The sequence below is a fragment of the Myxine glutinosa genome, chromosome 1, assembly GCF_964187855.1.
Source record: "Myxine glutinosa chromosome 1, kmMyxGlut1.1, whole genome shotgun sequence".
In the NCBI taxonomy this organism is placed as follows: domain Eukaryota; kingdom Metazoa; phylum Chordata; class Myxini; order Myxiniformes; family Myxinidae; genus Myxine; species Myxine glutinosa.
Genome location: NC_136261.1, coordinates 389,015,851 through 389,087,939, shown reverse-complemented (window position 1 = coordinate 389,087,939; position 72,089 = coordinate 389,015,851). Strand labels below are relative to the sequence as shown.

Genomic DNA, 72,089 nt, shown 5'->3' with positions numbered 1-72,089 from the left:
ATAAAGATAAAAAAATGGAATTCGATGGATAAAGGCAAAGAAGAATGATGAGAGACAAGCAAGAGGGCAAATAATGTTAAGGAAGAGATTGTGCAATGTGTAGAAACAATGTGTAAAGATCGGGATAACGCATGGCAGGTGCAGGTGGAGAGGATATGAGCGATCAAAGCGGATCACGACGAGGTAGGCTGTGTTAGCTGGAGCGAATTCATGGTGTGAAAGGGTGTGTGCCGAGCTTGGGTGGAATAACGAACTCAGGGTTCCTAGGAGTGCCGAGCCTGAGTGTAACGGAGTGTGTGCCGCGAACGTGCAGAGTGGAGTGCATGAATGAGCGAGAGTACGGGTCTTTCACCGACTCAGATGGGGGTAACCGTTACCTTGACTGAGAGGAGGGGTGAGGTTACTGAGCGGGAAATATTTTAAATGTTAAGCTGTTCTGGTCCTGTGTGCGGGAGACTAAAAAGAACAGGTTTGTAATCTGTACCTGTCCAAGGGAGGTGACATTTCAAGGCACTGCATGTCACTGTGTGTTAACGGTCCTACCTGCCAGCAAAACACCTGTGTGTAGATGATTGGAAAAAAAATTCGCAAGGAATGGTGTGCGTCTGAGTGTGCGTGGCACAAATGCTTCGTGGCATAAATGGCAAATTTAGCTACGGGACCTCCGCGGGATGGCTCAACGGAAAGTAGTGTGTAAACTGTCATGGAGTGAGATTGACTGTGGAGTGCATCGTGTGAATAAATGGTGTGTGAGAGATCGTGAGACGGCCGGTGTGTGTAAGTTGTGTGCGCTGGTCCGCAAAGCGATTTGGGGATGTACCGGATGTACGGTGCAAGAGTGGGCGTGGTGAAGGTTACGGGGCTGCGTGTATTGTGTGACGTCTGCGGGGGTTCCGCACATGAGCAGTGGAAGTGGAGAACACGGAGGAAAATCTGCCGAATGTCAGTGTGAACATTTAAATTATTTGGCAGGTTATGGATATGCCGCCAAACTTTCCCACAGAGGGAGCTTACATTGGATAGAATATTTAGTGTGGAAGCGGATTAAGAGCTGGAACACCAGAGCAATCACTGCTGTTTGAACGTGATGGGCACCCGAGGAGAAGCTGCCTACCTGTTCACACTATGGAAGGATCACCTGCTGAGATCAATTGTGTTGCCAGGTTTGGCGGTCTCAATCGGTGTAAGTAGTTCGGTGTCAATCCACGGTAGGGCGACCTGCGGGTCCAGAGGTCAGGGAGAGTCCGAGAAGTCCCACTCATGACGCACCCCAAACCCAAAACTTGCGTCTGCAACAATATTTTCACTCTGCCTGCTGCTTGGGAGTCAAACAAAATTGAAAATCATTCCAAACAGGAGAATTACTGTTTATAATGACATCATAAAGTACACTAACCACAGGCACAAATAACCAAAGTAACGTGTTAGAGTGAGTGATGTAATAGACACTTTTCAACGCCAATAATTTCCAGAATTTAAAAAAAATGAATTTTACAATCTTTATTTTAATTCAATTGAATTAAATATTTAAACACTGTTGAATACAAATCGCCTAATTCTTACATCCACTATCCTCCAGTTTAGCAGTACTTGGACATGTTAAATAGGGTGGTGTATGGGGGTGATGTAGAAGACTGCTTCAATAGTGCTTAACATCCAGAATTTTTCTTTTTAACAATACTTAACTTCATTATTATATTTAAATTGAAGGATATATTCCATGACGTAACATATTCTATGAACTCTCAAGATGGTTCTCAATGTCACTTCCCTGTAAAAAGACTGACACTGATTTGTACACAGATGATGTCCATCCTGTAAATGTGGAAGGCAGACAACACAACAATGATTCCTCTGTCACAGAAGATTCAAAATGTGCTTCTGCAAAGGAAGGTTCAGATGATATTCACAAGACAAACGGAAGTGCTTCCTGTTTTGCAACTGGTGAGTGGAAACGCAAAAAATTAACATACAATCTTTTGTGTTGAGAAAATACATAATTTTTGGTAATGTGTTCAATATTTAGCATTTTTATTTTGACCAGAAAAATTTAAATGTGTTCTTTGTTTCTGTAGAACCAGAAGGAATATGGGACAAATAATGTCCAGTCGCAGCTTGACAGTGAAGAAGAAGCCTTTTTTGAAGAAACGATCACGACATCAAGACTCACTTCTTGTAAAATATAAGTTAATGTCTGGGCCTCGCAACACCAAGATTAATATTAAATTAAACAAATTAAACAAAAAGGTTCTAAAAAGGCAAATACGTTATAAGTGCAATGTGTGCAGAATGGATTTTGCTTCAACGAGTGACATCAAAATACACATGAGGATCCACACTGGAAAACACCCCCACAAGTTCTCTGGCTGTGATGAAGGTTTCTCTAGTAACAGCCTTTTTAATAGACATATGAAGATCCATGTAGGAGAGCGACCTTACAAATTCTTGATATGTGATAAAGGTTTCTCTCGAAAATTCAGTTTGAAATCACATAGGATGGTCCAGACAGGAGAGCGGCCTTACAAATGCTCGATATGTGATAAAGGTTTCTCTCGAAAATTCAGTTTGAAATCACATATGATGGTCCATACAGGAGAGCATCCTCAAAAATGCATGATATGTGATAAAGGTGTCTCTCAAAACAGCAATTTGAAATTACATATGAGGATCCATACAGGAGAGCGACCTTACAAATGCTCCATATGTGATAAAGGTTTCTCTTCAAAAAACAATTTGAAATCACATATGAAGATCCATACAGGAGAGCGACCCCACAAATGCTCAATATGTGATAAAGGTTTCTCTCGAATAGGCCATTTGAAAAGGCATATGAGGATCCATACAGGAGAGCGACCTTACAAATGCTCCATATGTGATAAAGGATTCTCTCGAAAAAACAGTTTGAAATCACATATGAGTATCCATACAGGAGGACGACCTTACAAATGCTCAATATGTGATAAAGGTTTCTCTCGAAAAAACAGTTTGAAATCACATATGAGTATCCATACAGGAGATCAACCTCACAATTGCTCGATATGTGATAAAAGTTTCTCTCAAATAGGCCATTTGAAAAGGCATATGAGGATCCATGCAGGAGAGTGGCCTTACAAATGCTCCATATGTGATGAAGGTTTCTTTCAAAAAAACCATTTGAAATCACATATAAAGATCCATTCAGGAGAGTGATCTTACAAATGCTCCATATGTGACAAAGGTTTCTCTCAAAAAAGCAATTTGAAATCACATATGAAGATCCATACAGGAGAGTGACCACACAAATGCTCGATATGTGATGAAGGTTTCCTTGAAAAATGTGATTTGAAAACGCATATGAAGATCCATACAGGAGAGCGCCCTCACAAATGCTCGATATGTGATCAAGGTTTCTTTGAAAAATGCGATTTGAAAACGCATATGAAGATCCATACTGGAGAGCGACATCACAAATGCTCGATATGTGATAAAGGTTTTTCTCAAAACAGCAGTTTGAAATCACATATGAGGATCCATACAGGAGAGCGGCCTTATAAATGCTTGATATTTGACAAAGGTTTCTCTCTAAAAAAGCAATTTGAAATCACATATGAGGATCCATACAGGAGAGCGACCTTACAAATGCTCGCTTTGTGACAAAGATTTCTTTCAAAAAAGCAATTTGAAATCACATATGAAGATCCATACAGGAGAGCTGAAATCTGAAATAGCAGGATATGAAAAATGAGGTTAAGAGGATAAGAAAATGACAGCTTAAAAAAAAATGTAAGATTTATTAATTTGGTTCTCTATCTTCTCATAATAGAGAAATATTGAAAAATTAATGCCAAATACTCAAATGGTAACATAACTTAATCTCTTAATCTGATATTGGATCTCATTGTGCTTCTTTCAAGGTTTTCCTTCGGTTGCCAATTACTAATTCTTGTTTCTGTACTTGCCAAGTATCCAGCCACGTTCCATTTGAGGTTTTTGATTGTGTTCTGTGTTTTGGAATTTTGTTTTCCTTCTGATATAGTTGTTTTTCTTGTCCCTTTTTGGTTATGCTCACATGACATCTTTCCATGGCAGTTTGGACATCAATTATTTCTTAATCTTTGCTGTCGTCCATGTTTCATTGACATGCGTGATATGGGGAGAACAACCTGTCGTAAAATTGTTTATCAGAAGACGTCTCCTGTCTTTTACGCAACTTGAATTTGTGAAGGGTTTGGCAATAAAAAGAGGTACTAAAAGCACAAATGCACTGTCTGTGTTTTTGCGAATTCTCGGAAAGGTACCCCTCAATGAAGGGGGTTCGTAGATGTCTGACCTGAAATGAGAAATTTACTTTGGAGTGTGTATTGGTAGAAACGGGAATGCATTGTAAATATTCAGTGAGCATATGTCGCAATGGGTGGAGCTGGTAACCTCGACAACCTCATTCCATTCCATTAGTGAAGATTTCCAATCCGTGCTTGTTGTATCTCTTAAGTACTGCTTGAGGGGTGCAGGGGATCTAAGAGGTGGAAAGGGTTTAAAGGGTGTAAAGGAGTGAAGGTGAAGTCAAAAAATTACCTCGGGTTCGTAAATAAATTAACTCGGGAGTGCACCACGGAAATAATGGGCCAAATGACGTCATCGTGACTGCTCAAAACTTCTATTGAGGTGCATTGTTGTAAAATGTCTCATTGTAGAAGGTTTTGTAGTGATTAACCTTGGGAGCTCAAAGCAGTAAGGTCACAAACAAACAGAAAAACAACAACTCACTGATGGAGAGATTTTTTAGACGGTATGTAATAGATGAATCAAGAAATTCAATGTCCATAAACTTTTGTCAGAAGAAGAATCAAAATTTTAATTCCTGAGGAGGACAACGCTTTCTGTCGACAAGGGAATACACAGCAAGGAACAATAACCTTTATCAAACCAAGAAGAGCATTCTACAATTCACGAAAGCACATTGCAAGATTCACAAAAAGTCCCAAGTGTAAAATCCTGGTGCAGTAGAGATGTACATCAGAGGAAACATCATAAGGATACACCAAATAACAGTAGCATGCACAGTATACAGTCAACATACAGTGTAAACATGCAGAATCAACCAGCCAAGTGAAGTATCCTAATTACAACATTTACAACATTACAAACCCAGTGAAAACCCTTAGTACAACAAACCAACATTTTACAAACCCAGTGATAATCCTAATATTTTGACGTCAGTCCTGACCTTTATACAAGTTGAAGTGGGAGGAGCAAGTAGAGAGGGAGGAGTGAAGAAAGGGGAGGAGAGTAGTAGGATTGGTTAGGCAAAGTGTAGGTGGGAGGGATGAGGGCAATGGGGATTGGTCGAATGAAATATTGAGATGGGAGTACTCCCCGCCGAGAGCAGGTCTGCATTTCAAATTCTTTAATGCGGTTTTCTGTTTTCCCATTGTCTCCTGCAAGACATTTCGGAGCCATCATCCTTTTAATCCTTCTTGGAGACTTCAAGAACATTTGAAGGTCATTCTCAGTGAAGCACAAATAAGAAATAAGTGGATATATCTTTTACTTATTTTCGACACTAAAAGGACAAAGATTACTTACTTTATTTCAAAGTACCATATCTTTAACCATATTACAGTGCCTTTATTATTAAAACTATACCAAATGATTTACCATTCTGTGGTTTTATCTGTAATTCATTTATTGTTAACATCATTGTTTCCACAGGACCTGAGTATTCAGCCAGTTGATGCAAGGGTTATCATACCATATTGCAAATTGACACAATAGTAACATGATAACTTAATAAGTCATGTTAAAACTTCAAACAGGTATGCAATTAAATAAGAAAGTCCTTATTTAATAAATAGGTATTTACTTCACAATTTGTCCTACTTAAAAACCCATACGTAGTTTTGTCAAGATTTAAAACTCAGAAGTTCAATTTGTTGCAGGCGGAACTTTGTTGCCTCAGGGAAATCACTCGGTAGCTATGACAACCACATTCTTTGTCAACCAGCAAACTCATTTTTTCCTTCATAAGTCAAAAGATCATTATAATATTATATATATATATATATATTGCTACGGTTTTGAGATTTGTACATTGGACTCAATAAATGCTAAAGGTTTGCCCCTCATAGTTCGTCCCACGAGCAACATATAGGCCCATTTGTAGTATAGTTATGTCTTAGTATGTGTAAGAATAGGCCATTTCCTCTCTTAGTACCTGCGTTGTGTAAAGACAGGAGAATAGGCCCCTAATCATTTTGCGTCCACCCCCATTCTACCTCTATGGGCGTAATCCATCCCGCATCCCATTTGGCTGTCCCCTAGTCAAGTAACACGAGGTGGGCCTCGAAAGGTGAAGGAGGGTTGAGCTCGGGGCAGCAGCAGTGGGGGGACGGTAAGAATGGGCCACCAATCAGGGCTCACAGCGTGTAGCTGCAGCACTGCGTCACCGGGCGTGGCTAGGACATTCGATCGGGCTAAGGGCGTGGCAATAAAACCGTTTGCAAAAAGCCCCCATCGCAGAGCCCAAGAGAGAGTTATCGAGGGAGGTGCGCTGAACCAGAGAGAACGAGGAGAGAGCCCACGGCAGACCTTGTGCGAAGTTTATGAGAGGATTCTAAGGAGACGCGCTTGAGAAGGATCACCCGCGCTGTATGAACTTTGGTACGAGGGATACGTGGGTGCAGCCAGGGCATTGATAACTCACCAAGCAGTTCAGCCAAAGCGAGTGAATGCAGCTGAATAGCTGCCAGCCGCGCTAAGTCCGCCCTCTACCGTTCGCCCCGAGATAACCCGTTTCGTTCGAGCGACACGATACGCAGTCCTGCCTTCTCCTACCTCCATCTTCACGGGATGTGCCGGGGATCGGAGAGAGCTGCACGAGAGCCATCCCTGGACGCGCTGGGGAACACCTGCGCATCTGCAATCCCCGTGTGAGTGTGTGTGTCAGACGGGCCCGTTGTCCTGGGATATTAAGTATAAGACTGTCTAAGGATTGCTCTGTGTCCCTTTCCTTCTACAAATCCTTGTATAGTGTAAATAAATTCTGTTCTTCCTTCTGATTTAACCGTCCTGTGTTTTTCATGTATTCACTAAGCGTGGTACGAATAAAACCGCTTGAATCAGGTCTAGTAATTATAACCGGCGCGGATCACGTGTACGCAAACCGCTCGGCGTATCACCATCACACGTGGTTCGTGCGAGGCTTATTTCCTGGCTTCCAGGGCAGCGCGATTGTCGGGATTCCTCCTTTTACTCAAGAAGAGGCACATTTGAAGCAGCAAGAGTGGTTTAATAAAAAATCGAACAAAGCACAATTGTGGAGCACGTCCGGAAAAAATGCAGAGCTTTGTCACACAATGCAGTGCAAGTCCGAGCCGCACTAAAAACTCAGCAAAAGACAAGTTGTTATATAGATGGAATAACAGAAAAAACGCTGTGCTGAAGACAAAGGAAAAAGGTGGGCTCCATAAAACTCCCACCATGTTCCCATCCGGTGGTGGAGCCAAAGTTAAAAGCCAAGGCTGTGGGAGTAAGATATAGTGATGTTCCCCAAGCCCTGATCTATACAACCCGCGAGGCCAAGGGATGTGACCTCAAGGGAGTTCAATTGTGTTACACTTGGCAGTAAAACATATTGAGCCAGGCACATAAAAATCAAAGGATACATATTACATCATACTCTGCTCGAGGTTAAACAAGAATTAAATGGCAACTATTCCCATAACTTTTCCCGTCTCCAAGGCTGGATCTGACCGATCTGTGAAACAACATGTTTTGAAGCAAGCAAAGGAAAGATATAATTATATATATAATTCAGGTGCTCTGGGTCACGTGGTGCCCCCCATGCCCCCCCCCTGCCCGACAATTATCTCCCTTTTGTCTTTGAGACAACACCTCGAAAAAGACAATATAAACCCAGCGGCCAGTGCCCCCCAGTCACATGCCAGGCGCGCAATGCGTCACGAATGCTCTGGGAGGGATACCGGCCCATGGTTGTGGCCGCCATTTAACGCATATTGTTAGCCATAATTCACGGCGAAGACCCCTGGATCAGAGATAGCTGAGGCCCGGCCGGGTTCCGAGCCCACCCTTCCTGCAGCGTAGGTGTGACTCAGTCGCCGGCCTGATGAGGGGCGCTCCTTAGCCATGTATGTCTGAACCTTGTAACCTGCATATCTTGAAAAATAAGCGAAGTACCAACTTCTAATCTGGAGTTTGGGTGTTTCTCAGCAGAAGGACGAACGCTATTGAAAATTGGGTCGCCACGTCAAAATCCAAGATGGCCGCCACGATGTATGTCTGACACTTGAGATGAACATCTTGAAAAATAAGCGAAGTACCAACTTGTAATTTGTTGTGTGGGTGTATCTCGCCATGAGGAAGAACGCTATTGAAAATTGGGTCGCCACGTCAAAATCCAAGATGGCCGCCACCATATATATGTCTGACCCTTGTGAGCGAAATATATTGAAAAATAAGCGAAGTGCCAACTTCTAATCTGGTGTGTGGGTGTATCTGGGCACACGGAAGAACGCTGTTTAAAATTGGGTCGCCACGTCAAAATCCAACATGGCCGCCGCCATGTATGTCTGAACCTTGTGAGATGAATATCTTGAAAAATAAGCGAAGTACCAACTTCTAATTTGGTGTGTGGGTGTATCTCGGCATAAGGAAGACCGCTATTGTAAAGTGGGTCGCCACGTCAAAATCCAGGACGGCCGCCACCATATATATGTCTGAACCTTGTGAGCGAAATATCTTGAAACATAAGCGAAGTACCTTCTGGTGTGTGGGTGTCTCTAGGCATAAAGAAGAACGCTTTTGAAAATTGGGTCGCCACGTCAAAATCCAAGATGGCCGCCTCCATGTTTGTCTGACCCTTGTGAGCGAAATATCATATCATAGCATGTTTTCTGCATGTTCCACTTTGTCAACTCACATCACTTCCCCGACGGGGGACCTAGGTGTAACGCTTGTTGTACACTTGATGAAGGCTCCTGAAAGAGCTCGAGCAGAATGGAAGGGAATAAAATGTAAAGAGGAAACAACAATAGCAGAGTATAAGTGACAGTGAGATGAAGGGAAGGGGATGTGGACACATGGGGGTGAACAAGCTCTGCAGAAGTTGAAGGAAACACAGGAATAAGAGGAAGGGGAAAGTTTGGATGAAGAAACCAATCAACGAACAAACGAAAAGAGGCGAGTTGAGGCAGTGTGAGGTGAAAAGATGTGAAAAAGGAAGAGAAAATATGTGAAAGAGGAAGAGGTGAAAAAAGGTGAGGTGAGGTGAGTTGAGATTGGGGGTAGTGGGGGGGAGAGGGTTGTGGGAAATCACAATTACCTGGAAAAAGGGAATGCTTTGAAATGGGGTCACTTGGGGGTGGAAAAGATAATGGTTGGATGGAGGATGATCTGAGATTGTGATGAACAGTTGTCTTGAAGACTTGGAGGGAAGAATGAGATGGAAGAGAATGTGGAAGTTGATTCCACAGGTGGTTAAAAAGGGGAATGAAAGGGTGAAAGTGAACAGTTTTCCTGCATTTTGGGAGTTTCACCAGAAGGGATTGCTGGTGGACGTGTTCCCTGCAGAAACCTTCGGGGCAGGGGTGGTGGACGCAATGCATGGAAGGAGCAGAACAGAAAGGAGACAGGACAAGAAAGAGATACCACTATCCTGTCTGTGCAGTGAATGTGATAGGCCCATAGACTTAGCTTCATTGCGGAAGATTCCAACTATCTTGAGGCCTTGGTTCCACAGTGCCAGCTGAGCAAGGTGTGAGGCAGGGGTGCAAGCCCCTAGGGGCTGCTGTGTATTTTGAGTTGTGGTTCCATCTGCCAGCACAAGAAAATTCCCCTCGTGAGGTCAAGTGCACGAGTTGGTGTACTTTGAGCTGTGGTTCTATCCTTCAATGTGAGACAATCCCCTCATGAGGCAAACTGTGCGCACTGAAATGATGTCTGGTGAAACAAGGAAAAGGAGAGCATTGTGGTGGATTATTCATTTTCATTCATTCGCATTTGTCTCTGCTCGGCGTCTTGGAGATAATTATTCTCCAACAGTCTTGTCGCCCGTTTGGGAGTCTGAGTCCATTACAATTCACATGTTTTAAAAACCAATTTATATCTCTCACCTGTCACTGGAGGAAACAACCAATCGGCTCTCACCTCATCAATCATCCCCAGTTGTGACTATCATTCGATAGTTAGTCAACACAAGGCTCTGCTCGTCAAAGACGGCTGAATAAAGCAACCAGGAAAAGCTCTGCAACATTAGGCCATTTCAAGCTCTATCCAAATTCTTGCACAGCGGCAGGCATTTCTAAGTCGCACAAGTATGAAAACCCCAACAATACAAGCTCACATCCGCCACTGTACATCACTTATTGGCGAATCGTCAGCGATAGCTTATACGGAACGCTGTTCTGTGGAGGAACTCATTTGCACTGGAGGAACTCTTTTGATCATTCAATGCTCATTTGCACTGGGGCCTTGGTTTGCTGCAATGTTAACATTCATCCGTGGGATGGTGCACACATTGATGAATTCAATGCAAGCGCTAAACCCGGATGGCAGTTTATACCTGTGGCCAGATCTGAACTGAGACAATATGGCTCAAAGACATGTGTGCACAACTTTTAGGTATCTTGCCAGTCCAGTCCTTCAATACCAATTAATCAACACATGATTAGCTCACCTGGAACGTAGTTCCGGGGAGCTTATGCTGTGGTGCATTGTCAGTCCGTAAACACTTGCAACTTCTTCTCCGAAACTGCTGATGGGATTGACGAAACCTGGCATAAATGATATTTGGTACGTTGTGACTAAAGTTTGTTCACGGCATTAGAAAAAAAATCGGGGTTTCAGAGGGTCTACTATGTGTCAAAGTGGATCCAGGTTTGACCCCCAAAAATGGTATTCGATTTTTTTTCTCTGAAACTACAAACACACAATTTTGATGAAACCTGACCACAACCTTCACCAACCGTGATGTACCAAATCATATCATGTGTTTACATGTCATGGCTTTGGCCTATTCATTCCATTCTCTGCATTTGTCAATTTTGTTGGGTTTGTGGGTGTAGGTGATGACATAGCATAGTGGAGATAGAACTGTGTAGGGTAGCATAGACCACGTGTGAGTAGAAAGCTAATCTCGATGTATTTATGCAGAAAAACTGTGAGCTTAAGATCATTTATGACTTCACACGGTGGGTGGAGCTTGTTTGAACTAGGTATGGTCAAGATTAGTTTCTCCAGTTTGTGATTGCTCCCTGTGGTTTTTCCCAATGTTTTTACGAATATAACAAGTCAGCCATAAAAACGCACATCTTTATCCAACAACAACAGCAATCACAGACAGTAACCGGACATTACGATCGACAAGTAAGCCCGCCCACATGAACAAGATAGGAAAACGGCCCCGCCCAGTAAAGGCTGAGAATAGGTGGGCGGTCAAGAGGGCCGCGAGGCCCCTCCCCCAATGAACTCGGGCAATTGGACAGCGTGACATCAGAGCTCGAAGGTTCGAGCTTGGAGGAAGAAGAATCGCGCAGGTTCTCGCTCGGTCTGTCTTTTGGCTGTGGCGGTCGCATTGTCTTGTGTGCACTCGTGCAGAGAAATGTTCGGAGGTCACAAAAAACCATTTGCAACTTTGGAGCCAGGGGTGTTGTTTGACGGTGGTGTTTTTCGGGAGAGCTGGAGCTGCCTCACGTTTTGGATGGAGACAAGCGAAAGAGGACCAGCCGCACGAACCCCCTCACGTTCGTGGCAACGCGGAGAGGAACTTTGTGCCATTTTGTGTGTTTCCCGCGCGAGCATCTTCAGGCCGCCTTGTGCTGCCGACTTCATTCGGCGATCTCGTTGGAGCAAAGCTGAGTGCCATCGGCTTTAAAACATTTTATTTTCATAATCTTTCCCCTTGTCTGTTTTCGTGTCTGATTGGTGACGTCTCGCATTAGGATTTAGTTTACCTCACCTTTCAATTTTTATTGCGTGCATTCCGTCCAAAATGCAATATTTATTGATACATTTTATGAGTCTTAGCTATACATGTGACACAAGAGTGCCTGCATTTAATAAAAGTTACTTTTTCCAGATTTATTTGTGAAAGTGGAAGTGAAAACTGAGCATGACATTGTCCACCTGGATCGACCTGAACCAAATGATGCTGAAGCTTCTCTCCTCAAGAACTATCCCCATGAAGGTTTCTGTCGATGTCTACACATGAGGATTTAGTTTACCTCACCTTTCATTTTTATTCCATGCATTCATTTCGTTAAATTTATTATTGTGGCATTTTTCATTTGTCGTGTTTGTGGGTTTGAGCAGAAGCCCCGTGAGCTCCATGCATGTAAGCACCTTACCCCTTCAGTACCGCCAAGATTTCGGCCGCCTCGGCAATTGAGGACAGTCCGGCTATCCGTTCAAGGCTGTTGTTCATCAGCCATGGACCTGACAATTTGTTAACCTGCCACACTCTTTCGAGACAAAAAAAAATCAAACAGTCACATGTTGGATTGCAATTGTTTATAATTCGACAATAAAAGCAGTTTGGTGGAGAAAACCTTTATTTTGCCGCTGTACATTTTTGTTGCTTTTTTCTGTTTTGCTGGTTGTCATTTTTTGTGGTGGTGGAATTCCCACTGAAGATGTGGTCAGGGAGAAACCATCTCATAACATAGGCAGTTTGTACAGAACATAATTATTTGATGTCATAATGTTTTCACATGATGCCATTCCTGAGGCAAATGTTTTACTTTCTCTATTCAAGAAAGATTTTAATGTTTTGAAAGAGATTTTAATGATTTTAATTTTATCTGATGACTTAGTGCAATATTTCTTTATATATTTTAAGAGTGTGGAACCAGCTGTACAGTTGACACAAGAGTGCCTGCATTTAATAAAAGTTACTTTTCCAGATTTATTTGTGAAAGTGGAAGTGCAAACTGAGCACGACATTGATGTCCACCTGGATCGACCGGAACCAAATGATGCTGAAGCTTCTCTCCTCAAGAACCATCCCTTTGAAGGTTTCTGTCGATGTTTACGAGGCTGGCCCAAGCCAATAGGGTAAAATCTCAAAGTCTGAAATATACTGCTCCTACCCGATGCCCTTGCTCCATTAGACCATAGGAGTTGGAAAACTAAAAAGCAAGACGATTGGATCACATTTAGGGGTCGCTCCAAATGCCGAGTTTTAATCTTTATGTTGTTATATACACTGTTATCGTCAGTTAAGTTCATGTATTCTTTCCATTGTATTGTGTGATATTTTCTGCGCTGTCTGTTGTTGTAGATATCTGTTTCTGCCTGCGTTTTGTGAGTGACTTTTTGAATATTTGAATTTGCCTCGAACTGTAGTGATTGGACGACCTCAATCGTCTGCTTTAATGTCGTTGTCATATGCAAAGAATGTTGTCAGTTTTTGATTCATTCCTTTTCATGGTTGAAGCGAGGCATGCACTATGTCAACGACAAGGAGTTTGTCCAAAGTTTGGCTTCTCAGAAAAGCCCAGTCCAGTATCCAAGGCACCGGTTTGCCAAGAAAAGGCAGTGAGTTCTGGCTCTTTGCTCAGCACCATGTGGAGAATGGGATGAGTGTACGAGAGAGCGCGAAACTCACAATCCAGCTGTCAATGAGTTCTGGGAGAAAGCCGGTATTCCCACCTAGCGCCCTGATAATGCCGCACCCAAGCTCACAAAGCAATGAAACGCTTACCTCCTTCTGAAGAAGAATCGCGGCCAAAAGACATTCCGACCATGCGAAGGAGGAAATATTCATGGCAGACCGACATGATCTTTTCGACATTGCTCATCAAGACGCACTCACGCTAATGAAGAACGAGGAGGACAAGCAGTTTCTCCTCATGCAGCGGGACGACCCACAGAGTTGTTATATGGCTGGTATGGATGTTATGCAAGCCCAAAAAGAAACCCGCAAGCAACAGCGCAATTCCGCCTAGGACGAGCGAAAGCAAAAGGCAAATGCTTTGACAAGTTCCTTTGAAACAGCCAACCCTTCAGGGACTGCCGCCAGCAGTGAAGAGGAGAGCAGCGAAAACGACGACGACGAGTACCAACCAAAGCTGCAGCCGTTGGCCCCCAAGCGCAAGCGCCACCGTATGGTCATCACTCCAGAAGTAGCGGCTGAGATGGACTGAGTGAAGCTGTTGGACCGTGGCGCCACTTTTGTGGCAACCCACCGCAAAGAGAAGCCCACATCCACCAAGGCAACACTCAAGATGTGATTTTGAATGTGATGTGTGCCGATTAACCATGGATCGATGCTTTGGATTTTGAAATAATTATTGTTGTATGATTGATTCAGTCTTCTGATTTTGAATTACCTGTCTGATAATGCTGGAATGTGTTTGAGTTCGAAATATCCATGTTTCATATGTGTTTGAAATATCCGTTTAACTTAGTAGCTTTGGTTGGTCTATTTGTGTGCATTAAATTACAAAATCTGTATTTCTTGCTCTTGGGGTGGAAATGTGCATTTTGGAGCGACCTCTAAATACTATTCAATTTGACTGAAATTTATGGTGTATACTTTTAATGGTCAAAGGAATGGGGGCATGAGGTAGGAGCGTGACTTTTCAAACTTCTTTTGGTTTTGGGCCACCCTAATTTTTATTGTCTCCACATTTTGATTTGAGCGGTTTGATGATGAACTCTGGTGTTAAGAAAAAAAAAAAGACCACATTATGATTTAATTGCTGTAAGATATAACCACGATGGTAGATCAATTTCTCAAACATCAATTATCCCCTTCATTATGACATAAAATATTTTAATCGACAATAATATACCTTGCTGCATCCTATTTTCCTTAATTTGTACAATCAATTCTGATTGCATTTTAATTTGACACCTGTTATTATAGCCCCTGTTGGACTTTGTCCAAAATGGAGGTTTATGGATTGGGTCTCGTCTGTCTGCAGCCATATCTCGTACATGTATGGACCGATTTTGTTCAGACATAATGGTGTTCATCTGCACATCATTTTCTTTCGTGTTGCAATCAAAGATGGCCGGCTGGTGGCCATTTTCCATGTAAAACAAAAACTATGTTGAACACATCCTCAACCATTTGTCAGACACTCATTTCATGATGTTGTTCAAACTTGGCAGACGGATAATGAATGATGGCTAACATATGCACGTCATTTTCCTTTGAGATCAGATCCAAGATAGCCAACTGGCAGCCATTTTGTTACTTTAATATTTCCCCAACCATTTCTTGAACATGCATCGCCCGATTTTGATCACACTTGGCATAAGCACCACATGATGGTATATATGTGTGCATTGTGCACCTCCCTTTATTGTGCGATCTGATCAAAGAGGGTCGACTGACGGCCATTTTAGGTGTAAAAACCCAATATTGACCACATCCTGAACCATCTTTTGCACATGCATTTACTAATCTTGTTCAAACTGAATGACAAAGAAAATGAATGATTGGTTACATATGCACATCATTTTCTTTCGAGATTTGATCTGAGATGGCCGATTGGTGGCCATTTTGTTGCGAAACCATGTCCCCCAACCATTTCTCGACATGCTTGGGCCGATTTTATTCGAACTTGGCACAAAGACAATGCTTTAGAGTATACATATGCAGATTTTTTTTGTTGTAATCCAACAAAAGATGTCCAGCTGACACCCTTTAACTCCGCATGGCAAAATTACTAAAAACATGGGAGCCATGACATTTTATGTCTTTTTCGTCTTGTTGATTGATTTTACTTGCGTGACTCGGCACGCTCCGCGCGTCTCACCACACGTCGTTTCAGAGGGATAGGCATTTTTGACCATTTAGGTGTCTTTAGGGGTCTTTTGTGTCTTCATGGTGTTTTGGGACTTTGGGGCCATTTGGGTCCTCAGGGCCATTTGGGTCTTCAGGGTCTTTTGGATCCTCTGGGCCTTTAATGGTATTTTGTGTCTTTGGGGTGTGGGGTGTTTTGGGTCTTCGGGGTATTTTAGGGTATTTTGGTTCTAAATGATCTTTTTTGGTCTTTGGGGTTTTTAGGGTCTTTTGAGTCTTTGGGGTATTTTGGGTCTTTGGGGTATTTTGTGTATTTGGGGTATTTGGGTCTTTGGTGTCTTTTGGGGATTTTGGGTCTTAAGGGTCTTTTGGTTCCTCTGGGTCTTTGGGTCTTCGGTGCCATTTGAGTCTTCGGGGTCTTTTGGATCCTCTGGGCCTTTCAGGGTATTTTGGGTATTTGGGGTGTTTTGGGTGTTTTGGGTCTTTGGGGTGTTTTGGGTCTTTGGGGTGTTTTGGGTCTTTGGGGTGTTTTGGGTCTTCGGGGTGTTTTGGGTCTTCGGGGTGTTTTGGGTCTTCGGGGTGTTTTTGGTCTTTGGAGTGTTTTGGGTCTTCAGGGTGTTTTTGGGTTTTTGGGTATTCAGGGTCTTTTTGAGCCTCAGGGCCAGACGGGTTTGGGACACAAGATTTTGAGGCAAACACAGAGTTGAGGCATTCAGCTTTTTCACGTGCTGAGTCGGCAACTGTGTAGCCGTTTGAGGTAAGGGTGGGGATGGAGGGGGAACAAACACCAGAAACAGATTTGACAAGACGCCACCAGGATTTGTAAGAGGGAGATAGGTTTGAGAGTTCACTCGTGAGAGAAGAGAGATATTGTTTCCTGGCTCTCCTGAGGGTCGACACACACTTGTTCCGGGCTTTATCAAAGGAAATGAGATGAGATTGCCTTCCGTTGGATTTGCCGTACAGGAGGCGAAGGCAAGTTGTTTCAGAGCAACTTCCTCACCACAAGATTCCGTGTACGATGGACGGAAGGAAGGGTATGACAACTGAAGACTGGATGGGATAAATCTGTGCACGAGAGAGAGCAGTTTTCTTTGGAAGAATTCCCAGGATGAGTTGATGTCAGAGGCAGCAGAAATGGGAGACCAGTCCAGATGATTTATGGCTGCTTGAAGACCATGCCAGTTGGCCTGAGTGAAATGCCAGACTCGTCGACGCTGAGGAGGCTCTCTGAGAATGGCCAGAGAGATGTCCACTTTAACAAGCACATGATCGGATGAGCAGATTGGAGCAGAAGAAGAGCAGCAGACATTTGCAGGGAAGTTAGTCATAACCAAGTCTAGAAGAGAAGATGCTCCGTTGACTGAGATCCGGGTTGGGAAATTGACAGATTGTGTCAGTCCCAATGAGTCACAGAAGTGCTTTGCTGATGTGCCATGGCTGGTGAGAGGTACCCACACCCAGCCAGCTGGCATGATGACAGTTGACATCACCACATATGAGGTAGAGAGAGTTGGGATGAGTCAATATAAATTTGTCCATGTTATCAGACAGCGAGATGTAAATGGAGTCATCACTGTTTGGTAGACGGCACAACACACATATGAACAAAAGGGGGGGGGGGGGGGCGAAGGGGACGTCGTAGCCAGAGGTACTCCTGGTGGTGAGGTGGAGAGACGGCAGTGCAGGGAGAGTGAGGAAGAGAGATTTTGATGAAGAGGGCAAGCCCACCTCCAGCACGAGGCTCAGGTCTATCGTTCCAGATGAGGGAGTAACCAGATAGAGATATTAAGGAATCAGAGACATCTTGAAGGAGGAAAGTTTGTCAAGCAGATTAAGCAACCTGTATGGAGAGATAAATCTGGTTTGAGCGAAGCCCCAGATGTTTGAGGTCCATGCCATTAAGGACGAGGAAGGGGGAGCATCGAATATAGGGGAGGGGAGGGCAGGGGAGAGGTAGGGTAAGATAAGGAGGGGGAGGTAGGGAGAGCTGTTGATAGTGTCAGATTTCAGAAGAGCGAGGAGAAAGGGAAGGAGGAGGAGGACAAAAGGTTGGGGTGCAAGCAATTGTGTTGGTATGGGAGGAGAGGCCTACTTTTTATATTCTTTGTTAATGCTTTGTCAAAGTGGATCAAAGGAAGAAGGATAAAGTTGAAGAAGTATGGTGAGAACTGGAATTGGAAAAGTGTCTGCTGGTGAGGATTGAGTTATGAAGGAAGGAGAGAAAAAAAAACCGGTGGGGTGAAACACATGGTCGAAGGACGAACGAACGAACACGGGGAAAGAAGGAAATTATATATACCAGTGAGGTACCCGTGCTATGCACGGGTACCTCACTGGTATATGTAATTTCCTTCTACGCACGGGAGGCAGGCCAGAAGCAAACAGACAATACAGAAACGGCGAATGCTAAAGCATGAAACCAATAAATTCCACATTCCTGTCACACCTTCAGTCGCACGTGGACATGGACAGCAAGTTCGTGAAGGACTTCCCTGAAAAACGTACCTGTTCACAAACAAACAGGTTCGTGTGTTCCACACCCAGTCAATGGCGAATCTGCATGTGGCGATCCGTGAATTCACGTTTAGAAAGTAGAATAATACTGAGAAAGTAGAAAGTTTAGAAAGAAAATAAATATATCATCATGGCATTTCGTCATTCACTTGAACTCGATATCTCTTTTTTCATTCCAAACAGCATAACTCCAATCACAAATTAAATAACATCAATATAAAAAATAAACTTTCAACAACATTCATGACATAAACAAATATTGAAATCCTGATGTGAAGTTCCGTACGGTTGGGTGAATACAATTACGAATTCAAAATCGTAATTGTATTCACTCAATTCCAATCATCAATTGATACTTCAACAAAACAATGAACACGATTAACGTTAAACCATTTAACATTACGATTGAATGACGGTTGTATTGGGATATTATCAAACCCGCACATTGCCGTCATCTGTCCACTTCTGAGTTCGCGGCAGGTTCATAATTCTCATCAAAATCTAAACAGTATTTGTAGAATTTCAATAAAAGCCACATCACTGTTCATATCGGTAAATATTATTCTATAGTGTTTGGAAAAACTGGGAAATCGGGAAAAAATTGGAAATACAATATAGCCTATTTTACTCCAAGGGGTCCCAGGAATACTGTTACGTGCTCCTCCCCAACCCCCGGTCACGGTGTACCTCCGAGCCCCGAGAGGAGTCACGGCAGAAAAATGTGTTATTCTGCATGTCAAAGATCAATGGTGACGCCACAACAATTGTTACCAACAAACAAATATTGTATTAAGATCACAAGAATAACAGTACAACAATAATAGTAATCAAAAGTACAATCAATATATGTCCTATGATGGTACCATCAGTTGCGTGATATATAATTCACTGTGTTCCAAGTGAGTGAACCAAGAACATTTCCAATGTCTCTTTCCCGGCTTCAAACCAAAGTTGAATCCGGTTTCAAGCCAAAGTCGATCCCAGCTTCAAGCCAAAGTCGATCCGCTCCAGCGATCGTCAGAACAATGTCTAACCGACCAGAATCCCATTCGGATGACAGGCACAGTCACGCGGCCAGAGCTGCGCAAAGGCGCCGACCAGGCGACTGGGAAATCACACCCTCGGGTATGGACGTTTCACAGCTCCAAATCGGCGAACCGCAGATTTACCTTCAAAATCCACGTTACACACACATGCACCAGATAAATGTCTGAATGCAGTGAAAACAGCTGAAGCGAAGCAAAGACCTTTGCGCATTGGGATGCGCAAAGCGCGCAAGTCAAAATGGCTGACGGCCCATTCTCGAGGCGTAACGGCATGACGATGATTCTCCTCGGACTCAACTGCCAATACCTGACACGCAGGTTGATCTGTCACGGCGATAACTCTGTCGCAGGAATCCCTTTCCCGGGAAAGCCGAAAGTTCACTTGCGACTCTCGTTCGGCAACGTTCGCTCAGGACCTTGAAGCAACGAGCTTCTTCTCCGACTTCACTTGCTCCGCCTTCTTTTCTCTCCCTCTTCCTCTTCATCATCATCCGGTTCCGGATTCATTTCAAACATTAATTTTTTTAACTTCTGAAAACAATAATATCTATTTCCCTCAAACGACAACAATAATAATACATGGAATCAAAAATGCTTACAGTGGATGAAAACCACAACAACGGAAGTGACGAATCCATAACACTTCCCCCCCCCCCCCTCAAGAAAGAAAGTTTGAACATACTGAAAACTTTCTTTGCAGGCAAAAATTCTTTTAACAAACAAAAGTAAAACTCACACCCAAATCATCAATTCCCGTGAGCAACGATAATTACTATTTCCCAAAAATAAAGCAACAAAACTTCCAAACAACCTACAGAAATTTCCAAAGTTAGTTCACACTGGACAAAGCATCAGCAATGACATTGTCCCTGCCCTTTACATGCTCAATTTCCAAGTTGAACTCCTGCAAAGCCAAACTCCACCTCATCAACCTCTCATTTTTATTTTTCATTTTTTTGAATGAAGGTTAAGGAGTTATGATCAAAAATCCAAAGCAAAGCAAATCGATAGCACTTTTTGAAGGAGGCCGAGCTGAGAGCCAGGTTTCATGGTGGTTGGGTGGTGAGGCTTGGGAGTATTCACTGCATGGACGCATTTAGGAACGTGGAGTTCATGGGTTAATCCGTGTAGGAATCTTGGCTCGGCTGCTCCTGAGCACTCAGTGCTTCCAACTCTTCTCTTGATCATAAAAATCATAATCGTGGTTGTAGAGTCGGGTGCTGTAGTCATGTGAGTAGCGGTCCCCATCTCGGCTACCACCGTAATAGTCATCCCGTCGAGAGTTGCCAAAACTGCGCTGCTGCTGCTGGGAGCCTCCGTAGTAATCACGACTGCGGCCGCCACCAAAACTGCGACTCCCACCCCGGGAGCCATAGCCACCCCTGAAACTACCTCCACGTTTTCCTCCTCTGGAGGCACCCCTCGACGCCCATGGCCTGCCTTCTCTACTGTTATGGTCCAACCATCCAAATCCTTGCCATTCAAATCCTTTTCTGCATCTTTGGCGTCCTTTGTGTTTTCCAATGTGACAAAGCCAAACTCTCTCGACTTTTGCGTCTCCCTGTCTTTTATCAGCAGCACTTCCAAGACTGGTCCATATTTGCCAAAGATAGAGTCCAGAACATCTTCACTTGTGTCAAAGTTCAGTCCACCTACAAAGAGCTTGCCAACATTGCCTCCATCCATGACTTGTGTGTGCTGACACTTAGTTTCAGGGTACTCGACAAGAAGTGCCTGTGCAAAGCGTGACCACAGTACCTTCTCCTTCTCTTCAGAGCGCTTCCTACCCATAGCACGAGTCCCGGCACAGGATGGAAAGATACCCGGCATCTCCTGCTCTAACTGTGCGGTGTTATTTTCCAATCTAGGCTTTTCAACAAACATCGGATTACCAGAAACTGGACCACCGGCCAAATCATTCCCGATAACAAAAGAGATTCCCTCTACAGGAAGAGTGGCTTGTAAATCTACGGTGACTGGTCCTGACACCAAATCAGACTTCAAATGGATGACATGAAGTGGAGCTTTAACATAGCCACCAACCCCATGTAAAAGAACATTAACACCAGTTGCCGTCTTCTCTGGCAATGGCAAAATGCCTTCAAGCATCAAAGATTTATGTGCTCCTGTGTCCCTCAATACCCTAACAGGTCTCTGGTTCGTTAAGTCTCCATCCAGTGACACAAACCCCTCAGAAATGAAAGGTTTGTAACCCCCTTGAACAAGGTCGTTCTGTGATGCCGTAACTTTGGCATGGGATCCTTCAAAAGGCACTGTCCTCCAAGGACGATTTCTCGCATTTGCCAATGCATTCGGAGTTGTACTAGTCTGACTCCGCTCCTGATTTTTCCTTTTCAGTGCGTAACATTGGAACATCAAATGCCCAGGTTTCTTGCAAAAAGCGCAAGTAGGCCCGGAGGAAAAACTCGTGGTCTGCCTCGAGCCCCCCCGGAAGATTAGTCTGTCTTGGAACTGTAGTCTTCTGATCCCTAAAAGTCGCGGTATCAGATTTGTCTTCATTGTCATCTCCAGGCCGCCTGTGAATATTTGTTCTCCGCACCTGATTTACCATAACTCCCCTGGCTAACTCTAGGCGAGAAGTTAGGTTTGTGGAACCCCATCCTGTCAAGGCATAGTCATCTGCCACGGATGCTGCCTCATACAACTCTGGTACTTTCTTTTCATCCAGATGTACTTTAATGTTAGCGTGGACACACTGTTTGAATTCCTCCACCAAGATCAATTGTCACAACAGTTTGAAGTCTTTCCCAATCCCCTTCAAATCACCCCACCTATCAAACATGGTTTCCTTCATTCTGGCAAACTCCACATGGGTTTCACTCTCCCTCTTCCTGGCATTCCGGAATTTTTGCCGGAAAGCTTCAGGGACCAATTCATAGGCTTTGAGAATGGTTTTCTTCACTATCTCATAATCTGCACATTGGTCAATCGGTAAAGCCGAATAGATATCTTGAGCCTTACCCACCAGAACACTTTGCACTAACATAGTCCAGGACCCCACAGGCAATTTTAGCATTTGAGCCACTTTCTCAAAGTGTAAAAAAAACTTGGCTACCTCCTTTTCATTGAAGGGTGGAACCAGCCTCACATGCCTACCAACATCCGAAGTGTTCTGACTAGTTGTCGAACTAGCCGGCATGGATACGACTTCTCTCCGTTCTCCCATTAATTCCAGCTCCTTGAGTTTAAGCTCCTTCTGATACTCCATGTCACGTTCCTTTAACTCCCTTTCAGTTCTCCTTTCCTTTGCTCTTTCCCCTGCTCTTCTTTCTTTTTCAGCTCTCCTTTCCTCTGTTCTTCTCTCCTCGAGTTCTTGTTCCTGTTCTATTCTTCTTTCCTCGAGTTCCCTTTCAGCTCTCCTTTCCTCTGCTCTTCTTTCCTTGGCTTTCCATTCCAACTCTTTTAACCCTTCCTGGCTCTGCAGTTGCATCTCCATTTTCCGGAGCTCCATATTTTCTTTTTCCTTGGGTAACCAATCCGAGGCTACCTCTGTCCATATTCCTTGTCCCACCAGAGATTCTACCACCAATGTCTGCATCTCTGCTTTCTTCATATGAGCTCGGACCTCCAAGTTAAAATGTTTGGCCAATATCAAGAGTTCTGATCTTTTTAACGCTTGGAACTGTGCCTCATTAGGGGACGCCGCAAACGTTTCTGCGTCAAACACCATGGTGACTATTAGTTAGCAACTGTTAACCTTCACACAAAAAAAAAAAATTCAAAATTTTTTGAAAAATTTGGGAATGTTAGAAAAATTCCAAATTTGGGAATTTTGGGAATTTTAGGGAATTCTCTCCTGGACGAGGATGTTAGGGAATTTAATCCCGGATGAGCTTTGGGAATTTTGTCAGCAAAGACGAGCCCCCAATTTCTTCACAGTACGAGCCCCCAATTTCTCCACAGTACGAGCCCCCAATTTCTGCTACATGCTCCTCCCCAACCCCCGGTCAGTGTACCTCTGAGCCCCGAGAGGAGTCACGGCAGAAAAATGTGTTATTCTGGATGTCAAAGATCAATGGTGACGCCACACCAATTGTTACGAACAAACAAATATTGTATTAAGATCACACAAGAATAACAGTACAACAATAATAGTAATCAAAAGTACAATCAATATATGTCCTATGATGGTACCATCAGTTGCGTAATATATAACTCACTGTGCTCCAAGTGAGTGAATCAAGAACATTCCCAATGTCTCTTTCCCGGCTTCAAACCAAAGTTGAATCCTGTTTCAAGCCAAAGTCGATCCCAGCTTCAAGCCAAAGTCGATCCGCTCCTGCCATCGTCAGAACGATGTCTAATCGACCAGAATCCCGTTCGGATGAACTTTCGGGTCAGGCGTTCACAGTTCACAGTCAGGCGGCCAAAGCTTCGCAAAGGCGCCCACCAGGCGACTAGGAAATCCAAAGGCGCCCTCCAGGCGACTGGGAAATCACTCCCTCGGGTATGGACGTTCACTGCTCCAAATCGGCGAACCGCAGATTTACCTTCAAAATCCACGTTACACACACACGCACCAGATAAACGTCTGAATGCAGTGAAAACTGCTGAAGCGAAGCAAAGCATGCGAGTCGAAATGGCCGACGGCCTGTTCTCGTGGCGTAACAGCACTCTGATGATTCTCTCCGGACACAACCGCCAAAACCTGACACACAGGTTGATCTGTCAGCGATAACCACTCTGTCGCAGGAATCCCTTTCCCGGGAAACCCGAAAGTTCACTAGCGACTCTCGTTCGACAACGTTCGCTCAGGACCTTGAAGCAACTAGCTTCTTCTCCGACTTCACTTGCTCCGCCCTCTTTTCTCTCCCTCTTCCTCTTCGTCGTCGTCCGGTTCCGGTTTCATTTCAAACATTAATTTTTTTTACCTTCTGAAAACAATAATATCTATTTCCCTCAAACGACAACAATAATAATACATGGTATCAAAAATGTTTACAGTGGATGAAAACCACAAAAACGGAAGTGACTAATCCATAACAATACCTACTCAAAATATCGTTGCGATCGGTTCAGCCGTTTTTGCAGTACCTTCGATCGGACAGACGGACATTTGGTGAATTATAGAAAGATATATTTGGGGTGAAGGGGTGAAGACTTTAAATATATATTTGGGGTGATATATATATATATGTACTGTCACATGAAAAAGTAAGTACACCCCATGTAAAGTTTTGACTTTTTCAACATATTTCAACATACATCTATTTGATCTTCATTTCTACAATATTGACAGATAAAGATGATATAATCTATCTATAATTCCACTAATCTCTGTGTGTATGTTTGTATGTTTGTTTGTTTGTATGTTTGTATGTTTGTATGTCTGTGACCGCTGTTTCTCGACAACCACGGGTCCGATATACTTGAAACTTGCCAGGTATATTGCTGGGGACCCGAGGATGTGCCTTTTCAAGGTTTGAAATTAATCGGACAAGTAGTTACCGAGCTAAGGCGATTTAGCCGTTCGCCGTTCGCTTTGGCGTTGCGAATGGACCAAACCATTTCATGTAAATAGAGGGGGGGGGGGGGGTTCTGTGGTCGTTGCGAATGGACCAAACCATTTCATGTAAATAGAGGGGGGGGGGATTGTCACCGTACTCGCAAGCCGTTCGCCGTTCGCTTTGGCGTTGCGAATGGACCAAACCATTTCATGGACCAAACCATTTCATGTAAATAGAGGGGGGGGGGGGGGATTGTCACCGTACTCGCACCCACGTACCCACGTACCCACGTACGGGCATTGCACCCACGTACGGGCATGCCCTAGTATAACAAATATCATGAAACATTTACATTTTGTTGTCCATTGTATAATTTAAATAAACATAAATGCAAATTTCACATGTGGAAAAAGTAAGTACACCCCAAGGGTGCCAATATTTTTAGCCACGACTGAAGGAAAGGTGACACATCTACTGTACATTAATAATTTAATGCTCTTCACAGCAAATTATGAAATATTGATGGAATAACTGAAACTAGTAAAACGGTTCTCCAAGGACATTCAAATGGCATTTGGATGAGATAAGTGTGCCGGTGCACATTTGTACAAGGTAAACCAACAAATACAGATAACATAAAAATTGACCTTGAAACAACACTGCAGCAGTTAGACAATGAAGCATCACACAAATACCTCAGAGGAGAAGAGGGCCACCAGGTATGTCACAAACAAATGCGCAAAACAAAGGCCAAAGAATATCAACATAGAACGAAGCTGATCCTGAAAACATACCTCTCCCCAAGAAACAAAATCAAAGCCATAAAGCAGCTCGCAGTACTTGTATTCCAATACAGCTGCGAAATAATGAACTGGTCCCAATCAGAAATCAATAAGTTAGACAAATCGAGACACTCCTTAGCATCCACAAAATGTTTTACAAAAAAACTGCATCATGAATGTACGTAGAATGTAGGGAGGTACAAAAAATAATTGGACAGAGTGAGGATAGACCAATAAGGCTCATTGGAATGGCTAAGAAAAGGTCGGCTCAAATGGGACAGAAAACAAATCATAATAAGTGCCCAAGATTTGAAAATAATGTTTCAAAGATTGAAAACTGTTTAATAACTTCCACGTAGAAAGCCGCATTGACGGTAGCACCTTGGGGAAAAAATTCTGCATGAACAATTCTATCCGCATCGAAGAACGCAATCAGCATGACCTTCACTTGCGATCTCGACTGACATTCATTTTTAAGGTCTCAGTGACACAGGTGTCTTCAATGGGAGGTCGATGCTTTCATTTCCCGATCATACCCTTCCACCCACGACTCATCACCCTTTACCACCTGGGTTAAGAATGTTGGATCTGAAATGCATCGATCAATCAAATTAGATGTATTATTGTTGCACATATGGGACCACACACAATAGTGAGTGGATCAAGAATGCAATTGTACTGCTGAAGAAAACCATGAAGCAATCCTACGACTGGAGAAAACAATGAAACGTCACAAAATGTGACATGTTATGACACGTTTAGACTCAGTAAAGGCAAGCTGAGACACAAGAAACCTTGGCTGTGACTTGGCATGCCTGGTGTATTCAAAGGGTTCATCCGATATTATTCAAAATCTAGTCTCAAGGCAAAGGGTCTTGATGGTCAAATGGGGTCTTAAGGGACGAATGGGGGTCTTTTTAATGTTAGGTCTGGGCTCAGAGAAGAGCTCGGACACAGAACACGTCATCTCGAACCTTCAACAACGCATTCGATGACACTCTAACCCATCACACGAGGAGAAGGAGCTATTCTAATCTTACACTATGGAAATAACCACACGAAGGGACCTGTATGGTGGTTGCCATTGCCTCTGAGCGGTTTTCTAAAACCACAACAGTTTGAATATCTTGAGGAAAACCCAAAATTTTGCACAGTACTGCATATTTACATCAATGATGTTTTTTTACTTTTTTGCAGTGGAACAAATACATATGCACATGTTTGTGTACATTTGTCAGAATTATATCAAGAGTATTGAACAAAATCACATTTTTTACAGGTCATTTGATGTTGTATTTGCAGATGGATCCATTGAATCTGCAAGGGAGACTGCACCTATTTTTATGAACAGCGTAGACACAGGCCCCCAGAACTCACCAACTGAAACAAACAAGAGGACTTTTTCCAAACACAGCAAAACGAATACTGAATTGTTTGCACACAATAATTTTTACCAGGCTCACAAATCAGAGAAAGATGAACACCCACACAAATGCAAAATTTGTGTAAAATCCTTCAGTTATTCATCCATCTTTACATCACACCTGCACAAACACAATGGTGAGTGCCCATACAAATGCACAAGTTGTGGAAAATATTTTCGTCAGCTATCCCACCTTAAATCACACATGAGCATTCACAATGGTGAACGCCCATATAAATGCACAAGTTGTGGAAAATCCTTTAATCAATCATCCAACCTTAAATCACACATGAGAATTCACAATGGTGAACGCCCATACAAATGCCCAAGTTGTGGAAAATCCTTTAATCAATCATCCAACCTTAAATCACACATGAGAATTCACAATGGTGAACGCCCATACAAATGCCCAAGTTGTGGAAAATCCTTTAATCAATCATCCAACCTTAAATCACACATGAGAATTCACAATGGTGAACGCCCATATAAATGTACAAGTTGTGGAAAATCCTTTAATGGATCATCCCACCTTAAATCACACATGAGCATTCACAATGGTGAACGCCCATATAAATGTACAAGTTGTGGAAAATCCTTTAATCGATTATCCACCCTTAAATCACACATGAGAATTCACAATGGTGAACGCCCATACAAATGCACAAGTTGTGGAAAATCCTTTAATCGATCATCCACCCTTAAATCACACATGAGAATTCACAATGGTGAGCGCCCATACAAATGCACAAGTTGTGGAAAATCCTTTAATCGATAATTATCCACCCTTAAATCACACATGAGCATTCACAATGGTGAACGCCCATATAAATGTACAAGTTGTGGAAAATCCTTTAATCGATTATCCACCCTTAAATCACACATGAGCATTCACAATGGTGAACGCCCATATAAATGTACAAGTTGTGGAAAATCCTTTAATCGATTATCCACCCTTAAATCACACATGAGCATTCACAATGGTGAACGCCCATATAAATGTACAAGTTGTGGAAAATCTTTTAATCAATCATCCACCCTTAAATCACACATGAGAATTCACAATGGTGAGCGCCCATACAAATGCACACGTTGTGGAAAATCTTTTTATCGATCATCCCACCTTAAATCACACATGAGCATTCACAATGGTGAACGCCCATACAAATGCACAAGTTGTGGAAAATCTTATGATCAGTCATCCAACTTTACAAGGCACATGAGAATTCACAATGGTGAACGCCCATACAAATGCACAAGTTGTGAAAAATCTTTTAATCGATCATCCCACCTTAAATCACACATGAGAATTCACAATGGTGAGCGCCCATACAAATGCACAAGTTGTGGGAAATCTTTTAATCGATCATCCACCCTTAAATCACACATGAGCATTCACAATGGTGAACGCCCATACAAATGCACAAGTTGTGGAAAATCTTTTAATCATTCATCTAACCTTAAATCACACATGAGCATTCACAATGGTGAGCGCCCATACAAATGCACAAGTTGTGGAAAATCTTTTAATCGATCATCCACCCTTAAATCACACATGAGCATTCACAATGGTGAACGCCCATACAAATGCACAAGTTGTGGAAAATCTTTTAATCATTCATCTAACCTTAAATCACACATGAGCATTCACAATGGTGAACGCCCATACAAATGCACAAGTTGTGGAAAATCTTTTAATCGATCATCCAACCTTAAATCACACATGAGCATTCACAATGGTGAATGCCCATAGAAATGCACAAGTTGTGGAAAATCTTTCAATCAATCAGCCAACCTCACAAAGCACATGAAAATTCACACTGGTGAACGCCCATTTCCAGTTAAAAACGCATCTCTCGCTATGCGTGATCAGTGCCAGTTAAAATGTGACTACACAGTCACGTGAAAAAGTAAGTACACCCCATGTAAAGTTTTGACTTTTTCAACATATTTCAACATACAGCTATTTGATCTTCATTTCAAAAATATTGATAGATAAAGGTGATATAATATAACAAATATCATGAAACATTTACATTTTGTAGTCCATTGTATAATTTAAATAAACATAAATGCAAATTTTGCATGTGAAAAAGTAAGTACACCCCTACATTTATCACTACTTCAAATACCTAATATTAAAATCAGGTGCACCAGCTCCTGTACAAATGATTGGAACATCGTTGGAGAGGATCTTGGAGGAACCTGTCTGATTTAAACCTCAGACATTTAGTTTGGTTTGCTCTTTGTTGTTGAAATGTGCGGAATCACCATGCCAAGACCAATAGAGCTCTCTGAGGCCTTCAGAAAGAAGTGTATATGTGCCTATGAGTGTGGGAATGGATTTAAAAAGATCTCCAAACAATTTGAAACCAATCATTCGACTGTCCGGAAGATCATCTGCAAGTGGAGAAGATTCTAAACAACTGCCAACTTGTTCAGGCCAGGCCGCCCCAGCAAGTTCAGCCCAAGAGCAGACCGCAAGATGCTGAAAGAAGTTTCTCAGAACCCCAGAATGTCATCACGGGACCTGCAGGTAGCTCTTGCCACTGTTAATGTCAAAGTGCATGAGTCTCCCATTAGAAAGAGGCTGCACAAATTTGATCTACATGGGAGGTGTGCCAGGAGGAAACCTTTGCTGTCCAGAAAGAACATGAGGGCAAGACTAAAGTTTGCCAATGAACACCTCGGCAAAGACCAGCACTTCTGGAACAATGTGCTCTGGACAGATGAGTCAAAGGGAGAGCTATTTGACCACAGTACCAGAAGACATGTTTGGCGAAAACCAAAGACAGCATTTGAGCACAAGAATCTGATACCAACTGTAAAGCATGGTGGTGGAAATATTATGGTTTGGGGCAGCTTTGCTGCATCAGGGCCTGGGCAGCTCACCATCATAGAATCCACTATTAATTAATTCTTCTTTCTACCAGAGGGTGCTTGAGGATAATGTTAGGCCTTCTGTCGGAAAGTTGAAACTCAACTGAAGGTGGACCTTGCAACATGACAATGACCCTAAACATACCAGTAAATCCACCAAGGAATGGCTGAAAAGAAAGAAATGGAGGGTTTTGGAATGGCCAAGTCAAAGCCCGGATCTAAATCCCATCGAGATGTTGTGGGGGGATTTGGAATGAGCTGTGCATGCAAGAAACCCCTCAAACATCGCACAGCTGAAAGAATTCTGCATGCAGGAGTGGGCAAAAATTTCTCCCAGTCGATGTCAGAGTCTGTTAGACAGTTATAAGAAACGCCTACTTGAGGTTGTTTCTGCCAAAGGGGGCAATACCACCTATTAGAGCCAAGGGTGTACTTACTTTTTCCACATGCGAAATTTGCATTTATGTTTATTTATATTATACAATGGACCACAAAATGTAAAGGTTTCATGATATTTGTTATATTATATCACCTTTATCAATCAATATTGTTGAAATGAAGATCAAATAGCTGTATGTTGAAATATGTTGAAAAAGTCAAAACTTTACATGGGGTGTACTTACTTTTTCACGTGACTGTACCTAATTGTGAGTTTTGTGTATGTCCATTTCTCTAAACTAGGGCATGCCCGTACTATATATATATCTAAAATTATATCCCCCCCTCTATTTTTTAAAACATAGTTTAACGCCAACATAGCGCCAACATAGTTTGCAAACGTGAAATAAATGAATACGCTCTCAAATGTGCCATCCGAGGCAGAGTGTGTCCGCCACGTTCGGCACACGCGATAGCTCGCTGCTCTCTGATTGGTTGAATCGTTTTTTGGACATAGCTCGGTAAGTAATTGTCTGATTAATATGAAACCTTGAAAAGGCACATCCTCGGGTCCCCAGCAATATACCTGGCAAGTTTCAAGTATATCGGACCCGTGGTTGTCGAGAAACAGCGGTCACAGACAAACAAACGTACAAACAGAGATTACTGGAATTATAGATAGATGTGTTTCACGATGGTTCAACATCTGGGGCGACTAATTCTGATTTCGACATCCAACTAATTCTGACATTGTTTATATTTTCTTTCTGAACAGGGAAAGCTCAAGAAGAGTTGAAGGAAGAGTTGTTGAAAAACTTCAGGATAATCAGAGACTACAACGTCACACTAGGAGGGTGTATGAGACTTGAAGATCGGTTTGTGGAACCCGTAATTGTGAAGAGCGAACCAGAAATTGAATCACAAGAGCACGAGATGATGAAACCAAGTAGAGAGTACAATCTGAAAAAGACTAATGAAGATTGAAGATCGAGTCTCCATGGAGGACCTGTTTAAGCAAAACGAGTCTTGGGTTAAGCACGTGACCAAGGTGCTGATGTTTGGTAGTCCTGGAATAGGAAAAAGCATGCTTTGTAAAAAGTTAGTTGTTGATTGGGCAGAAGATGATGAAAAGATCAAAAACAAGTTTGATTTTGTGATTCTTTTGAAATGTAGGAACTTGAACCGGATATCAAATGAAACCACTCTGAAGAAGATTCTCCTGAATGAATATCCTTCCCTGAAGGAGGTTGTTGATGATTTGATGGAAAATGCTTCCCGGGTCCTCTTGGTTCTTGATGCTCTGGATGAGATGAAACATCCTCTAGATTTTGACAACGTTTGTAAATCTCCACAAGAAGCAAACAAGGTCGGATCGATCATCGCAGGACTTTTACAGGATGCTCTTCTTCGTCATGGAACTCTACTAGTGACCACAAGACTTGTGGGTCTGCAATGGCTGCAACATGTATGTTATGATCCCAGATCTACTTGTAAGGTTGAGATTGTGGGATTCTCTCATGAGAAAACCGAGGAATTTTTTCAGAAGTTATACGGAAATGAGGATAAAGCAAAGCAGGTTCTACAACATGTATCAGAAAATGAGGTGTTATCATCTCTTTGCTTTAATCCAGTTTTCTGCTGGATCACTGCAACCTGTCTCGGCAGGTACTTTGATTCCCATGAGGGGAGCACACGTGACCCTGTACCCAAAACAATGACTGAACTTTTCTCTCTTTACCTCCACTTGCATTTGGAGCACCATGGAGGGAAATCCATCACCGGCTCACCAGATTTACTTCTTAGTCTCTGCCGTTTGGCATTTCATGGAGTGAAGGAAAGAAAAATTTTGTTCAGTGATGAAGATTTGAAGAGTGACGGCATCACAAGCATCCCTCCAGCATTTCTCTCTGAGGTTTTCCTGAAGACGGAAGTTGAAAGTGTTTGCCATTATGAATTCTTCCACCTGACAGTGCAGGAGTTTTTCGCAGCACTCTTCTTCCTCTTGCCTGAATGTGAAGAGTCTGTGGATGAAGTGTTTGTGAAGTCCAATAACAGAGATGATGATCGGTTTCGGATTGTTCAGCAGTTCCTTTCTGGTTTGTTTGCTGATAAACAGAGAGATACCCTTGGGAGACATTTTGAATTTTCAACAAAACCAAAAGAGGAAATCCATTCCTGGCTCCAAGAACACAAACAGAAAGACCTGAATTGCTTCCACTGTGTGTTCGAGCTCCAGGATGTGGAATTTACCAAAACCATGATGGAGGATGTGAAGCTTGAAAGACTCACACACAACATGACCTCTCCTTTGGACTGCACCGTGGTGGTTTACGCTCTTCAAACCGCAAACAAACCCGTGAATTCGTGGAGGGTCAAACTCGGCTCCACGGATCGCACACAAAGGATGAAGATTCTCGCTCCAGCCTTCCCTCTGTGTGAAAGGCTTGGGTGAGTCATTTTTTTTTATTTCTGCCAAACTGTCCCTTCTCCCAATCTCTGTATGAGTTTCACTCTTTAAAACCCACACTTCCATCACTTGATTTGTAAAAAGATTTGTATTTTTTTTTCTCCATCAGTTATCCAAACTTCTTTCCATGTATCCAAACAGCCCAGGTCCATTTAAGTTTTCTTCATTGTGAACAAAATGTTATTGAATTAAGTTTTCTCTTTTCTCCATTGCATGAAGCTGCTGCAAACCACCGTCTGAGACCAACAGCTACAGATTTGATATGGTGGAAGTTATATCCTGTAATTATCAAATGCTCTTTAATTACCCTCGCCAGAGGAGAAGGTATTGCATTAGGGTCTTTTGGATCCTCAGGGCCTTTAAGGGTATTTTGGGTCTTTGGGGGTATTGTGGGTCTTCGAGGTCTTCAGGGTCTTTGGGAGTCTTCAGGGTATTTGGGGGTATTCAGGGTCTTTTGGGTCTTCAGGGGCTTTTGGGTCTTTGGGGTGTTTTGAGTGTTTTGAATGTTTTGGGTCTTCAGGGTATTTTGGGTCGTTAAGGGTAGTTTGGGTCTTCAGGGGTCTTGGTGGTCTTGAGGATCTTGGGAGACTTAACGGGTCATAAAAGGTTTGAGGGGTCTCAGCAATCTAAACGTAATTAAGAGTTCACGGACTGTGTTTTGGGTGTTAATTTTATTTGAAGAAGAAGAAGTCGTTTTGGTTGCATATAAACATAACCATATACGTTTGCTCTATTATAAGATTTTACCCTTTAGACCCTTTACAACCCAGATACCCATTAAGACCACGAAGACCTCTAAAATCCCTTACAGCCCTAACACCCTTAAATATCCCAAAGAATCAGAAGACCCAATAGACCCTGAAGATCCAAGAGACTCTTAGACCCTGAAGACCCAGAGGAACCAAAGGCCAAAATTCCCAGAGGACCCAAAATTTCATGAGGACCCAAAATTTCATGAGGACCCAAAATTTCATGAGGACCCAAAATTTCATGAGGACCCAAAATTTCACGAGGACCCAAAATTTCATGAGGACCCAAAATTTCATGAGGACCCAAAATTTCATGAGGACCCAAAATTTCACGAGGACCCAAAATTTCACGGGGACCCAAAATTTCACGGGGACCCAAAATTTCACGGGGACCCAAAATTTCACGGGGACCCAACATTTCACGGGGACCCAACATTTCACGGGGACCCAACATTTCACGGGGACCCAACATTTCACGGGGACCCAACATTTCACGGGGACCCAACATTTCACGGGGACCCAACATTTCACGGGGACCCAACATTTCACGGGGACCCAACATTTCACGGGGACCCAACATTTCACGGGACCCAACATTTCACGGGGACCCAACATTTCACGGGGACCCAACATTTCACGGGGACCCAACATTTCACGGGGACCCAACATTTCACGGGGACCCAACATTTCACGGGGACCCAACATTTCACGGGGACCCAACATTTCACGGGGACCCAACATTTCACGGGGACCCAACATTTCACGGGGACCCAACATTTCACGGGGACCCAACATTTCACGGGGACCCAACATTTCACGGGGACCCAACATTTCACGGGGATCCAACATTTCACTGGGGACCCAAAATTCCATTGGGTACCCAAAATTCCATGGGGACCCAAAATTCCATGACCAAAAAGACCCTAAGAACCCAAAAGACCCTGAGGACCCAAAATACATTAATCACACAAGCACGTGCTGGCGAGGGTCTACAATCTCTGAATTTTCTTCATTAACTGGTAATACTGGCTTCAACCAGGTGCTGCTATATGATACATTCATGTAGACAAAATAGGGGTCCTACTCCATCCAACCTTGAACCACCGGGACTATGAATCTTTTTTTTTCAACCCCCTAAAGCCTTCCTGTGCATCCCACGAGAACAGAAAATCAGTTTTCAATTCATTCCTTCCAGCCGTTTAGGAATGACATGAAGTTAAACAACCAAACCAACTTACCTATAGACCGTTTTATTTCATTTTTGTTGTTGTTGAATTCATTATTGAGGCTCATGGAGGACCGAGGACACTGAAGGTATGAGGACTTCATAGAACGAAAATCACAGTAGAAAAGGTGGTGGGAAGGGGTTTGGGGAAGTGAAACGTACCAGCAGCAGGGTTGATGGACAAAATAAAGGGAGACGTTTGCACAAAGATCATGGCTGATAGTGAGACCCAAAAGTTTGAGTGACTGAACTTCAAGAGGATTGTTAATAAGATAGATGGGAGAGGAATCTGCATATCCGAGTTTGCCTGTTAACGTTAGACTCTGACTGGAAATCCTCCGTTGTGCAAAGTCCTTCCTTGGCACACCTGAATTCTTATCCAACTACAAGGCCTTCATCTGCAGCTTAATGGAGTACTGTTCTCCCTTCTGGGCTGGTGCTCCTACCTCCCACCATGCTCATCTTGATGTTGAGGAAACCAATCCCTTCACCCTTTGCTCTTTCCGAATTTCCTCGTATTTTGTACACAAGACTTTTTGTAGGCCTGCGAGGATAGCCTGGAGGTTTGGGCACTGCAATCACCTCTAAACTGATTATCCTGGGTTTGAATCTGCATTGGCACAGCTGCGCCCCCAGCAAATGATGATACCTGCAACCACCTGTTGCATACAAAAGATGAACAATCCTTTTGTGCACATTTGAAATCTGTCTCAATCAACGGGTCCACCTCATTCTCTGCCTTCTCTCTCTCTACAGGTTTAATGGCCAGTCTATTGGTGTTGAAGGTTTGGAGATTCTGATGAAGTCCCTGGTGAGCAAACCAAACCGACTGAAAGAACTCTGGTGAGTACCTGTGTATCATTTAGACGAGTGCCTGTGTATGGATCGTTGGGATGTTTGAACATAAAGGTTTTCCCTTTTTTATAAATGATGTGATTTTAATAATTACTTTGTGTTGAGGTTCTGTGAAGGTCAATGTATCAATGGGATATTATATAACCTTAAATTAATTATACTAGGACGTGCCCGGATGTGGGTGCCCGTTCGGAAAAACATTCCAAACCGCGTGGCAGTAACGACCACAGAACCCCCCCCTCTATTTACATGAAATGGTTTGGTCCATTCACAAAGCCAAAGCGAACGACCACAGAACCCCCCCCCCCCCCTCTATTTACATGAATGGTTTGGTCCATTCGCAAAGCCAAAGCGAACGGCGAACGGCTAAATCGCCATAGCTCGGTAACTACTTCTCCGATTAATATGAAACCTTGAAAAGGCACATCCTCAGGTCCCCAGCAATATACCTGGCAAGTTTCAAGTATATCGGACCCGTGGTTGTCGAGAAACAGCGGTCACAGACAAACACACACACACACACACACACACACACACAGACACACACACACACAGAGATTACTGGAATTATAGATAGACTAGGGCATGCCCGTACTATATATATATCTAAAATTATATCCCCCCCCTCTATTTACATGAAATGGTTTGCTCCAAAGCGAACGGCTTGCGAGTACGGTGACAATCCCCCCCCTCTATTTACATGAAATGGTTTGGTCCAAAGCGAACGGCTTGCGAGTACGGTGACAATCCCCCCCCCCCCCCTCTATTTACATGAAATGGTTTGGTCCAAAGCGAACGGCTTGCGGAGTTTGGTAAAGAAATCGCCATAGCGTGCACAAACGCGCAGGAAAGCGAAAGAATCGCAAATTAGTTTTAATTAGTTTTAAAACATAGTTTAACGCCAACATAGTTTGCCAACGGGAAATAAATGAATACGCTCTCAAATGTGCCGTCCGAGGCAGAGTCTGTTCGCCACGTTCGGCACACGTGATAGCTCGCTGCTCTCTGATTGGTTGAATCGTTTTTTGGACATAGCTCGGTAACTACTTGTCCGATTAATATGAAACCTTGAAAAGGCACATCCTCGGGTCCCCAGCAATATACCTGGCAAGTTTAAAGTATATCGGACCCGTGGTTGTCGAGAAACAGCGGTCACAGACATACAGACATACAAACATACAAACATACAAACATACACACAGAGATTACTGGAATTATAGATAGATAAATAAATGTTTCACTTATTGATCCCAATAATTAAGGAAAATCCTCGTGTTTTGTGTTTGTTGTGCTCAAAGGACGAGTCCTTCATACTGAGTACAAAGTCCATAAAATGTTCTCAGTTTCGGTTTCTCAAAGTTGAATAAAACAAATAATTTATCAAATCAACATGGAATCTTTAACATGTCAGAAAGTATCTGTTTTCTTATTCTACTAAAACATGAACCTTCATTGAGAGCTTTCTGTACTGATTATTAAATTAAGTCTTTATCTTCATTATAAATCTCATAATCTTCATCATGTTCCTATTCCACTCCAAGTTTTAGAACTTGTATAAACTATAGACACACTCACCTCCAGTACAGATACATGACATGTCCAAAAGTATACGGACACCCCTTCTAATTAGTGGAATCAGCTGTTTCAGCCACACCTATTGCTGACATATATATATAATCAAGCACACAGCCATGCAATCTCCATAGACAAACATTGGCAGTAGAATGGGCTGTACTGAAGAGCTCAGTGACTTTCAATTTGGCACAGTCATAGGATGCCACCTTTCCCAACAAGTCAGTTCGTCAAATTTCTGCCCTGCTTGAGCTGCCCCAGTCAACTGGAAGTGCTGTTATTGTGAAGTGGAAACGTCTAGGAGCAACAACAGCTCAGCCGTGAAGTGGTAGGCCACACAAGCTCGCAGAACGGGACCGCCGAGTGCTGAAGTGCATAGTGCATAAAAATCACCTGTCCTCAGTTGAAACACTCACTGCGGAGTTCCAAACTGCCTCTGGAAGCAACGGCAGCACAACAACTGTTTGTCGGGAACTTCATGAAATGGGTTTCCATGGCCGAGCAGTTGCACACAAGCCTAAGGTCACAATGCGCCATGCCAAGCGTCGGCTGGAGTGGTGTAAAGCTTGCCGCCATTGGACTCTGGAACAGTGGAAATGCGTTCTCTGGAATGATGAGTCACGCTTCACCATCTGGCAGTCCAATGGACAAATCTGGGTTTGGCGGATGCCAGGAGAATGCCACCTGCCCAAATTCATATTGCCAACTGTGAAGTTTGGTGGAGGAGGAATAATGGTCTGGGGCTGGTTTTCATGGTTCGTGCTTGGCCCCTTAGTTGCAGTGAAGGGAAATCTTAACACAACAGCATACAATGAAATTCCAGATGATTGTGTGCTTCCAACTTTGTGGCAACAGTTTGGGGAAGGCCCTTTCCTGTTTCAGCGTGACAATGTCCCCGTGCAAAAAGCGAGGTCCATACATAAATGGTTTGTCGAGATCGGTGTGGAAGAACTTGACTGGCCTGCACAGGGCCCTGAGCGCAACCCCATCGAACATCTTTGGGATGAATTGGAACGCCGACTGCGACGATTAGGCCAGGCCTAATCGGCCAACATCAGTGGCCGTCTGTAGTTTATATGTGCGTGCAATTATGCGGTGTAAGTTTCAATCCGATATCTTGAAAAAAATTCTGAGGGTTGTCAATAATAAAATCACAAAAAATATATTCCAATTTCATCATTATATCTCTTTTGAATTATTCATTCTTTTGAAAAAAATATTTTGAATTTTAATCATTACTATCATAGCTCTTTTGTACAAATTTCTGTTTCCACAATCCATGAGACGATACACAACAACAACAACAACAACAACATACCTTTTAAGGCCATTTTTCCTGCTAGAGCAGGGGTTAGCCTTGCGGTCCCCATGACAATCTTCTCCATTTTGCCCTATTTTCTGCATCTGCCCTTGTTAACCCCCTTGCCCGCATTTCTTCTTCCACCATCTTCAGCCAAGTCTTTCTCGGTCTTCCCCGTCCTCTACTTCCTTCTACATTAATTTCCATCACTCTTCTCAACCAGTCACTTTCATCCTTCCTCAACACATGACAAACCATCTCAACCAGTTCCTCTTCACAGCATCAATCACAGGCTCTATTCCCATCATCTTTCGCAATTCATCATTTGTCTTCCTCTCTCTCAACGATACTCCACACATCCACCGAAACATTCGCATTTCCTCCCTTTCCAGCCTTCGTTGCTCCTCTACATTCATGACCCATGTCTCGCTCCCATAAATCATAACACTTCTCACACATGCAGCATACACCTTTCCCTTCAGCTTCAATGGCAATCCCCTCCTCATCAGCATGCCACTCAGTTGCCGAAACTTCTTCCATGCACATCTCACTCCAGCAACCGTTGCCGAGTCTGATCCACCTTCTCCATTCAGCACATCTCCGAGGTAGCAAAATGTTTTCACACCTTCCAGTTTCACGCCATCTCCAAGATCCAACTCAACATTTCCTCCATCTGCAGCTCCCTCTGTGCACACCTTACATTTGAATGTAGCTGCCACACTGGTTAATGACCCTCTCAGACCACTACATTTTTGATGAACCCACTCAGCACACATTGCACATTGAATGGAGTTCACTCTGACACCCTTCCTGCACACAGCACACAGCCACTTCCCAGTTCTTTCCACCTCCCCACATGCTTTACCACTTGCCATTACCTTCGTCTTTTCGATATTCACCTTCAGACCTTTTGTCTCCATACATTCCTTCCACTTGTTCATCTTTTCCTTCAGTCCATCCATACTTTCCGTAATCAACACCAGATCATCTGCATACAACAACTCCCACGGTAAACCCTCCTTTACGTTCTGAGCCAGCACCTCCAACACAGCTACAAATAGTAGTGGACTTAGTACCGACCCCTGATGCACTCCCACCTTCACCTCAAACTCACCACTGTTCCCGTCCTTCGTCCTTACAGCTGTGCATGCTCTTTTGTACATTGCCATCACTACTCTGATCAACCATTCCTCCACTTCTAACTTCCTCAATGCCCATGTCACTACTTCGGGTGGAACCCTATCGAATGCTTTCTCCAGATCAACAAACCCAAGAAACAACTTCTTCCTCTTCTCCATGTACTTCTCCTGCAACTGCCTTACAATAAAAAGCGCGTCTGTCGTTCCTCTTCCTGGCATAAATCCAAACTGCATTTCGTCAATCTTCACTTTCTTCCTTATCCTTCTCTCCAACACACTTTCCAATACCTTCATTCCATGCTCCAATAACTTTATCGCTCGATACGAGCCACAGTCCAGAGGGTCACCTTTCCCCTTGTATAGAGGGACGAGGGTACTCAGTTCCCAATTCACTAGAATGCGGCCTTCTTTCACCACCAGAATCCATGAGACGATACCACATGGAAAAGGAATATATACTATTATCAGTCATGTGACCTTCAACCTGTTGATTTTCAGGTTATTTAATCTTTCTGTAATAAACGACCTTTTAAGAGAACTAGTTTATCTACATCTTTCTACTGATGGTTTGTAGTTTCATTTCTTGGAGTTTTTATCTCTTCACAGGTTGATGGGATGTCAACTGGGTCCCAAGTCTGGGCCTATCCTGAGGGAGCTGAGTAACATCAACAATTTGGAAGTGCTTAAGTGAGTCCTGAAATGTTATTGAGGATTTTGTTGTTCTTCTCTTTCACAACAGATTTGTGAATTGCCATCACAGGGTTTATCAAAAAAAACTCAATTTTTAACATGATTAGAGATTTCATGGAAGGAAAAAAAAATCCAACACTTCCTGTGTTCATACAATTATATAATTGTTTAAGGAGAGGAACTGGGTTATAATCTCATAATTATTTGGTGTTGATCTGATTTATAAACATAACTATTGAAATGGTGAAAGTATTCCCAAAGTAGTCCATGTTGTGATTGGAATGATAACCTCAGGGTTTTTCCCTTTCCCTCCTTTACCATCAGTTTGAGTCGGAATCCCATCGGTGATGAGGGATTGGAGGGGTTGATGGAAGGCTTGAAATCCAAAACAATGTTACGAATCCTCTGGTGAGTTTAAAGCGGATTTGTTTTGGGGAATAAAAACGTGTTGATGTCACAATCTCTGATTCTGGTGAGGTTGAAGTGAGTTTTAAGTGTTGATGTCACAATCACGTGTTGATGTCACAATCTCTGATTCTGGTGAGTTTGAAGTGAGTTTGAAGTGAACCTAATGTTCTCCAGGTGAACCTTCTGTTGAATTTGGTACTTTGCTTGTGTTCAGGAATGGGAATGGAAGGGACAGCCTGTCCTGTACAGGGGATTTTTTTTTTGTTGTATACTTCATCTAGTCTCGTATGACAGCTAACACGTATAACATGATATATATATATATATATATATATATATATATATATATATATATATATATATATATATATATATATATGTAATGGTATCTGTAATCTGGTTCTCCAACCTAATGAGCGGACAGCATGACGTCATCGCCATGCATGTCCGCATTGCCTGCAAAGCTCCAGAGGAACCATCTAGCAGTGCGTCATTACGGATTATAAATCCAGATACTGTCACAAGTGCATGCAAAACTCACAGTTACCGACCTGGTTTCGCCCTTGTTGGGGCTTCATCAGGGCAACGCAGTGAGGCTTTCCATACACTTGTAACTCTGTGAACCTTTCGGTTTTTATATCAGTCACTATGCACTTGTGACAGTATCTGGATTTATAATCCGTAATGACGCACTGCTAGATGGTTCCTCTGGAGCTTTGCAGGCAATGCGGACATGCATGGCGATGACGTCATGCTGTCCGCTCATTAGGTTGGAGAACCAGATTACAGATACCATTATTAGTAACTCCCAACCGCAACCAGGTCGACTCCATATGATGAGTGGATACCAGAGATAACGTTACCGTGTGGCAGGCGGTGCTTATCGCTCCCAGCAAGGTGCAGCAGCAGCTGTATGGGACACCTTGCTGGCGGTTCTCCACTGATGATATGGGGGTCGCATAGTGACTGATATATATATAAATAAATATACAACAACAGGAGAGATCAGGGAGAGTTTTGGGGTGGGATATAAAGGATAAACAAGATGGGCACTGCAGAGGATTTCAGGAAAGAAAACCGAATTTGAAGGAGGTGGATTTGGAGTATAGTAACGGGGGTAGAAAAGATCAAGGTTTTGGATGGGGGAAGAGAAGCGATGGTGATGAACAGTTGTTTTAAAGACCTAGAGGGAGGAGAGGGATTGAAGAGAGTTTGGGAGTTTGTTCCAGAGGTGGGAAAAAGAGGAATGAAAGAGTGAAGGTGAGAAGATAGTTTTGATTTTGGCAGTTTCACCAGAAGTGGGTTACGGGCAGATATTGTGTGTCCTGTAGGAATATTTGGGGGACAGAGCACAGACAGAGCTGGGGGAGCTAGGCCGGAGAGGAGTCGGTAGAAGAAATAAAGACCATCAAACCTGCCTGTGGTGAGCGAGTGAAAGGCCCTCACAATCGGCTTCATCACGGGAGATTCCAATGATTCTGAAAGCTTTGGTTTATACATCGTGAAGCCAAGCTAGGTGTGAGGCAGGAGCACCAGCTCAGAGGGGAGAGCAGTATTCCATCAAGCTGCAGATGAAATCTTTGTATGTGGAGAGGAGCTCAGAGGTGCCAAGGAAGGACTTCGCACAATGGAGGATGTCGGCGACTGACTTTGGAGGCCAGCTTGGAAATGTGTTTTTCCCAGGAAAGATCATGGCAAAGAGTCAGACCCCAAAGCTTGAGTGACAGAACTTCTTCGAGAGGATTGCTGAGAAAGTAGATTGGAGGGTTTTCCAGATGGTCTTTTGGAGAGACATGGTGAGAGTGTGAGATTTGTCAGGATTGAAAGACATGTTCCACTTGTTTGAACAGTTTGTGATTTTATCCAGGTCTACAGAGTGAAGAGGCTGCTGCCTGCTGATCTGAGGGTTGAGATGTGGAGCGGCAGAGAGTGGAGTCATCAGCAAAAAGATAGAGAGGATTTTCCAGAGAGTCGGAGAGATCATTGATGGAGAGAATTCCATTCAGAGCCACACGTTGACTGCGACCGGAGAGGAAGTCCACAAACCATGTGTGGAGGTTTCCATGGATATACCATAAGGCATAAGAGGAGAGTTTGGTGAGCAGGGCGGGGTGCCAGACAGTATCGAAGGCACAATATATGTCAAGGGAGATGGCTCTGATTTCCTTTTTGGCATTGAGGACCTCCATCTATTTGACAGCATTATTGCATTTTGCTAAATATTTTTGTAGTTTTGCAACCCACAAGACAGTTTTGATTCATGTGTTGTTGTTGTTGTTGTTGTTGTTATTGTTGTATAGCCCCAGACAGCTCTCTCGATCAAGCCCGCGTGCGACACAGAGACAGCCAATTGATCTCGCAGGAACGATCCAGAAATCCCCAACATTCAGGATGGTGTTCCCCTGCCTTCAAAAAGTCAGGGCCATGACAGATTGGTAGAGAGAGAGAAAGAGAAAGAGAAAGAGAAAGAAAAAGAGAAAGAGAAAGAAAGGGTGGAGAGAGGGAGAGAGAAAGAGGGAGGGAGAGCAAGAGAGAAAGAGTGAGAGAAAGACAAGAAGGAAAGGGCTGGTCCATGTGGACTGATCGGCACACTGACCATGCTGTCCTGAAGAATCTGGGCAGCAGGGAAGAATGGGGGAATATTTGGCCCTCGACTCAAGTTGGAGGGGGAGCGGGAAGGGTACAACCCCCGTGAAAAGGCGTCCCCGATAGTTGTCTATTTCTGTGTAAACTGTTTTGGTAACGGAGGATATTGTTTCAGGAAATGTGTTTCGGTGATGAAGAAAAACTGTAATTATCTCTTAACCTTGAACAAAGAACCTACTAATATAACTTATCTAGAACTTTCTACTGATGGTTTCTTTGTTTCACTCCTTGAAGTTTTTTTTTATCTCTTCACAGGTTAATGGTGTGTAGCCTGAGCACTAAGTCTGGGTCGATCCTAAGGGAACTGAATAACATCATCAACTTGGAGGAGCTTCAGTAAGTTCTGCACTGTTATTGAGGTTGTTTTTTTTCTTCTTCTCTTTTACTGGACACGGATTTGTGAATTTCCATCATAAGGTTGATAAATGAACTCCATTTTAAATATAAATAGTGAGAAATGACATCCAGCACTCCTTTTGTTCATATAATTATATAATTGTTCATAGAGATGGACTGGGTTGTAATTCAGGAATTATATAATTGATTTATAGAGAGGTACTGAGTTATAATCCCATAATTATATAATTGATTATAGAGAGGGACTGGGTTATAATACCATAATTATATAATTGTTTATAGAGAGGGACTTGGTTATAATCCCATAATTATGCAATTGGTTATGGAGAGCGACTGTGTTATAATCCCATAATTATATAATTGTTTATAGAGAGGGACTGGGTTATAATCCCATAATTATGCAATTGGTTATGGAGAGGTACTGGGTTATAATCCCATAATTATATAATTGTTTATCGAGAAGGATTGGGTTATAATCCCAAAATTATATAATTGTTCAATTTATTGATATAATTCCATAAATATATAATTGTTTATCGAGAAGGATTGGGTTGTAATCCCAAAATTATATAATTGTTTATCAATTTATTGATATAATTATATAATTTATATGATAAAAATTATATAATTTATTTTGGTTATAATCCCAAAATTATATAAATTATATAATTATATAATTTATGATATAATTGTTTTCCCTCCGCTTCCGGTCTTGCCGGCGAGGTTACGTTTTTTCGCAGCTGTCCATGCTCTCCACGCTATCGAAGTTAAGTAATTGTTCCCATTTGTATTTTCGTCAAAATTGTATTTATTTTATTGTGTGTGTACCTACAGTGGGTCCCGAGGAAAATTATCGGTGTAAATCTTTCACACCTGTAGAGAAAATCGTGTTAATTTGTGTCGTGTCTTTTGAGGCCTTGTACCGTGTCCTACCTTGAGGCTTTGTTTTTCTCTCAGCGGTCCGTCGATTGTGCTCCAATAACTTTCGTTCTCTGTTTTTCCCAGTCTTTTCACCCCCATAGCCTACTTCCTTGTTCAAACTCTCAAATAAAAAAAAATAAAAAAAATAAACACATTTCCTTCTCTGTTCTTATTCGTTGTTCTTATTTGTTTATTCATTGTTCTTATTCGTTCGTTCGTTCTTCGACCACGTGTTTCTCCCCCATTTCCCCAGATAGTTTTCACTGTTAAACTTTTAAATGTTTAAACTTTCCCCTGAAGTACTGTATTCTGTCGTGTATTATAACACCTATTTTTTCTTCTTCTTCTTTAAAAGGTTGCTTTCGACTTGCTCACCAAATCTATTCATCCCAAAAAAAAATTCCATCTCTTACAGTGCCTCTTCCATACATAACCTAAACTCACCTGCACTCCACCCCACCCCCCCCCCCCCCCACCCCCTCCAGCATCCTTAAACGTATTTTTAACTCAAAGGTCACAAGAAACTCATTTTGCAATAAATGTTCATTTCCCATTAATCGTACACTTTCCAAATATCCACTCTCACCCCTCCCCTCCAAATCTTCCCCATCACCCCTCCCCTCCAAAACTTCCCCATCACCCCTCCCCTCCAAATCTTCCCCATCACCCATCCCTTTCAAATCTTCCCCCTTGCCCCTCCCCTCCAAATCCTCCCCATCACCCATCCCTTTCAAATCTCCCCCCTTGCCCCTTCCCTCCTAAACTCCCCCCACACCCCTCCCCTCCGAGACTCCCCCTCGCCCCTCCCCTGCCAGACTGCCCCCTCACCCCTCCCCTCCAAATCTCCCCCATTTCCCATCCCTTTCAAATACCTCCCCTTGTCCCTTCCCTCCTAAACTCCCCCCTAACCCCTCCCCTCATAAACTCCCCCCTCACCCCTCCCCTTCAAATCTCCCCACGTTAATTCCTTCTCCATTTCCCCCTTCTCACCCCTCCTCCTCAAAGCGTCCTCCCCGCTTCTTCCCCCTTCCAACTCTCATCTCCATCTCCCCCAACCTTCTGCTTCGCTCTTCCCCCTCCTCAAATAAGACCTCATTGTGCCTCACCCAATCACCATCAAACCTTTTGTCCGCCCCATCCTTCCCTTTCTCCGAGCTATTCTGAAATCTCTGACACCTTCAACAGCTCTCCCTACCTCTTCCTCCTCTTCCACATCTTACCCTATCCCTCCTCCCCCCTGTTCTGTATCCGACGCCACCCCCCCCCCCTTCCTCTTCATTAACGGTATGGACCTCAAACATCCGGGGCCTTCGTTCAAACTTAACTGATCTCTCCATACAGGTTGCCTCTGACAAACCAGACGTGATTTTCTTAACAGAAACTTTCCTCCTTCAAGATGTCTCTGATTCCTTAATATCTCTTCCTGGTTACTCCCTCCTCCGGTATGATAGACCTGAGCCTCGTCCTGGAGGTGGGGTTGCTATCTTTATCAAAAACTCTCTTTCTCACTCGCCCTGCACTGCCCTCTCCACCTCACCCCAGGAATACCTCTGGCTATGGCTTCCCCTTCGCTCCCACCTCTTGTTCATATGTGTGCTGTACCGTCCACCAAACAGTGATGACTCCATCTACATCTCGCTGTCTGATAATATGGACCAACTTCTATCTACTCATCCCAACTCTCTCTTCCTCATATGTGGTGATTTCAATTGTCACCATGCCAGTTGGCTGGGTGCGGGTACCTCTCTCACCAGCCATGGCTCCTCAGCAAAGGACTTCTGCGACTCACTGGGACTGACACAATCTGTCAATTTCCCGACCCAGATCTCAGTCAATGGAGCATCTTCTCTTCTGGACTTGGTTATGACTCATATGACGAACTTCCCTAAAAATGTCTGCTGCTCTTCTTCTGCTCCAATCAGCTCATCTGATCATGTGCTTCTTAAAGTGGACATCTCTCTGACCATTCTCAGGGAGCCTCATCAGCGTCGACGAGTCTGGCATTTCAATCAGGCCAACTGGCACGGTCTTCAAGCAGCCATCAATCATATGGACTGGTCTCACATCTCTACCACCTCTGACATCAACTCATCCTGGGAATTCTTCCAAAGTAAATTGCTCTCTCTCATGCACAGATTTAGCCCATTTCGTCTTCAGTTGTCATACCCTTCCTCCCGTCCATGGTACACAGAATCTTGTGGTGAGGCTGTTGCCCAGAAACAACTTGCCTTCATCTCCTGGAAAGCAAATCCAACAGAAGGAAATCTCATTTCCTTTCACAAAGCCCAAAACAAGCGTGTGTCCACCCTCAGGAGAGCCAGGAAACAATATCTCTCCGTTCTCAAGACCGAACTCTCTTATCTGTCTCCCTCTTCCAAATCCCGGTGGCATCTGGTCAAATCTGTTTCTGGTGTTTGTTCCCCCTCCATCCCCTCCCTTACCTCAAACGGCAACACAGCTGACTCCGCACGTGAAAAAGCTCAATGCTTCAACTCTGTGTTTGCCTCTAAATCTTGTGTCCCAAACCCATCCCTCTATGTACCCACCGTACCCAGTCGTACCCAGCTGCTCCTGGACTCTGTGTCCTTTCCTCCTGACAAGGTGGAAAAGTTTCTGTCAACCCTCGACTCTGATTCTGCAACTGGACCTGACGGCATCAGCCCACGGGTCCTAAAATCCTGTTCTCCCACTCTTTCACTCCCTCTCTTTGTTCTCTTCACCCTCTCTTTTGCTCAAGGTCATCTGCCATCTTCTTGGAAATCAGCCAATATCACCGCTTTACACAAAAAATGTGGAAAAACAGATCCGAGAAACTACAGACCAATCAGCGTTCTCCCAATTATCAGCAAAGTCATGGAATCCATCATTGCTTCGGATATGCAATCTTTCCTCTTCTCCAACGGTTTTGATCTCTGATCATCAATTTGGTTTCAGACCAGGTCACTCTACTGACCCCCTTGTCACTCTACTGACTTTCTGCCATGATCTTTCCTGGGAAGAACATGCTGCTTCTGCTGTCTCAACAATGGATTGAGGTCCTCGATGCCAAACAGGAAATTAGAGCTGTCTCCCTTGACATATCACGTGCCTTCGATACGGTCTGGCACCCCGCTTTGCTCACCAAACTCTCCTCCTTTGGTATCCATGGAAATCTCTACGCATGGCTTGTGGACTTCCTCTCTAGTTGTCGTCAACGTGTGGCCCTGAATGGGTTTCTCTCATCTCCTCTTCCTGTTCAGGCTGGAGTTCCCCAAGGCAGTGTTCTGGGCCCTGTGCTTTTTCTGGTCTTCATCAATGATCTCTCCGACTCTCTTGAAAATCCTCTCTATCTCTTTGCTGATGACTCCACTCTCTGCCGCTCCATTCCTCATCCCTCAGATCGGCAGTCTGCATCCTCCTCACTCTCTGCAGACCTGGACAAAATCACAGACGGGGCAAACAAGTGGAACATGTCTTTCAATCCTGACAAATCTCACACTCTTACGATGTCTCTCCGAAAAGACCGACTGGACAACCCTCCCATCCACTTTCTGAATAATCTTCTCCAAGAAGTTCTGTCACTCAAGCTTTTGGGTCTCACTTTCTGCCATGATCTTTCCTGGGAAAACCACATTTCAAATCTGGCCTCCAAAGCCAGTCGCCGACTGGGCATCCACTGTCGTGCGAAGTCCATCCTTGGCACACCTGAGCTCCTCACCACATACAAGGCTTTCATCCACAGCTCAATGGAATACTGCTCTCCCCTCCGGGCTGGTGCTCCTGCCTCACACCTAGCTCGTCTTCACGCTGTTGAAACCAAAGCATTCAACATCATTGGAATCTCCCGTGATGAAGCTACCTCCGAGGGCCTTTCACTTACTCACCGCAGGCACGTTGGTGGTCTTTCTTTCTTCTACCGACTCCTCTCCGGCCTTGCTCCTCCAGCTCTCTCTGGGCTCTGCCCCCCAAATATTCCTTCAGGTCACACAAGATCTGTCTGCAACCCTCTTATGGTTAAACAGCCAAAATCAAGACTCTCTGCTCACCTTCACTCTTTCATTCCTCTTTTCTCCCACCTCTGGAACAAACTCCCTCACTCTCTCCAATCCCACTCCTCCCTCCAGGTCTTTAAAACAGCTGTTCACCACCATCTCTTCTCTTCCCCCATCCAAAACATTGATCTTTTCTACCCCCGCTAATTTAACCCCAAATCCACTTTTTTGAAATACCAACTTCTTTCCTGGAAGTCCTTGGTGTCCTTGTTTTTATACTTCTCCCACCCCCCCCCCCAAGCCCTCTCCCTCCCACACATTCCCGATGTCCCTGCTCTCAAATGTTGTGTTTATGTGCTTCCCCTTCTCTCCCCATCTTGTCTACCGCTCCCCTTTTTATATATTTTGTTTGTTTGTCTGTTTGATTCGTTTGTGTGATAAATGTTAGCTCTTTCACGAGCCTCGATTATGCACACAAAAAAAAAATCAAAGAAAAATCGAGATGGACTTGGTTATCATCCCAAAATGATATAATTGTTTATGGAAAGGGACTGGGTTATAATCCCAAAATTATATGATTGTATAGTTGTTTATGGAGAGGGACTGGGTTATAATCCCAAAATTATATAGTTGTTTATGGAGAGGGACTGGGTTATAATCCGATAATTATATAGTTGTTTATGGAGAGGGACTGGGTTATAATCCCAAAATTATATAGTTGTTTATGGAGAGGGACTGGGTTATAATCCCATAATTATATAATTGTTTATGGAGAGGGACTGGGTTATAATCCCATAATTATATGGTGTTGAAGTGATTTATAAACATAACTATTGAAATGGTGAAAGTATTCCCAAAGTTCTTCATGTTGTTAATGGAATGATAACCTCAGGGTTTTCTCTTTCCCTCCTTTACCATCAGTTTGAGTTCGAATCCCATTGGTGATGAGGGATTGGAGGTGTTGATGGGTGTTCTGAAATCCCAACCAAAGTTACAAATCCTCTGGTGAGTGGGAATGGGATTTGTTTTGGGAAATTAAAACATATTGATGTCATCATCCATGATTGTGTACCTGATGTTCTCCAGGTGAACCTTGACCTCCATTAACAACCTTTGGTTGAAGTTTGTGCTTTGTTTGTGTTCAGAGATGGGAATAACTTTGTAATGAAAATCAGATCCACAACTTTGACCTAGTAGTAGGTTTAATGACAATTCGATCTCTGGCAACATCCTGTAAAAATACAATCATGCAATATATCAGGATTATGGAATCATGGGGTTTAAGTTCAGCAATGTCAATCAATGCAAGCCAGCCTGGATCATCTACGTATATGCACCATTCGAGTCTACGTGTCATGGATGAAATGTCGCAGGAATGTTTCGGAGCGATGGCTGTCCGAGTTCTTATAGACGCCTCTCAGTGGTTAGAGAGAGCATAACACCTGGGTTCAACTTAGATACATTTTCATTACATTCTCCCCGCCGTTTGAATTACACTTCCGCTAGGCAGGAATCGAGCACGCAGCAGCAATAGTAGAGCAGCGATCGTCCGTCCATGTCAGTCGGTCCATCCGTAGTGATCGGGGCGACGAATTTCCCTTCCAGTGCGGGTCCGGAAACTACCGGGTACTACATCCCCAGGCCCGGAGTCCCCCGCTTCGGAGTAGCCGCCAGAGTCAGGTGATGAAGGTGGCACCGCAGTGCCCACAGGCTGGGGTGTATTTGGCGGCGAGATGGCCGGCAGATGCTCCATAGGTGGAGCAACGGGAGAGTCCATAGACTCGTAAATTGGTTTGTCGATTTCCCCGCAAGGGGCCAGGTGGCGTACGGAGACTGTGGACTCACGTCCATCTGCCATCAACACGCGGGCATGCTCGGGATTAGCTTGGAGTACTTGCACCTTATCCACTTGTGGATCATACTTGCTCATGCGAACCGCACGTTTGAGATAAGCCGGCCCCGGCTCAGCAAGCCAAGTAGGTAAAGGTCGGATACTACCCGAGCTCCTCGGGTGATGATACATCCGTTCGTGGGGAGTCTGGTTGGTGGCCGTACACAGTAAAGTCCTGATTGAGTTCAGCACCGCAGGTAACGACCAGGCCCATTTATCTAGGCCTTGGCCGAGGGACCTAAGGCTTAGCATGACAGCTCTCCATATAATACCATTGAAGCGTTCGACCTGTCCATTCGCCTACGGTCTATACGGAGTGGTATCGCTAGAAGCGACATCATGCTGGAGTAAGAAGCTCCTCACCTCCTGGGACAGGAACACCGCACCTCGATCGGTATGCATGTAGGCCGGATTCCCAAACATAGAAAACAAGTTCTGCAGGCACCGGATAACCGTGGCGGCCATCATATCTGCGTATGTGAAAGCGAAAGGGAATCTCGAGAACTCATCAACGATAGTGAGCACATAACGAGAGTTACTCGATGCTGGTGATGCCGGCAGAGGCCCTTTGAAGTCCATCGCCAATCTCTCCCACGACCTAGTTGGCCAGTGTCCTCATAGGAGGGTTGTAAAAACGCGGTTTGAGTTCAGCACATACAGAACAATTGCGACAGACCTGGCGAATGTCTTCAACCGAGTAGGGCAAGTTACGACTACGCACAAAATGAGCGAAACGCGTCACCCCGGGATGGCACAGATTGTCGTGCAAAGCGCGCAGATCCTCCAAAGATATGAGGCCCGCACACGTTGCCAGCCGCGATAAGGCGTCGGCAACCAGGTTATCCCTCCCAGGGCAATATTTGATTGTATAGCAGAAATTGGCAAGTTCGATGTGCCAGCGAGTGATTTTCTCATTCTTAATGCGTTGAGCATGCAGAGTGTCATACATAAATGCAACGCTCTGTTGGTCCGTGATAATTTGGAAACATCGTCCTAGCAAATAGGGACGTCAACGCCGAATCAACTCGACGATGGCCTATGCCTCCTTTTCGTCAGACGAATGTCTCCGCTCAGCGGAGGTGAGAGTTTGCGAAAAGAAAGCCCCAGGGCACCCCCCCTGGGAGAGAGTCGCAGCTATCGCATGATCCGATGCATCACTTTCCAAAACAAAAGATTTATTCTCGTCAATCGTCGCCACAGCAGCGCCAACGATGTCGGACTTAAGGCCATGGAAAGCAGCCTTGGCGGCAAGGCTCATGGGGAATGCTTCGCCGTCCACAAGCAGGCGGAGCTTCGCAGAGAAATTTTGTACCCACTTAGAATAATGAGCGAACAGCCCGAGAGCACGCTTCAGCGAAGCATGATCACAGGGCGGGGCCATGTCGAGCAAGGGTCGCAGACGCTCCTTATCCGGAGCAACTGAGCCGTGGGTCACGGTGTACCCCAGAAGATCTATTGTGCGAGCGGAGAAACGACATTTAGCCTCATTCATAGTTAAGCGATACCTCTGCGCGGCCTTGAGGAAGCGCTTCAGATTAGCATCATGATGTTCCTGGTCATGCCCGCAAAGCGTGAGATTGTCCAGATATACAAAGACGTCGGTCAAGTTCTCCTTAGCGATGAGGTTGTCCATAGCCCTCTGAAAACAAGTGACCCCGTTCGTGACCCCGAAAGGTAGTTGGGTGAACTGGTATAACCTTTGACTCGATTCAAACGCTGCATAGATGCGGTCGGCCTCGGAGATGGGGATTTGATGATACGCACTACGCAAATCGAGAGTGCTATAGACCGAATACTGGGCCACCTGTCGCACCACGGAGTCCATGCCCGGAAGAGGGTAGGCGTCCAGCTGTGTAAACCGATTAATCGTCTGCGAATAGTCGATTATCATGCGTTTGCGATGCACTTCGCTTCGTACCACTAGAACTTGTGACTGACTAGGTTCTATGATACCTTCCTTTAATAGCTGGGCCGTTTCTTCCGCAATGAATTGCGCGTCAGCTCGTGAGTAGCATAGCGATTTAACTGCTACATGTGTGCAGTCCATGGTCATATTGGGGAACAGCGTCAGCGGCTCAATTTCCATCCCTGCAAGAGCACACACAGCAAGCGTATCAGTGCCACCAAATTCCATTTCCAACAGTCCATGTCGCTTGAGAAAATCATGTCCTAGCAAAACGTCTGCACATAATGCTGGTAAGACCATGAGATGCACATCCGGAAACATTCGTCCCTTAATCACAAGCTTCAGTCGACATTCCCCTTTTGTGCTGAGCCTCAGCCCCTGAGAGGCCATAAAGATTCGGCGTCTTGTCCCAAGAATCGGCCATCCATGTTTTTGCACAAGTCGATAATCAACAGAACTATCTGTGGAACCTGTATCGATCAAAGCATTTGCAAAAATTCCCTCGATCATAAGTGGAATTATAGCACGAGCCAGGCCAGGTGGACCTGCAATTATCGAGTCGTCTAGGCGAAGCGCTCGTGCCTTGCGCGTGGATCCAATGCCAGCTAAAGTTTTCCGTGCCATTGAAATCGTTTGTAGGCCGGTCGTGCCGCCTCCAGAAGGCGCACATGCCATGCATGGAGTTCCCGGCTTTCGTGCCATGGCATTAGCTTGTAGATCATACGTGCAGCCTCCGGATGGTGCTCGTGTCACGCGCGGAGTTTCAAAGCCAACATTAGCCGTTCGGGTGGCCGATCCAGGAAGTTGGCAAGGCGTCTGAAGAATGCCGGCCAAGGACGGTCGCACCGCGTACTGTCATGTTTGCGCCACTTGTTTAGTCGGCGCGACGAATCTCACCAAGGTCGAGCTCACAGCCAGGGGCCCTTGGGAATGTGTGACCCTCATCAAAGTCGGGCGAGGCGCCCCGCGCACCGTTCGGTCCGCTGGCTCGGCGATAAGGTCATTCATCGTCGAGCGGCCTCGTTTGCCCTGCGACGTCGATCGGAAAACTTTCGCAAAATGACCAGTCTTTGTGCACAAATGACATGTCGCATCTCTAGCCGGGCAAACAGTCCTGAGATGTCTTCGGTTCCCGCAGAAATAGCATGTAGCGTTACGTCCGGGCTTTGGTCCAGCTGCTGCTGCTGCCGTCAAGCCCAGATCGACATCCTCCTCGGGAGTGGCCGGGGTCTCCGATTCCGGCAGAGATGCCATGGCTGCATCCACATCCTCGGCGGTCGCTCTCTCCGGTCGAGCTTGTCGAGATGTCCCCACAGTGACGTATGGGTGTTCATACGCGTCGGATTGTTCCCGTGCTTGGGTATAGACGTGCGATAGCCGTAGTGCTTCAGCGAGTGTCAAGTCGGCTTCTTCAAGAAGTCTCTCTCTGACGACTGGGGATCTACGTCATGCGACAAAAGAATTGTGAACAAGATCATCACAAACTTGTTCATGTGTACGTACCGCTGGGGCACTCTCGGTCAGCAGACATCAGAGCTCTTGAGCGAAGTGATCTAAAGTCTCCGTGGGCTGTTGTCGTCGTCGTGCGAGCAGATGCCAGGAATAGATCGCGCTTCGTTTTTTGATGTAAATACGCTTCAGCTCTGCCACGGCAGCATCGAACGTCACACATTGTTCGATTGCCCGATACACATTGTGGTGTACCTTTGTTTGTAGTACGTCTAATTTCGTTTCTTTGGTGACAGCGGCTTCCTGAGCCTTGAATTGGTTATCCAAGGTTTTCAGCCAATGTGTCAGCTCCGCAGCCGCGGCCGCTGCTTGCGGGTCGGCTGCGAAGAGCGGCACCTGGATCATTTTGTGTCCCGACATGTCGCTCTTGTTCGCCTCTTGTTCTCGTTCGGACAGCGAGATGAATTGTCATTAATTGTAATGAAAATCAGATCCACAACTTTGACCTAGTAGTAGGTTTAATGACAATTCGATCTCTGGCAACATCCTGTAAAAATACAATCATGCAATATATCAGGATTATGGAATCATGGGGTTTAAGTTCAGCAATGTCAATCAATGCAAGCAAGCCTGGATCATCTACGTATACGCACCATTCGAGTCTACGTGTCATGGATTAAATGTCGCAGGAATGTTTCGGAGCGATGGCTGTCCGAGTTCTTATAGACGCCTCTCAGTGGTTAGAGAGAGCATAACACCTGGGTTCAACTTCGATTCATTTTCATTACAAACCTTTTGAGTTTCTTAAGTTTTTAAAGTTTTTTTTTTTTTTTCTTTTGAACAAGTTTTTTTGAAAAATAAGTTTTTGAAAATAAGTTAGCACAAGCCCGTTTTGATATTACTAGATGAGATGACATACCGTTCTACACCTGGGTAATTCTGAGTGTGTTGTGAGGGGGTGGGGAGGAGTTGTGGGGGAGTCCATGGGGGGAAGAAAGTGGAGTGGGGAGATACCTGGCGAATGCAGTGCAGAGGGGAAGAGGGAAATTCTGCTATTATTGCTTATGTGATAAATAGATGGTATAGTGCTTTAACCACCAGATTTTCAGAAACCTTCCCTCCTCTTGCCCTACACCATCCTCTCCCTTCCCTTCTCCCTGTCTGCCCTTCCCCTCCTCCTTCCTGTCCAACCCTCTCCCAACCCCTGTAAAGTATCTCGACAAACTACGATCAATTGTCGTACGCGTTTATTCACTCTGCCGTTCAAGGCCCGATTCACAGCAGCGCCATCCGAGCTCTGGCGTAGGGATACAACCCGGTCCCGGTGTAGGGATACAACGGTGAACATTTGCACTGCATACATGACATCCTCCCCTTTAAGTCCAAAATTACCAAGAGCAATACGTGCTATATTTCCAGAATTGACATTTCAAAAGCAACATTTCCAAAACATGTGAAAATATGTGTGCAAACGGTTATGAGAATAATGAAAATACGTGAAAATAGAACATGTGTCAACGTGAAAAAAAAAACATCTTCAAAGATTCAACCGGTCGGGTGCTTTTCTCTCACGCATTGAGCGTCGCGGTGTACCAGTGGATACAGAGTCCGAGGTGATTCCTTTGGGTCGCAGTGTACCAGTGGATACAGAGTCCGAGGTGATTCCTTTGGTCTCCACGAAGGGTGTAGCGTTTGCAGAGGTTTTCGGGGCATCCGAGCCGGCTGGAGCGGCCACGACGATCTCCGGCAGTGGCGGGTCGAACTGTTGTCCTGACTCTGACGATGCTACAGGCTCCATCGACTCACAGTGACGGTAGGTTATGTGGACCTGATGTCGACGAATTTCGCGGCCGTCCTGCAGGCGAATCACACTGGACAGTGGATCTGGCTTCTCGATGATGTCCCTCGATGACGCCGATGTAGCCACGTCGCACGTGCACCAAAATTTCGGGCAAACACTGGATCTCCAATGTTGATACATCGACTGTTGGACGTCTTATCGTGCACCAACTTTTGATTAAGCTGGCTTTGATAAACATTTGATGATATGTCTGGTTTGAGATTGTCAAGTGTCGATCTCAAGTGTCGTTTCATCAATAACTCAGACGGAGCTGCACCGGTTGTTGATTGTGGCGTGATGCGGTATTTGAACAGGAGATGAGACAGCTTTGTTTCCAGGGTTCCCTCCTGAAGTTTCTGCAATCCGGATTTGATGATTCCCACGGATCGTTCGGCCAAGCCATTTGAAGCCTGGTGATGTGGGCTGACAAACTTATGTTTGATGCCATTCCGACGTGTGAACTTGGCAAACTCGGTACTGGAAAAACACGAACCGTTATCACTCACGATCATCCTGGGCAGACCATGAGTGGCGAAACAGTGTCTGAGTCTTTCGATGACAATGGCTGACGTAGTACCACGCGTCACATAGGCATCAATCCATTTTGTGTGCGCGTCCGTAATTATTAGAATCATGCTGCCGTTAATAGGCCCGGCATAATCGAGATGTATGCGATGCCACGGTTCGCTGGGCCATTCCCAGGGATGCAGTGGCGCTTTCGCAGGTGTATTCCGGGTGCTCTGGCAGGGGTAACAATGTCGAACATGATGTTCGATATCAGCATCAAGATTCGGCCACCACACATAGTTTCTGGCAAGTGACTTCATCTTCACAATCCCGGGGTGACAGTCATGGATTTCATCCATGACCCTGGAACGCAGAATTTTCGGGATCACGACACGACATCCCCAGAGTAGGCAACCATTTTCCACGCTGAGTTCGTTTTTACGTGCTTTAAAAGCCGCAAAATCTGGGTCACCCTCAGGTAGCAAATGCCATCCAAGCTGTACAGCCTGGACAGTTCTGGACAGAACAGGGTCTCGTCGAGTATGAGTGCGGATCTGGCCGGAATCGACAGCACAATCTTCCAGATGATCCATCAGTGCGATAATGGATCCTAGTGTAGGCGAATCATCAACGGATTCTGGAAGGGGTAACCGACTCATGGCATCTGCATTTGTGATAGACGAACCGGGCTTATAACAGATGGTGTAGTCATAAGCAGCGAGAAACAGGGACCAGCGGATGATCCTGGGCGGTAGTGTGTCAGATGTCGCCTTAGTTGGACCAAACAGACTGATCAGCGGCTTGTGATCAGTGCGAATCGTGAAATGATGTCCAAGAAGGTACTGGCGAAATTTGCCGACGCCGAAAACGATTCCCAATCCTTCCTTGTCAAGTTGGGAATAGTTTTTCTCTGCCGGGGACAACGTTCTGGATGCAAATGCAACCGGTCTTTCCGTACCATCAGGCATCACGTGTGATAATACACTCCCCACTCCATACCGACAGGCATCGCATGTCAGCACAAGATCCTTCTCTGGATCAAAATGAACGAGAACATTGGACGATTTGAGCAGATCCTTAGAGGTCTGGAATGCTGATTGTTCAGTAGACCCTCAGCTCCAGGAGACTCCTTTCCTCAAAAGCCGATAAAGGGGGCCCAAAACGTCGGTCACATTCGGGATGTAACGACCATAGAACTGAAGCAAACCGAGGTATGACTTCAATTCGGTCACATCTCGTGGAGAAGGAGCATCCTTGATAGCTCGGACTTTCTCATCTGTCGGGTGTAGACCCTCAGCATCAATCGTATGACCCAGGTACGTGACTGATGGCACCATAAACTTGCACTTGTCTCGATGCAAACGTAGGCCGGAGTCCGAAATCTTCTTCAGAACTCTCTCCAGGTTCTGTAGATGTTCCGCGTCCGTACGACCAGTAACCAGAATATCATCCTGGTAACAAACGACGTTGCGTTCGGCGGCAAACAAACTGTCCATGACACGCTGATAAATTCCAGGTGCAGATTTCACTCCAAAACTAAGTCGGTGGTACCTGTACAACCCACGATGCATGTTGATGGTAAGATACTGTTTCGAATTCTCGTCCAAGCAGAGCTGTAGATAGGTGGATTTGAGATCGAGTTTCATAAAAGTCTTGCCTCCCGTGAGACGAGCATAGAGGTCTTCGATCCTCGGGATTGGATATTTATCCAATGAAGAACACCTGTTCACGGTCATTTTATAATCTCCACATATGCGGATGGACTGGTCCGATTTTATGACCGGACGATGGGCGCCGCCCATTCGGCATACTGGATTTGCTCGATGATCCCCAGATTTTCAAGATGATCCAGTTCCTTGTCAATCCGCTCACGCAGGGCGAAAGGGACTGGGCGAGCCCTGCAAAATATAGGATTGGCATCCCGGTCAACCCTGAGTTTAGCCGTATGTCCTTTCAAGGTTCCAAGCTCATCCTTGAAGACATCTGGGTACGTATCCAGCACATTTTTGAGTGTGTATGCTGCGGTAGGAGAAACGTTGGCTGCCCGGAGTTGATGAATGCTTTCCCACTTCAGTCGAATTATGCTCAACCAGTTCCTGCCGAGTAAGGAAGGGCCCTTTCCAGGAATGACGATCAGGGGTAGGTGAAACTCACGGTTATCGTAGCCCACCGTGACGTCACATGTACCGCAGGGAACAATCTTCTCACCTGTATAGGTGGAGAGTCCATAGGTAGTAGGTTTCAGATGGGGTCGGTCAGCATCACTCCACAGGTTTGTGAAAACAGCATGGCTGATGAGCGAGACGGCTGCACCAGTGTCGACCTCCATTTGCAATGGTCGATTGTTGACGACAACATTGGCAAGAAGAGGGTCCCGTCTATGGTGAGAATCAATATGAAGCAGGTCATACGATTCTGAGTTGTCGGAAACAGAGCTCACCTGGTCAAGCTCGGGTTCCTCCGAACCGATAAACTGATGAATCTTGTCAGCAGCTTTTCCTTTTCCCAATTTGCGAGTGATGCAAGCTGGAGCAATATGGCCAGTTTTCGAACAGAAATGGCAAGTGGCATCTTTGAACCGACACGTCTCCGGAGGGTGCTTTCCGTTGCACCAAAAACAGTTGTTGTGGGTTTGAGACTGCACTGGCTTCTGACGAGGAGCCTTGTTCCAACGTTTTGGCTGAACATGATCCAACCGATTCACAGCAGGGCTGGTACCAGATGAGCGAGTGGCACCGATGCTTGTAGCATTGCGTTCAGCACTTTCCATGGAAATGGCGGTGTCTCTGGCATTTTGGAACGTCAGTTTTCTCTCAGCAAGCAGGCGTCTACGAGTGCGGTCATCGGACATGCCAACCACCAGCAAATCACGAAGCATGTCATCGATCGTGTCCCCAAACTCACACAGATGTGACAGTTTTTTGAGGTGTGCAATGAAGTCTGCGATCGACTGACCTTGCTGCTGTCTGCACATGTAAAAATTAAACCGACACAGGATGACTGAAGGAGATTGATTGCAATGTTCCTTCAAAGCGGCCTTGAGCTCTGCATACGTGAGCTCCTGGATTGTCCGAGGCCGAATCAGGTTTTTAACGAGTGTGAACGTCTCACCTCCGCAAACGGACAGGAAGACGGCCTTCATCCGGCCTTCGGTCGCGATGCCGTTCGCCTCGAAGTAGAAAGACAACCGCTCAGAATACGTGTCAAAATCCCCCTCATGAGGGTCGAATTCATCGATATGGCCGAAAGATGTCATGGTCTAGATGTTTATCCTCGTCGCCATGTAAAGTATCTCGACAAACTACGATCAATTGTCGTACGCATTTATTCACTCTGCCGTTCAAGGCCCGATTCACAGCAGCGCCATCCGAGCTCTGGCGTAGGGATACAACCCGGTCCCGGTGTAGGGATACAACGGTGAACATTTGCACTGCATACATGACACCCCCTCCCCATTCCTGTGTCTCCTTCCCCTTCCCCTCCCCTCCCTTACTCCTCCCCCTCCTGTATTCCACCCTCCCCATTACTGTTCCCCCCTCCCCAATTCCTGTTTCCCCTCTCTACATTCCTGTTCCCCCCCTCCCGCCCCCATTTCCCTCCCCTATCCTCCTCCTCCTCCCCCATCATCCCCCGTCCCATTCCTCCCCCGCTCTCCCCTCCCCCTTCCATCCCCCCCTTCCTTTTCCCCCTCTCCTTCCCTACTTGTCCGTCCCTCCCCCTACACCCTCCTACTCTTCCCTTCCCTGCCCTTCTCTGCACCCCCTCTCCTTCTCTCTCTCACCCCTCTCTTCATATTCCTGGCACAAAGCGAGCCTGCATTGTCCATTGTCCGATAACGCCAGGTACTTTTTATAGTTGTTAATATAACTCAAACCTGTTCGTTGAGGTGTTTTACTTATTATTATCTCCACGCTTTTTCAAAAAAAAAAACGGATGATATTGTGAGTGACTCAGTTCGTCTGTCCACCCGTCACGCTATCTCCTCCAAAAAGGTTGGGCAGAAATTCACAAAACTTGGTGGTTTTGATGACCACATGGCACAACGGTACAAGAACAGTGTCATTTTTGGCCTCACCGCATGGAGTGGTGTCAAAAGGTCAAATACCAACAAATGCAATTACTGGCACATTTTAAAACATTTTTTCTATAAAACGTTGTAAATGCAATCACCATTGGGGGACGTATGAAATACATAACAATTTTTTTTTTTTGATCCCCAGTTCATGCCTCAGGGGGTGGGGACGTGGGTCACAGGGGTCAAAACTGGACAACATCTTGACTCAAAATTTGATATTGGGTCTTTCCACTCCGGGTGGAACTTTTTGCTATCTTCTGACTTTGTTTTAGGTGGGAAGTGTGGGGATTCGCGATGGCGCACATTGGACTTCGCTCTAATCTCTCTTTTGTAGAAAACTCCTGTTTCCACAATCCAGGGGATGATGTCACATGGAAAAGGAGTTTACTACTGTTATCGGTCATGTGACCTTCAACCTGTTTATTTGGAAGTTTAATTATCTCTCAACCTGGAATAAAGAGCCTTCTTAATATTACCTGTTTATTGACAACTTTCTTCTGATGGTTCTTTGTTTCACTCCTTGGCGTTTTTATCTCTTCACAGGTTAAGGGGATGTAACCTGAGCACCAAGTCCGGGCCTATCTTGAGGGAACTGAAGAACATCAACAACTTGGAATTTCTTGAGTGAGTCTTGAATTGTTATTGAGTTTTTTTTCTTTCTTTTTCTTCTCTTTCACTGGACACGGATTTGTGAATTTCCATCACACGGTTTATAAATAAACTCCATTTTTAATGCAATTACCCAGAGATTTCATGAAACCCATATAATTATATAATTGTTTATGGAGAGGAACTGGCTTATAATCCCATAATTATATAGTTGTTTATGGAGAGGGACTGGGTTATAATCCCATAATTGTATAGTTATTTATGGAGAGGGACTGGGTTATAATCCCATAATTGTATAGTTATTTATGGAGAGGGACTGGGTTATAATCCCATAATTATATAATTGTTTATGGAGAGGAACTGGCTTATAATCCCATAATTATATAGTTGTTTATGGAGAGGGACTAGGTTATAATTCCATAATTATATAGTTATTTATGGAGAGGGACTAGGTTATAATTCCATAATTATATAGTTATTTATGGAGAGGGACTGGGTTATAATCCCATAATTATATAGTTGTTTATGGAGAGGGACTAGGTTATAATCCCATAATTATATAGTTATTTATGGAGAGGGACTAGGTTATAATTCCATAATTATATAGTTATTTATGGAGAGGGACTGGGTTATAATCCCATAATTATATAATTATTTATGGAGAGGGACTAGGTTATAATCCCATAATTATATAGTTATTTATGGAGAGGGACTAGGTTATAATTCCATAATTATATAGTTATTTATGGAGAGGGACTGGGTTATAATCCCATAATTATATAATTGTTTATGGAGAGGAACTGGCTTATAATCCCATAATTATATAGTTATTTATGGAGAGGGACTAGGTTATAATTCCATAATTATATAGTTATTTATGGAGAGGGACTGGGTTATAATCCCATAATTATATAGTTGTTTATGGAGAGGGACTGGGTTATTATCCCATAATTATATAGTTGAATATGGAGAGGGACTGGGTTATAATCCCATAATTATAAAGTTGTTTATGGAGAGGGACTGGGTTATAATCCCATAATTATATAGTTGTTTATGGAGAGGGACTGGGATATTATCCCATAATTATATCGTTATTTATGGAGAGGGACTGGGTTATAATCCCATAATTATATAATTGTTTATTGAGAGGGACTGGGTTATAATCCCATAATTATATAATTGTTTATTGAGAGGGACTGGGTTATAATCCCATAATTATATAATTGTGTATTGAGAGGGTCTGGGTTATAATCCCATAATTATATGGTGTTGAAGTGATTTATAAACATAACTATTGAAATGGTGAAAGTATTCCCAAAGTTCTCCATGTTGTTAATGGAATGATAACCTCAGGGTTTTCTTTTTCCCTCCTTTACCATCAGTTTGAGTTCGAATCCCATCGGTGATGAAGGATTGGATGGATTGATGGAAGGCTTGAAATCCCAAACAAAGTTGCAAACCCTCGCGTGAGTGGGCATGGGATTTGTTTTGGGAAATCAAAACATAATGACGTCATAATTCCGACCTGATTGTGTACCTGATGTTCTCCAGGTGAGCCCTGACCTCCATAATTATCCCTTCCTTGAACTTTGTGTTTTGCTTGTGTTCATAGATGGGAATGAAAGGCTTCGCCTGTCTTGTGTAGCGGATCATTGGGGTGAATGAAGCGGGAATGAGGAACGGTTAATGATAAACTACTCGATGAAGGATAAACGGGTACATTCTGAACATTCATTGATACATTCTCTTGTAGTGAACATTAGTAAATGTGAAAAGGGATGAATAATCTGAACTCAGATCAGTTGATCAATGTTTGTTCGTCCTGGTCAATGAGTTAAAGTGAAGAGTGACGTTGTAATGGTGAAGAAGAAGAATACATTATGGTGTACCAGAACCCTCAACATAACGTCTGTGGATCCGTTTGGGTTCAAACCCATCATGGCATGATCCATTTACCCCGTTTGAACACCGATATTCGACCTATGGTGTCAAATTGAGGTGATCATGCCACGTGGTGCACATGATGCACCTGCAGAGAGGGGACAGGTTGGTGCAAGACGAAGGTTTGGGGAAAATTGATCTTCGTTAGAAAACCAATAAACCAACTGATGAGTCACTTTGGACCGTCATGTCTGTGTCACACCCTCAATGTTTTATAAATAATCGTATCACGACCATTCCGAACAGATTCATTAAAATGTTCGTACGTATTAAATTTCTCATTATTCATTAATTTTATAATTCGCCATTAGTTTTTTTAACATCCATTTGCTCCCCCTGTTTGTAAGGGGGTTCAGATATTATTTAAAATCTCGTTATCTATGCTTGGATATTGTTTCCTGAGAAACTAAAAGTGTATTTCATGTATCTACCATACACACCACAATGTCGGCTTGTGTGTTTGTACAGATGTCTGTCCTCTTCATGAGGGTTGGTTTTAAAGGGCAATCTTTTAACATGAATGTGTGTTCACTATGGTCTACTTTTGAGGATAAAAGAAACTCAAAAACATTTTCCAGAAAAGAGTAATCTCTTCTATTGGAGGTGTAGACGGTGTCTTGCAAACCGAGCCTCAAGGGTGGTGTACAGAAGCGTTTTTTAAAAATAACAATAAATACAATGTGCAGGGAGGTGAAATTTGCTGCACATGATGTGCAATGTATGTAGAGTAAACCGAGTGTTCATTTACATCCATATGTTGTCGAATAAATAAAGAAGATATAAGCACACCTGACACTAGGCCGAGGCTTCAGACTTTGGCATGCTCACGAGGCTGCACCGTCGAATAAACTGTTCCAACCCGTGATTCTTGATGGGCTTTTTACTCGTCGTATGATAAACGACGATCCTTAACATGAGAGGACATGCTTCATGATGCACCCCTCTTCCATGCTGGTAGTTATTAAACTTGCTATCATTTCAATACATCCCCCCACCCCTCCCTCACTTCCACATCTCCTGTGTTCATTTCAACCCCCAACCACTGTTCTGGCACGGCAGTGAAAGGTAATTCGTTTAATTTGATTAAACATGAAGAGGAAACTGAAGATCTGAATTCACCGCAAACTTCTGTTTTCATCCCCAAACTTTTGCACTCTTCCTCTCCCCCCTATTAAATGTAACTTCAACCTGTACCATGAGATGTTTTCTTTATGTCTGTTTCCACGATCCAGGAGACAATGTCTCATGGAAAGGGACTTTCTATTGTTATCGGTCATGTGACCTTCAACCTGTTCATTTTCAGGTTATTTTATCCTTTAACCTGGAACAAAGAACCTTCTAATATAACTCGTTTATTTACAACTTTATGCTGACGGTTTTTTGTTTCACTCCTAGTTTTATCTCCTCACAGGTTATATGGATGTAACTTGAGTACCAAGTCTGGGCCTGTTCTGAGGGACCTGAAGAACATCCTCAACTTGGAGAAACTTGAGTGAGTTTTGAACTGTTACTGTGAAATGAGGCGAATAGGGACATCAAGGTGAATAGGGACACAAACTGAAAAAAAGTTCGGAAGCTTTTTTCGCTGAAAATTGATAACCATACTGATTTGTTGATATTTGGGTTGAAAGTGTTATCTTGTTTTTTTTTTAAAGCAACTTATAGTTCCTATTAACCCCATATATGGGATAAATAGGAATAAATAGGATTTTTATGGCTGTCCCTATTCACCCCGTTTTACGGGTGAATAGGGACAGTTACTAATACCTCCGAACCCCGAGAGGAGTCACGGCAGAAAGATGTGTTATTCTGATATGTCAAAGATCAATGGTGAAACCACACCAATTGTTACCAACAAACAAGTATTGTATTAAGATCACACAAGAATAACAGTACAACAACCACAGTAATCAATTGTACAACCAATATATATTTCCTATAATGGTACCATCAGGTTTGTACACTATAACTCACTGTGCTCCAAGTGAGCGAAAAGAAGAACATTCCCCAATGTCTCTATTCCGGCATCAAGCCAAAGTCGATCCGCTCCAGTAATCATCAGAATGATGTCTAATCGAGACCAGAATCCCATTCGGATGACAGTCAGTCCCACTGCCAAAGCTGTGCAAAGGCGCCCTCAAGGTGACTGGGAAATCACACCCTCGGGTATGGACGTTCCACGGCTCCCGATCGGCGAACCGCAGATTTCCCACTCAAAAGCCACGTTACAATCGTTACATACACACACCAGATTAACGTCTGGAGGCAGTGACAATGGTTAAAGCGAGGCGAAAAACCTTGAGCGATGCGCAAATCCTGCGTGAGGTAAAAATGGCCGATTTCCGTTCTCGTGGCATAACGGCACTCCGATAATTCTCTCCGGAATCAACCGCAAAACCTGTCACGCAGGTTTATCTGTCACAGTGATGACAACTCTGTCGCAGGAATCCCTTTCCCGGGAAACCCAAAGTTCACACGTGACCCGCTCGCCAACGTTCGCTCAGGACCTTGAAGCAGCTCGGCTTCTTGTCCGACTCACTCGCTCCACCTTCTCTTCCTCTTCGTTGTCGTCCGGTTCCGGTTTCATTTAAAACATTAACTTTTTACCTTTTGAAAATAGTAATCTCTATTTACCTTAAACGACAACAATAATAGTATGTACATGGAATCAAAAATGTTTACAGTGGATGAAAACCACAACAATGGAAGTGACGAATCTGTAACATAAGGGTGATGTTGGAATATCTTGGTATATTCACTCTGTGGGAAAATAATTTAACCACTGTGGGAGAGCAATTTAACCATGGTGGGAAACAATTTGACCACTGTTGAAGTCAATTTAACCATCGTGGGAAAAAATGTCTCATGGAAAGGAAAGTTGTACTATTATCGGTCACGTGACCTTCAACGTGTTAGCCCATCCTCCATGTAGCGGGAGACGAGGTTTGCAATGACTTTTGTGTGTGTCTGTCTGGGCCGTAACTTTTTTTTTAACCATGTGAACCTTGTTATAAAATTCTCAACAAAGCTTTATTATGATGATATGGAGAAGGCAAATTAATAATTTTGTCAAAAGGTCAAAGGTCAAAGGTCAACATTACATAAAATCGTCAATTTTCATGCAATTGACCTGAAATTTTAAGAATTTGCACATTGGATTACTGAATTGGTTCACCAATCAAAAGCTAGAAGCTGATTTTTTTTTTTTTAGATCAAAAGGTCAAAGGTCAAGGTTGCATAAAAGCATAAATTTTTATTTGATTAACTTCAAATTTGAGCAGGGTTTCCATGTTGATTCACTGAAGCATATTGCTTTTGAGGTCAAAAGGTCAAGATCGCCTAAAATCGTCAATCTTTTGTATTTTATTAGCTGTTTTCATCATATTTAGCATACACAAGAAGAAGTCTGAATACAAAGCAGAGACGGGCAGGCGTTGCATTTTCAGATGCTTTCTAGTTCTGAAAAGGTTATTTGAAGTTATTTAAAAACAATTTAACAATTTAACCACCGTGGGAAAACAAAAACAATTTTAAATAATTTAATCACTGGTTAAAAAATTTTAAGCACCATGAAAAAAAAATTTACTACTTTGGGAAGCCAATTGAACCACCGTGGGAAGCCAATTGAACCACCGTGGGAAAACAATTTAACCACTGTCTGAAGCAAGTAAAATCTGACTTTTCAAGCGTTAACCCTCTCCAGAGTAAAAGAGGGGTGAATGTCTGAAACGTCAGTTTCTCTTTTCTTCTCTCCCGGAGTTAGCATACTTCGATCAACGTTCTGCTGATTCATCCATTTTGATTACAACATCATTCTGATAAGTAAATAGAAACTTATCATTCATTTCATTCATTCACCGTTTTGTTTATTTGTTTAATTTTAACCCCTTCTCTTCTTCAGTGTGCGTGGAAATGATCCAAGCCTCGATAATTTCATAAACAAGTGAAAATGGTTCTATCGCGGTGAGTGTGAAGGGGAGCGGGTAGTGTATGTTTTGTGTAATTAAAATAAGTAGGGTGAGAATGAGCAATGTCTCGTCAATGTAATGAAAGTAGATTGCAAAGGGTGGGGGAAAGGAGAGGAGGGGGGGATAAAATAATTTTGATTTGTTTTGGTGTGGGGGGATCTTTTTCATATGTATGCAGCACAAGGCTGTGATGTGGCGTCATTGGCTGAGGGAATGGCTGTGCTGGTGATGCAATGCCCTCTGTTGTTTATGGCAGGAATTTGGAATTTGGCCATGGTGCTCGCTTCCTCTTCACGAAGGACACCATGGGATCTTTATCGTCCACCAATGAATGCTGGCAGACTGGACGCCCATATAATGTCCATCTGGGGGAATCGCAACAACAGTAGAGAACAGGAACATCGGGAGATCTGTGGAAGAGAGAGAGAGGGTTGGGGCGGGGTACATGGGATAAACAAGATGGACACTACAATGACTTTCAGGAAAGAAAATGGATTTTAAGGAGGTGGGTTGAGGGTGGATTAATGGAGGTAAAGAAATGGTTTTGGATAACACTGCAATTAAATTTTTGCATAACACTGCAATTAAATTTTTGCATGAAACGACATGAAAACATGTTCGCAATAACACCTGGATTCCGGCTAGATTGCCTTCCCTCTCTCTCGCCTTCCCCTCCATCTGTTTCCAGAAACCCTCCATGTTAGCATTGTGCATGTAGTGAGGTGTTTCCCATTTTGCATGTGAATTGTGCTGCTATAACATGCATAACCCTTGCAATCATGACTGGAAAGCGTCCGTGGAGTAGCAAGGTTGGTAGCGCGAGCGAAAGACAGAGGAAGGCCATCACTGTTGAAGTAAAATTGGATGTAAAATAGGACAATAAGTTGAGGATTGAGGCAGCACTCCCCCTAACCTATGTCTCTTATGTATAATGGGAAATTTTTAGTTTTAATTTGCAGGTTTTTTATTTACAGCACTTGCACAACACCTGCTCTCAGGCTGAAGGCGAGGAGCTTAGCGATTGACGATGACATTGGGGACTTCAGGACCAGCCCATCATGGACCTACAGTGTCATGGCACACCATATGCTGTCGGTTCGACGACACACACACATCTACTAACATGTACCCGATGACATGGCTGAAAAGACGATTCACTTCCAATCCCACATCATCAAGCTTCGCCGGTGACAAGAAATATTATTATTATTATTATTATTTTTTGGAGGATGAAAAAGAAGGGTGCGGTTAATACACGGTCGCAGTTAATACACTGGAAAATATGGTAATCTGGATAAAGCAGCAAGATTTGTGTAGATTTTAAGGACTTTTTTTTTTAATCTTTGGGGTAAAAACAATTTGTTTATACCGTATATTTTAATTCCCCAGTGATGTTATACATTGCTTCAACTTCAATCGCTGATACATGTTGGAGGATCTTAGGAATATCTGGAAGATTAAATAAAACCACAACGAGTACCAAGGTCCATAAGTAATGTGGTTTCATAATTCATGATTTATACATTGTCCCATAACTAGTGATTTATACATTGTCCCATAACTCTTCATGTAAACATTAGACCATAACTCATGATATATACAGCTTGTGCACAACGAAACACCAATTTAAAGTCACTTAATAGGGTGTTGGTTCACCACGTGTGGCCAGTACGGCCTGTATGCGCTGTGGCATAGAGTCCACCAGCGTCTGGAATTCTGCAGGAGGGATGCGGCACCATTCTTTCACGATAAAGTCAATCAACTCACACCACTTTAATGGAGATGGAAAACGCTATCTCATGTGTCATTCCAGAATATCCAATAAATGCTTCATTGGATTCAGATCTGGTGACAGAGAAGGCCATGACATATGGATGACATCAGTCATTTGGGAAACCAATTGAACCACCGTGGGAAGCCAATTGAACCACCATGGGAAAACAATTTAACCACTGTCTGAAGCAAGTAAAATCTAAATTTTCAAGCGTTAACCTTTCCTCCAGTTAAAAGAGGGGTGAATGTCTGAAACGTCAGTGTCCTGTTCATCAAACCATTGGGCGACCACATGTGATGTGTGGATGGGGGCATTGTCATCCTGTAAGATATCGCTCCCGGTAGGAAAGAAATGCTGCAATATGGAGTGATCTGCAATAAGATGATCACTCGGTACCATTAAGTAGCGATTGGCATTGACCTTGCATTCTAGCAGAATTACTACATCCAAACAATGCCAGGAAAATGTGCCCCACAACATTAAAGAACCACCAGTACCCTTCAATGTTGAAACCAAGCACTCAGGATTCTCGAGTTCCTTAGGTTGGCGCCACACGTGCACTCGTCCATTTGTCGAGAACATGGTGAAGGATGATTCATCTGACCATATCACATTTCTTCACTGCTTGGTAGTTGATTGCTTGTGCTCTTTGTACCACTGGGCTCGCAAAACGTGCACTGCCAAGTGTGATGAGTGGTTTGTGCTGTGCAACCCGACAATGGTATCCCGCTCTGTGTAGTTCTCGGTGGACCGTTTTTGATGAAACTGGCTGCTTGCATCCCAGGTTGAAATTTACCGTCAATTGATATGCAGTTGCTCACCTGCTTTGCCTTGAACTTCAAATTAATGCAGGGATATCACAATCCTGGAGTATTCGCTTCTGCCCCTTTGCTTTTTTTTTTCTTTTTTTTTTTTGTATACAAGATCGAGGCTCGTGAAAGAGCTAACATTAATCACACAAAAAGACAAACCGACACACAAAACACAAAAAACAAGGGGAGCGGCAGACAAGATAGGGAGAGAGGGGGAAGGACACAAACACAACATTTGAGAGCAGGGACATCGGGAGGACTTGGGGGGGAGGTTGGAGAGGAATAAAACATATGAACACTGCAAGGACTCTGGGGTGAATTACCGGGGGTAGAAAAGATCAAGGTTTTCGATGGGGGAAGATAAGAGATGGTGGTGAACAGCTGTTTTAAAGACCTGGAGGGAGGAGTGGGATTGAAGTGAGTGGGGGAGTTTGTTCCAGAGGCGGGAGAAAAGGGGAATGAAAGAGTGAAGGTGAGCAGAGAGCCAGACTTTGGCAGTTTAACCATAAGAGGGTTGCAGGCAGATCTTGTGCGACCTGAAGGAATATTTGGGGGGACAGAGCACAGAGAGAGCTGGGGGAGCAAGGCCAGAGAGGAGTCGGTAGAAGACAGAAAGACTACCAACCTGCCTGCGGTGAGTGAGTGAAAGGCCCTCGGAGTTGACTACATCGCAGGAGATTCCAATGATTCTGAAAGCTTTGGCCTAAACAGCGTGAAGCCGAGCAAGGTGTGAGGCAAGAGCACCAGCCCAGAGGGGGGAACAGTATTCCATTGAGCTGTGGATGAAAGCCTTGTATGTGGTGAGGAGCTCAGGTGTGCCAAAGAAGGACTTCGCACGACGGAGGATGCCCAGTCGGCGACTGGCTTTGGAGGCCAGCTTGGAAATGTGGTTTTCCCAAGAAAGATCATGGCAGATAGTGAGACCCAAAAGCTTGAGCGACAGAACTTCTTGGAGAGGATTGTTGAGAAAGTAGATGGGAGGGTTGTCCAGTCGGTCCTTTTGGAGAGACATTGTAAGAGTGTGAGATTTGTCAGGATTAAAAGACATGTTCCACTTGTTTGACCAGTCTGTGATTTTGTCCAGGTCTGCAGAAAGTGAGGAGGCTGCAGACTGCCGATCTGAGGGATGAGGAATGGAGTGGCAGATAGTGGAGTCATCAGCAAAGAGATAGAGAGGATTTTCCAGAGAGTCGGAGAGGTCATTGATGAAGACCAGAAATAGCACAGGGCTCAGAACACTACCTTGGGGAACTCCAGCCAGAACAGGTAGGGAAGATGAAAGAAATCCATTCAGGGCCACACGTTGCCTACGACCAGAGAGGAAATCCGCAAGCCATGAGTGGAGATTTCCCTGAGTACCATAGGAGGTGAGTTTGGTGAGCAGAGCTGGGTGCCAGACCGTATCGAAGGCACGTGATATGTCAAGTGAGACAGCTCTGATTTCCTGTTTGGCATTGAGGACCTCCATCCATTGTTGAGACAGCAGGAGCAACATGTCCAGAGTAGAATGACCTGGTCTGAATCCAAATTGATGATCAGAGATCAAGCCATTGGAGAAGAGGAAGGATTTGATATCTGAAGCAATGATGAATTCCATGACTTTGCTGATAATTGGGAGCAGGCTGATTGGTCTGTAGTTGCAAGGATCTGTTTTTGCACCTTTTTTGTGTAAAGCGGTAATGTTTGCTGATTTCCAAGATGCTGGCAGATGACCTTGAGCAAAAGAGAGGGTGAAAAGAACAGAGAGAGGGTGAGATAGAGCGGCAGAGCAGGATTTTAGGACCCGAGGGCTGATGCCATCTGGTCCACTTGCAGAATCAGAGTCGAGGTTTGATAAAAACTTCTCCACCTTGTCAGGAGAGAAGGACACAGAGTCCAGGAGCAGTTGGGTTCGACTGAGAAAGGTGGGAACAGAGAGAGATGGGTTTTTGACACAAGATTTTGAGGCAAACACAGAGTTGAGGCATTCGGCTTTGTCACGTGCGGTGTCAACTGTGTAGCCATTTGAGGTAAGGGAGGGGATGGAGGGGGAACAAACACCAGAAACGGATTTGACCAGACGCCACCAGGATTTGGAGGAAGGAGACAGGTTTGAGAGTTCAATCTTGAGTGTGGAGAGATAGTGCTTCCTGGCACTCCTGAGGGTAGAAACACACTTGTTTCGAGCTTGGTGGAAGGAACTGAGATTGCCTTCAGTTGGATTTGCCTTCCAAGACGCAAAGGCAAGTTGTTTCAGGGCAACTGCCTCACCACATAATTCAGTGTACCATGCACGGGAGGAAGGGTAAGACAACTGAAGATGAGATGGGATAAATCTGTGCATGAGAGAGAGCAGTTTGCTTTGGAAGAATTTCCAGGAAGAATTGATGTCAGAGGCATTAGAGATGGGACACCAGTCCAGTTGATTGATGGCTGCTTGCAGACCGTGCCAGTCGGCCTGAGTGAAATGCCAGACTCGTCGGCGCTGAGGAGGCTCTCTGAGAATGGCCAGTGAGATGTCCACTTTAACAAGCACATGATCAGAAGAACCGATTGGAGCAGAAGAAGAGCAGCAGACATTTGCAGGGAAGTTAGTCATAACCAAGTCCAGAAGAGAAGATACTCCATTGACTGAGATCCGGGTCGGGAAATTGACAGATTGTGTCAGTCCCAATGAATCGCAGAAGTCCTTTGCTGAGGTGCCATGGCTGGTGAGAGATGAACCCACACCCAGCCAGCTGGCATGATGACAGTTGAAGTCGCCACATATGAGGAAGAGAGAGTTTGGATGAGTTGATA

The 72,089-nt window shown here is 44.1% G+C and overlaps 1 protein-coding gene and 1 pseudogene across 1 annotated transcript; both read left to right on the top strand.

Annotated features, from left to right (window-relative positions):
* The first annotated feature begins 11,987 nt into the window (after positions 1-11,987).
* On the top strand, positions 11,988-29,247 carry LOC144889568 (uncharacterized; annotated as a pseudogene).
* Positions 29,248-31,236: 1,989 nt separating this feature from the next.
* On the top strand, positions 31,237-68,217 carry LOC144893642 (NACHT, LRR and PYD domains-containing protein 3-like). The gene is made up of 11 exons (XM_078784552.1): positions 31,237-32,687; positions 35,437-35,523; positions 40,153-40,233; positions 40,561-40,644; positions 43,546-43,626; positions 49,461-49,544; positions 60,751-60,831; positions 62,199-62,282; positions 64,169-64,249; positions 66,659-66,720; positions 67,700-68,217. Exons 1-10 carry the CDS (start codon positions 31,237-31,239, stop codon positions 66,702-66,704), a joined length of 2,160 nt encoding a protein of 719 aa, XP_078640678.1. The 3' UTR covers positions 66,705-66,720; positions 67,700-68,217.
* The last annotated feature ends 3,872 nt before the right edge of the window (positions 68,218-72,089 follow it).

Excerpts from the sequence above, each read along its gene's own strand:
- LOC144893642 (XM_078784552.1), top strand. The coding sequence starts at position 31,237 with ATGGAGGACCTGTTTAAGCAAAACGAGTCTTGGGTTAAGCACGTGACC. Across the intron at positions 40,234-40,560 it reads AACAATTTGGAAGTGCTTAA|TTTGAGTCGGAATCCCATCG; the intron begins GTGAGTCCTGAA and ends CTTTACCATCAG. Across the intron at positions 62,283-64,168 it reads ACAAAGTTGCAAACCCTCGC|GTTATATGGATGTAACTTGA; the intron begins GTGAGTGGGCAT and ends ATCTCCTCACAG.